The sequence below is a fragment of the Triplophysa rosa genome, linkage group LG5 (genome assembly GCF_024868665.1).
Source record: "Triplophysa rosa linkage group LG5, Trosa_1v2, whole genome shotgun sequence".
NCBI classification, from domain to species: domain Eukaryota; kingdom Metazoa; phylum Chordata; class Actinopteri; order Cypriniformes; family Nemacheilidae; genus Triplophysa; species Triplophysa rosa.
The window spans coordinates 4,699,959-4,772,047 of NC_079894.1; the positions used below are offsets into that span (position 1 = coordinate 4,699,959).

General features: G+C 38.8%; 4 protein-coding genes across 5 annotated transcripts in view; 2 read left to right on the plus strand and 2 right to left on the minus strand.

Annotated features, from left to right (window-relative positions):
* Positions 1 to 1,707: 1,707 nt before the first annotated feature.
* Positions 1,708 to 17,561, minus strand: dars2 (aspartyl-tRNA synthetase 2, mitochondrial). 2 transcript variants are annotated; one of them, XM_057334777.1, is made up of 17 exons: positions 16,992 to 17,561; positions 16,794 to 16,893; positions 15,725 to 15,791; positions 15,487 to 15,588; positions 15,305 to 15,400; positions 14,945 to 15,068; positions 14,807 to 14,853; positions 12,371 to 12,477; positions 11,185 to 11,254; positions 10,760 to 10,939; positions 10,355 to 10,462; positions 7,500 to 7,562; positions 6,301 to 6,453; positions 3,708 to 3,926; positions 3,416 to 3,526; positions 2,949 to 3,024; positions 1,708 to 2,370 (listed from the first exon to the last, which is right to left on the minus strand). In XM_057334777.1, exons 1-17 carry the CDS (start codon positions 17,185 to 17,187, stop codon positions 2,180 to 2,182), a joined length of 2,010 nt encoding a protein of 669 aa, XP_057190760.1. In that variant the 5' UTR covers positions 17,188 to 17,561; the 3' UTR covers positions 1,708 to 2,179. The 2 variants fall into 2 exon arrangements, with proteins under 2 accessions (XP_057190760.1, XP_057190761.1); XM_057334778.1 differs by lacking the exons at positions 16,794 to 16,893; positions 16,992 to 17,561 and adding an exon at positions 15,887 to 16,243.
* A 268-nt stretch (positions 17,562 to 17,829) lies between these two features.
* Positions 17,830 to 21,317, plus strand: cenpl (centromere protein L). Its single transcript, XM_057334773.1, has 5 exons — positions 17,830 to 17,861; positions 18,215 to 18,374; positions 18,479 to 18,730; positions 18,905 to 19,456; positions 19,553 to 21,317. The coding sequence occupies exons 1-5, from the start codon at positions 17,845 to 17,847 to the stop codon at positions 19,601 to 19,603; spliced, it is 1,032 nt and encodes a 343-aa protein (XP_057190756.1). The 5' UTR covers positions 17,830 to 17,844; the 3' UTR covers positions 19,604 to 21,317.
* Positions 20,135 to 29,296, minus strand: klhl20 (kelch-like family member 20). The gene is made up of 12 exons (XM_057334772.1): positions 29,181 to 29,296; positions 28,135 to 28,501; positions 27,800 to 28,006; positions 25,308 to 25,466; positions 25,062 to 25,156; positions 23,531 to 23,646; positions 22,764 to 22,947; positions 22,491 to 22,634; positions 22,257 to 22,390; positions 21,875 to 22,083; positions 21,689 to 21,795; positions 20,135 to 21,612 (listed from the first exon to the last, which is right to left on the minus strand). The coding sequence occupies exons 2-12, from the start codon at positions 28,468 to 28,470 to the stop codon at positions 21,528 to 21,530; spliced, it is 1,776 nt and encodes a 591-aa protein (XP_057190755.1). The 5' UTR covers positions 28,471 to 28,501; positions 29,181 to 29,296; the 3' UTR covers positions 20,135 to 21,527.
* Positions 29,297 to 47,654: 18,358 nt separating this feature from the next.
* eif2b3 (eukaryotic translation initiation factor 2B, subunit 3 gamma) overlaps positions 47,655 to 72,089 on the plus strand; it is a 29,161-nt gene continuing 4,726 nt past the window's right edge. Inside the window, exons 1-10 of the mRNA XM_057334580.1 lie at positions 47,655 to 47,941; positions 48,175 to 48,332; positions 50,991 to 51,148; positions 56,296 to 56,455; positions 56,772 to 56,883; positions 63,849 to 63,938; positions 67,031 to 67,164; positions 67,453 to 67,643; positions 67,767 to 67,829; positions 68,330 to 68,478. Coding sequence (XP_057190563.1) covers positions 48,185 to 48,332; positions 50,991 to 51,148; positions 56,296 to 56,455; positions 56,772 to 56,883; positions 63,849 to 63,938; positions 67,031 to 67,164; positions 67,453 to 67,643; positions 67,767 to 67,829; positions 68,330 to 68,478 — 1,205 coding nt within the window. The 5' untranslated portion in view covers positions 47,655 to 47,941; positions 48,175 to 48,184. The remainder of the gene's footprint in view (positions 47,942 to 48,174; positions 48,333 to 50,990; positions 51,149 to 56,295; positions 56,456 to 56,771; positions 56,884 to 63,848; positions 63,939 to 67,030; positions 67,165 to 67,452; positions 67,644 to 67,766; positions 67,830 to 68,329; positions 68,479 to 72,089) is intronic.

The following is a 72,089-nucleotide window of genomic DNA, read 5'->3' on the forward strand; positions in this document are numbered from 1 at the left end:
CTTGAGTTTTTCACAGCGAATTGATTGGATGTGTAAAAACAGCTGTTGCATTGATTTTGAAATGAAGCTGGCAGCAGACTGACAGTTGAAGGGGAGGAGTTAACGGATGCTCCGACCAAGCCGTCTAATTTACGTCATTTGAGATGGATAGTCATACAGGGCGGAAGTGCATTTTCAGGTTTTTACGGAAGATTATGAGGGTACATGAATTTTAAAAAGAAATGACACATTGATAAGCTATTTACTATTAACGCTGCAATACTTCATGAAAAAATAAGAATTGTCATTTTTAATTTCACTGGGACTTTAAGTACAAGCCATCTTTTCTCACTTGAACCAATAATTTGAGCTAAAAGCCATAAGCACAGTCCAACAACCTTCATCAGTGCCTGGCTAAAAATGTTTCTGAATGCCCTAAAGCAACAATGTTAGCATGCAGGTCACATATTTGCAGGCATGGTGTTACCTTTACCAGTCATGCAACAGCCATTGAGATGCATGTGCGTACTTACAGATGTCTGCATGGTATTTCAGACCTCTTGGGACTGAATTCAATATATACAAGATATACTTTACTGCTTGTGATGTTTACTCACAAAAATAACAACGCTTCTGACTTCTTATATTCAACCCTTTCAACTTCATTTATTGCCTACTGAAGCCGCTAATTGTGTGTCATTATAAAACCCTCAAAGTTTTCGAGTTGAAAAAATAACACCAAAGAAATCCGCGAGTCGCACGTTCACAAATATAAATTACGTGCATCTCATGGGCGAGCCAATCCCTACTCCTTTATTGATGAACGACAACAAGCACCAGCCAATTATTTCCTTTGGATCTAGTCTGAGTGCTTTGAAAAGAAAATAAGCCGTCAGAAACAAAAAGTATAAAGGCAGCGAGCTCATTATCCCCCCAGTACGTCTGCAAGTTACCTAAAGCGCCTTCCCATCAAAACGCTCGGTTTATTCTCCACAGAGAGCAGGTCCCCTGAGATTACAAAACAGGAAAAATTACACAGAAACAAATTACGGAGGCCTAAAAGCGTCTCGGCTGGAATTTATTATAATTACCTTTCTTACACAGTCATTGCAAGTCTCTACAGCGTTTGCAAATTCAACATGGTCTTCATTGTCCTTTATCTGACCTTTTACGTGTCACGCAGACTTTTCTCATATTTAGGCCAATCGGATGAATGGGAGAGGCAGAGGTGTTGCACAACAGAAGGAAACCGAGATAAACAGTTCAGCCTCAATACATCTCATCACTTCTGCAGACCGGGTAGGTTTCTAAAACTCACCATGCGCATCGACTCGGGCTGGCCTTCAAAACAGCAGGGCACAAGAGAAGGTCTCAGTGAGAGCTAATGGAAACAGTAAACAACATCAGAAACCGTGTCTTTCTAGATGAACAGTGCACTGGCTTACCTGCGAATTAATGCAAACATCCACCTGCGATGCTGTCGGACGTGGGCGGGTACTTCAAAGTACACGCGGCCGTGTAAACAAGCAGCGAGTGTGTTCTTAACATAATCAAATTATCATTAGGAAAAACAGCGAAAGCTGTATGTCGTGCACAAAAACTGTGTTTACAGCACAATGGCCTTCTCCGGATCCGACACAAAGGTCTGACTCAAAATAACACTGGCTGTAATGAGTACATGTACCTGGGTATGAAAAATGAGCATCTGCTTTTGCAGATAAGGCATCACAGAGGAAAACTGAAATATAGCTTTATTTGGTATGTTTGGTGGTGGAAGAATGTAAGATATGGTATGCACGCACGCACACACTGCCTCCGCCGCAGGGCAACTGAAGAGAGCAGAAAAATCTGCGTAAATGGTTGCAGTGGAACAACGCTGCCCCCTACTGAAATATTTAGCCACCCTTCATCCGAGCCAACTGGATGCCTTTTCACTTAAAAGATTGATTTTAAAATATGCACTTGAACACATTAAATACAGTTCGAGTATTTGACGAGGATGTAGGATTGATCTGTTGACTGCATTTTATGAGGCAGCAGCGGGGACTGAAGATGGTGCTCAATGCTCACAGATCAAAAAAGCAATCCCGCTTTTTCAGCTCTGAAGAAAAATGTCCATCACCAGGTGCGGGCATACACGGCGAGCACACGGTCCCCAACGTAATCGTGAAAATTGTATTCATATAAACAGTTTTAGTACTTAAGTGTCCTGCTGACTCTCTGTATCTGCGTTGGGCCAGACCACAGAAATATGGTACGGCTTCAAGTCATCTTCAGAGACGAAGTCTGGGGCGTGACTCATGAGGTCGTGACCTCTGAACGATTTTGGAAAAGCTATGACGTCTCTTATACTGGGAGCTCCTACGATGATGGAGAGCAGTCGATCCAAACCTGCAGATGAGAATAAGAACAATTTTATTTAAATTAAATTTTATTTTATTTATTATTTTGTTATTTTATTTATTACTTTATTTTATTTATTATTTTATTTTATTATTTTGTTTTGTTTTGTTTATTATTTTATTTTTATTTTATTTTATTTATTATTTTATTTTACTTATTACTTTACTTTACTTTACTTTACTTTACTTTACTTTACTTTACTTTTGATTTGATTATATTTTAAACTCTTTATTTTCAGTTGTTAAAAAATATCTTTCAACATCCCTAGACTTCATAATCAAGAACATGGTAATTTGTGCATCACGAAATAAGAAAACTGTGAGAACGCCTTTGACACTGCCCGAACCAAAACAAACAGAAAATCTGGAACGATCAAGGGCACTTCATGCTTCACAAACAGAAACAAATCTGGCAGATATTCAAGACCAAGCCAGCGATTTCAGTTTCTGACCATCACCGTTCCACTTTAACCAATAGGAGAATATAATCAACAAGTCTTTCAGTCAAAGTGGTACCTCTACAACCTTGAAAATGTCAAAGATGGCACGTGTTGAATGCTTGCTCACCTAATGCGATTCCACCGTGCGGAGGGGCTCCGGACTCCAGAGCCTCTAACAGATGAGACAAAAGAGATGGGTCTTCCTATAAAACACGACACACCAAAAAACAATATTAGACAGATTGTCTGGTGGACTTTGTAACTCTTGTCAGCTTAAAATGGAATTGCTCATAGTATGAATTGTACAATATAACAAATACTTCAGCAAAAACAACCTGATGTTCCTTTTCCTTGGCTGTTAAGATCAAACGCATTTATCTTGCTTTAAAAAAAAGGTTAAATATAGCTTAATGGGTTGCTCGGCGACCAAGCGGGTAGTCGGAGGTGCGGGGGGTGTTAAGTAAGAGTCAAAAATAAAAAATGATGCACTTGAAAATCTGGACGTGTCCAATACAAGTGCTTTTACTCAGTGTCAGACTAGCATTAAGTGGCGCTCTCTGCTCGGTTTGTCATTTTTCACACTTGTTCCGTTACCTTGAGGATCGTCTCCAGGACGTACAGCTGCTGAGAGGCATTATGGATGCGAACGGAACCTCCTCCGATCTCACAGCCGTTCAGAACCAAGTCATAATGCTGGCCTCGCACCTGAGACAGAGATCAATGAGAGACCACAGTCTTACAAAGGACATTTCCTCGTGAGAAAACATACTTTTTTATTCACTTTATTTGGCATAGAATCTCCTAAAAGTGTCCTGAAAGTTATCAATATGAATATCTATGATTCCGTGAGGTTTGGAAAGACGATAATACGCTTAAAAGTACTAACCTTATGGGGCTGGGTGTACAGCAGATGGGCATCCTCGGGTACGGGTGCAGTGAAGGGATGGTGGGCAGACTCTAACGTCTCTGGGTCATCCTCTTTGGGTAAGAAGAGGGGAAAGTCCACCACCCACAGGAAGTGAAAGACGGAAGGGTCGCGAACAGGCACACCAAGGCTCTCAAGCAGCTCGACGCACTGCAGTCTCAACTTCCCCAGAAGAGGGCGCTAGGATGTGATCAAGGTATTAAAAGGTTAACAGAAAATTAAAGTCAAAAATTCATCAGGAAAAAGGGGAAATGGGATTGAGACCTGTTGCAGGCTAGACGTGAACCTGCCTCATCCGCATGGGCACCAAAGCTCAACATTTCTAGATGTGCTCAACACTGACGATAAACCACAGGTCCAAAGAGATTACAAGATCATTTCAAGATTAGAAACTGCAAATCCAGAATGGCCTTTAAAGAATGTCACAAGAGAAGAGCATCTAACCTTTACGCAGTCTTTTTAAAGATGAGAAAATCTGACTAAATATCAAATACAGCTGAACACAGCTCTTCTTGTTCTTTGTTCATTGACATAAAGCCAAAAGAGAAAATAAGGTTTTTAGAAATAAGAACACGTAAAATCGCCCTCAGAGCTAACTTTTCTTGTTTATTGCGCTAGTATCACCATTCAACGCACAACCTCAGCACATAAAGCCTGCCAGTTATCCTCAACCATCTCCCACTCTCAGCTTTGTGACTAAGCAGCCATCTCACTTTGTGCCAAGCACACCATCTGCACCGGCCCTGAGCGAGAGCTGAGGCGAGAGAAAGATGAATATTCTTTTAAAAGTGATTTGATCATGTCAGCATTCTTCTGGAGCCATATTTTCTAAAAAAAATCCTTAGTCATCAATCACTTCAGGGCACAATGACTGAACTGATGAGAAGGTGCTTGAGGACAGGAGGACAGAAAATGGGGGGGCTGGGAATTGAATTATTCACCTCAGTTTCATTGAGATTACAGGCTGGGTGAACAAAATTGGTCTGTATATTTTCAGGCTTTTGACCATATTTAAATATGTATGTATATTTGTGTTTAAAAGGTGATGATTCTTACAATTAAAGAAAGCATTATTTTAACCAAACCACCACTGTCGCTAAACAGGAAAACAACAGAAATAAATGTTTTTGACAGATTTTAACAAAACAAATAATCATTTGCATAACACGTACAGTATATTGATGTGAATATGACCACATATTGTTAACTAGAGAAATCGTATAAAACTGAAACCTCGTATCTCCATATTTCATGATTTATATTTTTTGCCATAAATCATTATTATTATTCACCCTTTATGTTTGTCACTGGGTTCTGAAAATATGTAAACAACAAAAAGTATTAAAACGACTTAATTCTAAACTAACTTTTTTGTGTTAAAACAAAATAAATCAGTAAGCATATAAAAATGATTTATAAATTGAACTGTAGGGTGCGATTTTGTGAGGAAACGCCAATTTGATATCATTTGATTTCATAAACACTCTTAAAAGGTTCTTCACACGATACCATAGAAGAACCATTTTTGGTCCACAGTGAACCGTTCAGTCAAAGGTTCTTTAAAGAATGTCTTTCCTACCTTAATATCATCTGAAAAACCTTTTTTCGCCACAAAGAACCTTTAGTAAAACATAAAGGTTCTTTGGATGTTAAAGGATCTTTATGGAACCATTTAGACAAAATGGGTTCTTCTATGTGAAGCACAGTGAAGATAAGTGAAGTAACCAGCAATTTTAGGTTTTAAACCAAGATGGCAATTAAGAGGCAAAAGTTACAGATTTCATATTTAATACATACAGCCATGGAAAAAATTAAGAAACCATTGCAAAATTATTTTCAGTATCTCTAAATTTACTATTTATAGGCAGTGTTTAGGTAAAATAATCTTTTTTTTAATTCAGTGAACTAATACCAATATTTCCCCCAAATTTCAAATAAAAATATTGTTACCTGCATTTAGTTGCAGAAAATGAAAACCGGTCAAAATAACACAAAAGATATTCTGTATTTTTTCTGTTCATATTCACTTTTAAGCAATACAACAGTTATATTCATGTATTTAGAAAAAGTTAAACGATTATTTTTTTATGTGGTTGTTCATGTGTCTTGTCGTGCTCTCAGTCTATCACATTGCTGTTGGATGACTTTGTCACTCCTGAGGTTTGATTTTGTTGAAATTCAACAGACACTGGACTGGAATGGACACAATACATCTAGAAATGCCGATTAAATGAAAAAAAACTCGTACTGTTTTCTGCGGCTGAAGTACTGAAAACGTACAAAATAAAAACCACCGTAAAACCATAATGTTAAAAGTTTTGCTTAATTTTTTTCATTTTTATTATATTGATTATATCAGCAACAACATAACAGCAAATATATTGTGAATATCAAATCCCATCCCAAACTGAGACCAGATACTCCATCTAAAATGGCGTGATATAATTCAAATATGTCTTCACTGAGTCCTAATGATGACACATTTATTAGTCTGAACCAGTGTGGTTATGAGGGTATCTGCATGGGTGTGAAACAGGATAAGGGCGGTACTCACCGTGTTCTCCCGGGGTCCGGCCGTGATGAAGATCAAGTCTCCGGCATTGGCCTGGGCCATCTGGAGCAGCTGCTGTCTGGCCGAGTCCGAGAGCAGTCGGGTGAGAGGGGATTTCATTGAACCATCTGCCCTTACCGGAGCCACACTCACCTCCTGTACAACACAAACACAGCAATGATCATCCATTTCCTCCACCAGCCCTTATTCACTCGCCATAGACAACATAGGGCACAACTCTCGAGAAACCATCCGTCTCTCCAACATTACGGGCTGGTTTCCCAGACTCGAGCGAAGCCAAGTCTCGAGCTAAAATGGATAGCAATGGAGAATCACTTCTGACGATGCCATTTAGTATAAGCCCGGGACACTGGCCTCATCTTTCATTTTTATATACAGACAGAAGACAATACAGAGTGATTTTAATGGGTGTACAAAGACGAACGGCAAGGTTTTAGAAATATTAATGAACACTTCATGAAATCATCAAGTACTCTTGATATTTGTAAGATAAAACATTTGTAGTTTGACGGGGATTGTAGAATACTGCCGTGCAGTTGCTAGGGAGTATGTTCTGGTTGCTATAGGTGGATGCTCAGTGGTCCAAGTAAAAAAAAGAACATCAAGTTCTTCTGTAAACGCACGTCTTTGAGATTTTTTAAACTAGTTTTATAATCCACCAGGTGAAAATGTGATTTCAACTAGCTGCATATTTTAAGATATCATTCAAGTTTAATACCTGCATGATTTTGGGGGGGGGGTGTTGATGAATTCCCTCAAGTATGCAATAGTACAAGTAACACGTTCGACAACTAGGATAAGACACAGCTGATCATCTCATTACAAAACATTTACTAACTATGAGTTAACATTGTAAACTGTTTAAAAGAAGTTTAGGATCATAAAATAAATGATTACAGATTTCATCAGTATCATAACAGGGCAACAGAAAGTAAATATATATAAAATTCCTATTATCGAGGACAGCGTACAACACAAACGCAGAGCTGGGTTTATGAACAGCAGTGAGGTCTGATGCCGCCTCAGGCTAAGAATGTTGTGTCATACGTTAGAGGCTTTTACCATCCAAATCACCCTGATTTATTGATTCGTTTTCAGATAAACATTTCATGAGTCTTGCAGTGATGCACACACACCACGCTGGTGGCGTTCCACCGGCAGACTAGAGAGACAGAACTCACCTGACAATACTGTGTCTTAGCTGCTTGTTTCAGGAACTCCAAGTCTTTGGCCTTCAGGTGTTTCTGTGGATGAAATACCACACACGGTCAGACTTCCAACACCACCGAAGAGTGTACAAGAGATCAAAATCGACAAAGGCCTCATGTGTCTGAGTAGATTTATTTAAAAAAAGAAACCGTATGCATGTTTTAGGTTTATAAAATGTATGGCAGAACATATACAAAGTTAACTTTGCAAATCAAGAATAGCAGAAGTAGAGTGCATGTGCACACATTGTAATTCCTACACCCTACTTTATGAAATAACCATACATAGAGCTCACAATGCCTTTCTTATTAAAGGAACAGTTCACCCGAAAATTCTGAAATGAAAATGATAGTCAATAGTGACCCAGAACTGTTTGGTTACAAGCATTCTTCCAAATATCTTAAACAAACAGATTTGGGACAACTTGAGGGTGAGTAAATGACAGAATTTTCATTTTTGGGTGAAGTGTTACTTTAAGCACAGCATCATTTGCATATTACATATAATCCTACTGTATTGAACTGTCCCAGATATTAGAAGATATAGGTGATACGGACAAAAAATTATTGATTAGACATTACCAAGCTTAAAGGGATAGTCCACCCCAAAATGAAAAAAATGTCACGAATTACTCTCCCCTCAAGTTGTTCCAAACCTGTATACACTTCTTTGCTCTGTTGAACACAAAGAAAGATATTTGGAAAAATGTTACAAACTGAGATATCTGGGAAATGATCAGGGTTTTGTGTGTTCTGTTGAGCACAAAAGAAGATATTTTGAAGAATGTTGGACAGCAAACAGTTCTGAGACACCTTTAACTACCATTGTAATTGTTCCTACTATGGTGGTCAATGATGTCCCAGAAATGGTTTGGAACAGCTAGAGAGTAATTCATGACAGAATTTTCCTTTTTGAGTAAACTATCCCTTTAAAAATATAAATGTACTGTAATTTGTTTATATAATCAATATCTTTGTCTTGTTTTTCAGTAAACAACATCATGCAATACCAAAATAATATGATAAAATCATTAACATGAGAAGCAAAAGTGTATTGTAAGATATTCAGACTTTTTACAGAATATAGTTTGTGTTTTATTCTCAATCAACTGGGAAATCAGAATGAACTGTTTACTCCAGTTGAAGCTCCAATCAAATACTTTTTTGGTTAAAAATGAATGATTAAAAAATGTGTCAGGTACAATTTTGTGGGAAATATCAGATTTTATTTGACCTTAAAGGAATAATTCGCCCAAAAATGAAATTTAACCGCTTACACTCTGGACACTTTTGACCCACATGTTAACTATATGATTTGAGTTTAACTGGTTTGCTTACCATCATGCCATTCTAGGTGTATGATACTATTCTTGAGATTTAAAGTTGAGATTTGCGGAGCCTGCGCATGTCCTTTTTGTGTGTGTCCAGTGATGCATTATGTTTACATCAAAACGTGACAACATAAGATCAATGTTAAATGTTTTTCTTCATAAACGTATTGTTCCGCTTCATAAGTGATGTATTAAAGGTACAGTTTGTAACTTTTTTGCAGTAAAATATCCAAAAACCACTAGGCCAGTGTTATATATTTTGTTCAGTTGAGTACTTACAATATCTCAAATGTTTCCAACTATTTGTAAATCGTGAGAAAATTGACATTTTAACCAGTGACACGGAGTGTGTTTGGCAGTCGCCTGTCAATGGCGTCATATCCGCGTTACCAAAGACACTAGATGATCATGGAAAGCCTGCAACCTTCAGCGGAATGCAGGAAAGGAGACTAGAGGCTATTTATGATTGGCTGAGGTGCCTCGCATCTCCCTAATAACAGTCTCTGGCGTTACCCTCGGTTTCTGCTTTTACTGCCGTAGAAACCATGACAACACAGTCTCGTGGACAAATGTGAAAGTATTAGTTTGTTGCGTCTATCAAGCAACTATCTTGTTTTGCGCAGTCGTTATGGAGCACAATTATTCTTACTGTTTGCAGCTGGTTCTGTCAAAAAAGACAAACGGGTAAACCAAATGACCCAAGAAGAGTTTGGGACAAGAAGATCAAACTCGAGAGAGATAAAACTAGGATCAATATTGTTGTGGTGGCATTTCCTAAATGGAGAGAGCTGCGCAACAAATTTTTACTATACAGAGACGCTGACCTTGCTTGTGTTTTACTGGACAGGTGAGCAACTGTTTAGTGTCCTTTACTGACACAAAACGTATGATGTTTATGTTTTATGAATCTAATGCGTCTAATTCATTATAATGAAATAAAATCATGTCATCAAACGCAACATTTATAAAACTTTATTATTTTACATCATCCATAAACGTGATTTCTCATTCACGTCTTGATAATTAGCGGTGGAGAGAAGACGACAGTTACCATTATTCCACGCTCCTTCACAGGGTCATCAAGCTACGCCGTTGTTGCCGTTTTGAACATATCTGTTTTGAATGTGCGCCCTCTAGCGGGGGATTTTACAAACTGCGCCTTTAACCCCCTGGAATAGTGTGGATCACTTTTATGATGAATGGATGTGCTTTTTTTGAGCTTCAAAAATGGGGATATAGAACACCATTTCAAAACACAGAGTAATCCTATAATTACAAAAACTTAAAATATAAGCTTTACATGCCTTTTTAATAAAATATTATAAATTAAACCTAAAAGTTACAAAACTTCTGAATAATGCTTTCTGATTTGAGAACTCGTAACATAAATGATACTAAGGGTGGTACTAAATGTGGTGTAAAGATACAAAGCAAAAACGTTTTATTTTTTGTGCGCAGACAAAGTTAAACACATCAGGGCTCGTGTCCCATACGCACCGTTCCCTCTGGGACACAGATGGCCTGAACGCAGCCCTCCGGTTCAAGAAGCGCATCTTTGATGAATTCGATCCGTGTGTCTTGGAAAGCGGCAGTGACATCCACAAGCTGATTACGAGAAAACACATCTGAATTAACGACACAGAAACACATCAAACAACAGGAGGCGCCGCAATGTTTTTGGATGATGGTTAGTTATGCATTCAGGACACACAACAGCGCATGACAACTTGTTGTCATGAGAGATTCATTTTTAATTGTTGAGCACTGCATGAGAATCTGTGATGTGTGGGGAAACAGCGTTCCAGCACAGCGTGACACCAAGGACAGACAGCACACAAACAATCGCAATGCTGTCTCACATGTAATCTAAGATGATGCGCATAAGGAGGAACATGCAGTCACCTTCATCTCAAATCTCGTGTCTGGTTTGTCCACCCCGTAGTGTCTCATAGCATCCTCATAAGTCATGGAAGGAAAAGGAACATTAATCTGCCCTTTGTCTTTTGGCCAAGAGTACTGAAGCAAGCCTTCAATCAAACGCATGACTCCAGCCTGCTCTATGAAGGACATCTCAATATCCACCTATGTAAAGAGAAAGTATGTCAACTAAAATGAGAGATAAAGCGAAAAATAGATTCAAAATGGGGGTCTCCAAGGGGGTTTGTGGCTTTTAGATTCAAATTCAAGCCTATTAGCAGCTCTCACATGCACATTTGGGAGCTAGAGCGAGCAGCATCATTACAAAAATCTCATCTGCATCAGGACCGAGCTCCAGTTCTGCAGATATTGTCAGGCGTGCTGCAGCACAACCTTTAACACATTATTACCTGTGTGAATTCAGGCTGTCTGTCAGGCTTGGAGCCTTCGTCTCTGTAGCAGCGGGCGAGCTGAAAGTACCTGAGATTGCAGGAGATAACCAGTGTGTAAGCGTGGGCCAATATTGAATTACATTTTAAAATCATGCATCGTGTATCATTTTCCTCTGACAGATTTTTCATAAAGTCATGCTTTCAGTACTGGCTCAGCACAACTAATAATTCAAAGAGACGTGCTGCCAAAATTGAAATGAAAATGAGACTGTTGCGGTCAGTATTACTTTTCAAAAGCTTAAAAAAATGAGACTATAACATTTTTAGAAGAAAATGTTACAGTAAATGATTGCCTGTACAAAACACGCGATAACGTTGCGGTAACATTGCAATAAAGTTGCGATACTCTTGATAGAGTTTGGGTCCTTCCATCAATGTGAATTTCAGAGTTTACTTGAAAGGTTATGTTAATAATGTGCCCAGCTGCAGGAAAGGAGAGTGAATGTCTGGATTTTTGGATGATCCAACAAGAAAACAGGTCATACGTTACGGTCCCATGAGATCAAACAACAAATTGACAATGAAATATGTCAACAATTCTTTTGTTTGCAAAAGTGTCAACTAATTATTCAAGCATTAGACCCCTTGACAACAATCTACACGTGTCAAGACCAACTTACACAGTGAGTTATGCGCTAATACCACCTCACAGTTTTTGCTTTGATTTCCAAATAAAATTCAAATGAATCTCAGACATACAGTATCTCACTGTGAGTACACCCCTCACATTTTTGTAAATATTTTATTATATTTTTTCATGTGACAACACTGAAGAAATGACACTGCTACAATGTAAAGTAGTGAGTGTACAGCTTGTATAACAGTGTAAATTTGCTGTCCCCTCAAAATAACTAATAAATGTGAGGAGTGAACTCACTTCTGTGAGATACTGTACATACATTCAGCTTTGGAATTAAAACTTTTTTTATATTTAAGAGCTGTTAAACGCTGAGAATAATATTGTCCGGTTGTGAGTTTGCGTTTGAGATGTTGGCCAAGAACATGTCGATTTGTTTCCATTGTGCTGTCAGTCAGTAAAAGCCTAGTTTAATGAACGTGCATCTGTGAATATGTACAACTGAACATGTGACAATCTGTGAATATGTAGGAAATACAAAATGGTACAAAAAAGAACATGTATTACCGGTCTATGCCAGCCACCATAAGAAGCTGTTTGAATTGCTGCGGGCTCTGAGGAAGACAGTAGAACTTCCCAGGGTCTCCAGATGGCACCACAAACTCTTTGGCACCCTGAGAAACACAGAAATGTTTAAATAAACTCTGCGAATTCCTGCTTCTCACTGAGAACTGAGGCAGCCAGAATCTCAAGCCAATCTGATAAATGACTCGCTCGCATAAAAAAAGGAAGCAAAATAAATGAGCACGGAGCAAAAGGGGGTTGAAAAAATTGCATGCCAAAATATCAAAAAGACTTTATTGACATTTAGTGAACGAGGACAGCCAGCTCAAGTGCCACTTCAAAAACTGTGCAACTTAATTACAACTGGCACCGACTTTTATAAATGATGCATTTATAAAATAGAACATGCCCCAGATGGTATAGTTATGCAATACCCCCTATTGTTACAGAGGGTCTCTGTTTATGGAATTTTAGAAGTTGGTAGATTTACTGTTGGATTTGTACAGCACTTTGATCAGTGTAATGCTGAATTTAAATGTGTTTTATAAATAAATTTACTTACTATTGTTCACAACAGTACTTGAAAGCCCAACCACTTTCAATTTCTACCCAAATTTAATATTCTACAGCGTGGCATAACTACAAAGATATATATTTGTTATAAAAAAATACTTGTACACTAATAAATATCTTGCTTATTTTAATACTTGTTTTGTATTATTTTTAAATAATTTTAGGTTTTCTTGAAGACACCTTGGAAGATGAGGCCCCCTAGTGGGCCCCGGCAGTAGCTCATTTTAGAAATACTTTTTTAAACCACAAATGACATTTGTTACACATGTCCACATACTATGCACTATTTTGTGACACATGTAAAATAGTGCGAAATGCAAGTCATGTATAACAAACTCTCTTTTTTCTGAGCCTTCTATTTTCACTTGCAGAAGTAATGTAAAACATTCACTAATACACTAGTGACTAATACATCGTAAAACCCTTCATCAAATAGTTAAAAGTGCTTAGAAGGTCAAAATAAAGGATATGCAGAACAAGAGACATATAGTAAACGAAAATGTCTACTGATACAGCACTCATAAAGACAACTGGACAAATAATAGAAAAATAGCAGTGAACAATATAAAAGGCAAGGTTTGTTTCGCAAACACATTACCAGACTAAATCACATTCTAGTATGATTTAATAAATAATCATTCATGCATATGTATCAAACGTTCTATTCACTAGAAACAAATGTAAAGTTACTAGCACAAAGCCAGAGGGAGAGAGAATGAATAATGCCAGTTTCTGGTTCTGATCCGGCAGTGTTATTCTGCACCAGCTATAGTTTCTGTGGATGTTTGGGAACGCGATTCAAAAATGAGCATGAGTCACCAGAGTACCGTTCTCCTGTGTTTTTGCATAATACATTTTTTTTATGCTTTTAAAAGTAAGTCTGCACATTACTCTATTATTACTTACTCTCTTTTTTTTTATTTTGCTCAATACGTATTATATTTCTGGATAATTCAACAAACTTGGTCTATGGATAGAATCTACAAGTGCCAGAGTCCACTCTGCTTCCAGAAAAGACTATGGTCTTTTAACATTGACCACATCCATCCAGGTTTTAAAACTTTAAATGCATATACAGTAATGTGCAACAGTCTTAGGCATGTTGGTATTTTCAACCAAAAAATGGTTTTAAGCGAGTTATTTATATTATATTTTGCTGTTGTGTCAGCAGGAAATATCAGTAAACATTCCCAGAGTTCTTTTGGATTTAGTCTTTCTTCTTCATGTAATAATAGACAGACTCGATGATGGTGAAGCCAGATCTCTACGGAGCACCAGGTTTTGTCCGACCAAAAATTGCATACAAAAATCTCAGTAGATTAATCTGATATTTCCTACTACAGCAAAATATATAAATAACTGTCTTAAAGGTCCAGTGTGTGAATATTAGCATCATCTAGCGGTGAGGAATTGCAACCAACGGCTCACTCCAGATGTCGTCCCGTTTTGGCATATTTGCCGAAGGAGATAATGTATTTACGAAACAAGCACTGTAGAGCAGTTTGTCCGTTTAGGGCTCCTGTAGAAACAACATGGCGACTTCCATGTAAGGGGACCCGCAGTGTACGTAGATTGCAAAAGCTCATTCTAAGGTAATAAAATCATAACGCTTCATTCTGTAAGGTCTTTATACACCAATAAAGACAGATTTATGCATATTATATTGCATTTCTATCAATAGATCCTCCAATAAATTACACACAGCACCTTTAAAACCATTTTTGGGGTAACATGCTTAAACCAGCACTGCACAGTACTGCAGAAAAATAAAATCATAACATAAAAAGCATGTATCAGACTTTTTTTAGTCTCTTTTACATTTACCTTCTAGGAAAGCCATCTGATTTACACTGAATAAATACCTACCCCAGGTGTTCTTTTAAACAATGTTGGTGTTTCCACATCCACAAATCCTTTAAAACACATACACAGTGCTTATTAACTATTAGAATACATTGTAACTAAACAGACAGCAAAGTACGAAATTGTCTTGTAAATCCTCACCATGCAAATTGCAAAGGTACTCCCTCATTTTCATCACCATTTGTGACCGTAATCTTAAATTGCACTGCATCATGGATGATCGAAGGTCAAGATAGCGGTACTCCATCCGGAGGGCTTCTGATTTCTTCAAGATAAACATCAAAAGCATGAAACGCATAAGGATATGTTTCTCAGTCAATTGCTGAAATAATATTAATGCATCATTTACTGAAAGAAATTCTTTAGCAATTTTTTAGCATATTATTCGGAGCTATAAATTTTGCCACCACACCTACAATAAGATTACATGCTAACTTGCATGGTTTGAACCATTCAATACTTTCCTTTGGATATTCAGAAAGAAACGTACACTTGTCTTACCCTGACAAAGTCTTTTATCTCAAAAGGCAGTTTTCGGCAGGTATTCAATACTTCCATACTTTCAGCACAAACCTCAATTTCTCCTGTGAATATTTTCTAATTTTAAAAGACAACAATTCTTTTACAATTTCACATTGAAGAATGTCAAATAGTTTTCTTATGTACATATGAACAGGCATTACCTTATTTTCCTGTCCCTCTGGTCTACGCCTGACCTTTCCTTTGATCATAATGACCGACTCCACCGTGAGGCCAAGAAACGCATTCTTCAGTTCAGATTTGGACTAAAGCGGCAAAGGAAAACAAAAGGCTGAAGGTGAAGACATACTACTGCAACGATAAAATCAACACACACTTTTCAAAATGAATAAATAAGAAACTACATAAATGAAGGACCTAGAAAGAAAACAGCACACCTACATCATCCTGTGGGATAAGAATCTGCACCAATCCACTGAAGTCTCTCAAGATCACAAAAAGATCCTGTCTGCAATGGCCAGTAGAGGTAAGAATGTGTTTTCACAGCATTTAAATGATTTGGGTAATAGTTGACCCAAAAATGAAAATTCTGTCAACATTTACTCAGCCTGTATGATTTTCTTTTTTCCGCAGAACACAAAAGAAGATATTTTGAAGAATGTTGTTAACTGGTCCTCATTCACTTGCATTAGTTTTGTGCCAATAGAGGGTTTGCACCTACGTCACGGTTTGGTCAGTTACCCGGATGCGCGGCCATATTGGAGATACTCGGAACTAAACAACAGCATGGATTGCACGGTTAATGTACTACATAAAACGTTGTTCTACTAATTTATGATAAAAACTGCTAAATCATATAGAGAAGGACTTGGTAAGCAGGAAAGGGCGCGATATTTTGACAAACTAAAGTTAATAGGTGGTTAATAGGTGGTACCTAATTATAGGTAGTACTCCAGATGTTGTTCCAGAACAAACAAATAAAAAAAACCAAAAAAAAAAAAAAAATAAACAATTTAAAAAAAAAAAATAAAAAAAAAATAAAAAAAAAAAATAAGATAAAAAGAAATAATTAAAATAAGAAACAACAAAAAAGACAAAATACAGAATAAAAAAAAAAAAAAAAAAACCAAAAAAAAAAAAAAGAAAAAAAAAGAAGACAGCCGACGAAGATAAATAAAAAAAAAAATTCAAAAAAAAATATATAATATACAGAAGAAAAAAAAAAAAAAAAAAGATTAAAAAAAAAAAAAGGAAGGAAAAAAAAAAAAAAATTTAAATTTAGGGAAAAAAAAAAAATTAAAATTCCACTGTTCAACATAACTAATTTATTATTTAAAACAAAAAAACTCTCCTTTTTAACTTCTATAATATTCCCAGTTGTAACCATAGGTTTATGTAATGTGCTTATTGTTGGCTTGATGTTATTATTTTATTATTATTTTAAATTATGTTATTAAAGTTGTTTTGGATAAAAGTGTCTGCTAAAGGAATGTGTGTAAATGTCTCAAACCTCAAATACTGAATCCAGCCACATAATGTAACCTCTTGGTCTATATGACTGGAGCACAGTTCTCCACATGTGTGACTCCTGAAAGAAAAGCTGCTTTGACCTACAAGAAAACAATGCAGATTCATTATTTTGTATAATTGGCTCTGTGATAGGGATGGCACTGTAAAACTACAAAACAAAAACTGAAGGTCACATTACCTGAAGTGTAACTGGAGCAGTTTCTGGAGAAGGTAGAAGCACATGCTAAAGATCTTGGAGCTTGAGCTGGTTTTATTAAGCTCGTGTGGTTGTTTGCAAACACTGATCTTCTGTTATTTACACATACTTCTCTGTGTGAGTACCTCAACACATGTTGCGCTGATCTAAGGCAAATTGCTCTGTATTTATGTGCCATTACCAAGTGCACTGTGGCGTCTCAAGCTGATGTAAACCTACGATTTCTCTTGACGAATACCCAAATAATTTCAAATCACAGCTGCTCGTTTACTTCGGTGTGAACATGTTTTAGTTAAGGCGATTCTAAATGTATAAATTTAGTTATAGCATTACACTTAATGTGACACGGGATCTTCCCATTTTCTGTCCTTTCTATGTCCTTGTCGGCGAGCAAAAATACTACGTACTTTAACATTCACTAATATTCTATTCATACGGCATATCCAAACAACACGGAAAAAATGTTTTCTTCTTCTTGATATCCTTTATAATGCACCGAAATCCTGTAAAGATCACTTCTGTTGTGAATTTTACTCCAGCTCAAAGCATGACATATTCAGACACGATTAGTCGAACTCAAACCAATCGAGTTTGAATTTGGAAACGTGACAATGAATGTTGTTTATTAAACACGTGTATCACAGTATTAGAAGAGTTTAAACCTTTTCTTTGTCTTGTTAAATTCAATCCGTATTCGAATAAATGCAGATATAATATAACACACTATTCCACGCAAGCATCAATCGATTACTATTCCTGTCTGGTCGCGTTGCATTATGGGAAAGCGGGAAGTTCAAATTTTCTTCCGGTTTTTCGGCTCTGTTTTTTGTTTATCATGGAGGGGCGAGGCAGGTACTGTGGATTAAAGTCTTGTTTTTAAAACGTTGAAACTATGCAACGCAATTTAGAAATGCTATTTAAACACAACATGTAACGTACGAGTGACTTATTTATATTAAAACTGCACTTTATATTGTTTGCGGAGGTTTGGATTTACGCCAGCCAGCTAACGTTACTAACGTTAACAGAAACGATTATCCAAACGTGACTTTTCTTTTCTGATACGGTTGTGTTTAATTAAAAGGTTTTAACAATATCTGATTGATATTTGAAGTCTGTTATATTTGACAAAATTACGATATGTTTCACATTTGATTCATTAACTGTTAAGTAATGCGCTCTGTTATTTATTTTTTTCTCTGCAGTGCGGTCAATACTCCCGCCTGCAGGCCTGTTACTCGTAGAAGCAAGAGTTACGGTAGGAGCTGTGTGGAAGCACCGTCATATTTCTGGCAGACACCAGGACATTTAACAGTCCTGAGGGTCCCAACCAGCAGAGGGGCTGCCAAATCCCAAATAATCACAGTAAGCTACCTTGAACATGTTTCATTAACTGTCTTATTCAGTAAATAAATGTTGTAATCACAGTCTGGTGGCTTGAATGTTGAATGTTTTTTTTCTCTCTTCAGGATAAGGTCGACCCGGAGCACATTGCTCTTTTGGTGAAAAATGAGTGGAAGCTGTCTTATGTCTCCCCCTTGCATGGCTTTAGACACACACAACTGAAGTCATATTCGAAACATCTCTCAGCCTTCATTGTGGCAGAGAAACGGCAAGGAGTTGCAGTTGAAGTGGGTTTAGAGGTGGGATTCACTGTCACGTTTACTGCATTGCTCGGAATGGCCGGGACCGAGGAGGATGCTGAGACGGTTTTCATTCAGGTGAGTAAGCAATTGCATGATCACAATTATGTTCTAACAATGTTTAGGCAATCAATAAACCACGACTACTTTATTCCTACAAAATTGTGTTTCTGTATTTGGTTAAAGCCGCTCTGCTCGCATCCACTCTATGCGCAATGTTCGGTGACATTCTCATTCATTCATCTTTTTTAGATCCAATCCAAGCCTGTGTTTGCTGCTTCAGGAGACGCACCAAAAGTGGTGTGGCGTGGTTGGCTCACGTGTGTCAACGGTGACCCGGAGTACCTGAGGTCTCTGCCTCCTGACTTCGTCAGCCTCCCTCTGTTTTGCACGAGTGGACCGGAATCTCTAACGTCCCTGGTGAAGTCATGGTTCGAGAGAGCTTTTGATTGTAACTTTGGTCCTTTGGGTTTAAATTCCACCACTCTCAATTGGCTGGCTGCTCTGTGGACTGGCTGCCACCCCACCTGTAATATCAGGTATCTGAAGTTGGCCTGGAGGATGCCAACACAGCCGCCCTTGGATGTCTCGTATACTGTAAACCCACAGGATGCGTGGGGGCTCTGGAACGGCATTCACCCAGAGGAAAGTAGAGATGACAGGATTGATATCAAGGAGGTGCAGTCGTTCATGAATGGGCTGGAGACTCATTTTTTCAGACATTTTAAGATGTACCTGTCTGCTGGGATACTTTTAAAGGTGTCCACTGCTCTCGGATCAGTACATCTTGATGGGAAAATTAAGGTAAGCGCTTTGTCAATTCTAATACATTTGATAAGTGTCAATAAAATATATCTGTTTACTTCGTTTTCTTACATTTTTCTGTTTCCCTTTTTTTAGATCGGAAACAGTGAATACATCACAACCTTACTAACGCTGCTGACAGAATGAGCCCTTCTGAAAATGCCAACTTAAGATCTGCAGTATATTTTAGATTTGTACATTTTTCTTTCTCGCTCTCTTTTTTATTTGTACATCATTCACATAAGGCCCGCTATCTTTTTTAAAGCTTGCTTTCTAAATTCCATTTATTTTTTTTAAATGCGTTGTAAAATATGTATATGTTTTTTCCAGCTTTTAAAATCTCTTGTTTTTCTTTTTTTCAAATGGCTGTTTTATCAACTGCATGTATAGGATTTCATAAATAGTTAGACAAAGTAATTGGCATTTATGTCTGTTTAGGAATGAACTATATTGCAACATGTAAAAATGGCATACAGGCATTTAAATCCCTGAACACTTAAGAGAGTAATCTTGTGATCTTCATTTAATAGATTATTCAATGCCTTTTTGATTCATTAACTCACTGGCACAAAATTATTTCAGTAAGGCATTTGAGATGATCCTATAAAGGTTTTGTGGTAATGGCAACATGTTAGTGTTTGAATCAAACCGTCTAAAGATATGTTATAGAAATGTATATAGGATCTACAAGCATGAGTTTATTTAGTAACTGGTTTGCAGTTTGTATGTCCAAAACACAAAATTGACCTTTTAAATAAGTATCACCTAGGATATGTGTAAAAATGCAATTTAATTAAAGGCATAAACCTTATTTACATTCTTCTTTGATTTTCAACAATCCTTCATGGGAAAAATAAAGACACTTTGATTACATGCTTTAGTTATTTACAACTGATGGGCGTATACACCTCATGGTATACATTTCTTTTTTTAGCAATACAACAGGTTTTTTCTTGTTTTTTATTTTCATGTTCATCATTATGAAATGTATAGACAATTGGTGAAAATCTTTAAAATTAAATAAGGTAAGATCCTGAAACCAGATTTTAACACTATGCTTAGAGCACATTGTAACTGTCGCAGGGGGAAAATACATAACTTGTCAATTTAATAAGGGGTGCTCATTTAAAAAGTATAGAATTGACAAAGTGGGCAGTTTTTCCACTTCCAAAAGGCCACTACAGCAACCTCTTCCTAAATTTCAGATTAAGAAAAAATGAAACCGTTTCACCTTGGATCCTCAACAATAAAGAACAAAATGCATAAAACAATACATCCAACAATATTTTTAGAGAAAATCTTGTGGATTAAAGTGCATGGACTGATTCATTGATGCATTCAGTTATATAAAAGTAAACAAATTGATAATATGTCAAACTTGTTTTAGACTGCTTTAGAAATAACTTATTTACCGCAACGCCTTCATTTTATGGGAGCGACTGCATTTTCAGCACAAGAAAAATGTAAGATCAACCAATCCACTTGCATCTGGTAAGAATGCAGAGGAACAGATAACACGCAGTGTACAACTCAAAATACGACATCAAACAACTTAAAGAAATGGTAAAGCTATCACAGTGCATCCAATTCATAAAACAAGAATATCAATCGTACAAACACTCATTCAGAAGAACAAGCAGCGTTCACGCAACTCCCCGGTAATGTTTCAGCTATCTGTAGTTAGTCTTCAATCAAGTCAAGTTGCCCAGTGAAGACCTACTTCCTTCCAGGAAAATAAATGTTCAGTTTGACCTCCACGTGGCTTTGTAACAGAAGTAAATGAACTCTTGCGTTTCCGCCTGTTGTTTTTCTTTTCTCTCCAATAAGATGACTTTGGCTACACTCAAGTATGAAAGAGAAATCAGATTATTATTCAAAAGAAGTAATGGTCTATGGCTGTAAAGATGAGTATCCTCAGAGCAGCTTCAAGAGATGGTATTCCTTGGCTTTTGCCATCTCAGTAACCGGAGACGGAATTCAGTCTCTGCCAGGCTTTACTCTTTCATGATGCATAATGTCTCTGTGAGGCACGAGCTACAGTGTGGCATCTGTGGGGTGGATGCTGAGGACGTTACCATATATGCGATTCACAGTGGGTCATTTTTATTACGCCGACTCCACCGCCTAACCGTCTGTAGTTCATTCCACCATAAAGCCTTGAACAGAAAAACAAACCGTTAGGCAGTCATCTACAATGTGATTGAAGCTTGTGCTTTGTAAACACACACTCACCTCCACGTGTTGGCATCAGGGTCATAAACTTCTATAGTTTTCAGGTATGTGGTACCATCAAATCCTCCTACCGCCATCAGCTGGCCATTTACAACAGCTAAACCGACCTGAACAATAGAGAGAATTTTACTGGTGTTGCGTTTTTAATCTCATCACAGCTGGGGTCTGACAATCCCAAACACATACCCCGCTTCTTCTGGACGTCATTGCAACAACAGGGGACCACTGATTGGTTCTAGGATTGTATCGCTCGGCGCTGCTCAGTTCCGTGGTGTCGTCTCTGCCACCCACAGAGTAAATCATGTCCTGGTAAACGGCACAGCCAAGGTGTTTCCGTCGGGTACCCATGGGTGCTACCGTATGCCAGCGATTTTCTTGAGGGTTATACCGCTCCACTGTGGAGATGCCAAAAACAAAGTGGAAAAACATAGAATCAGAATCAAGTATTCCAGAGAGCCGTATAATAAAGCCAGACACAGTCAAAACACTGAAATCATTTTCATAAAGACACACAATGTCTGTTCGCTTTGGATTAATTCTAGCAACAAGTTTTTGCTCCAGTATTGACCTGTATTTAAAGGGGATGTGCCATCTGAACCTCCGACTGCGTAAAGAAAACCTCCCAGTACAGCTACAGCCACACCCAACCGTCTAGTGCTCATAGAAGCAACACGAGTCCACTTATTCTCTTTAGGATCATACCTGCAAAACAGCATAGATTTTATTATATTAGAAGGTCAGGTCATGATCACGTAGTCATCAGATACACAAGTTATTAATGAATGCTCATTTTATTACTGACCGTTCTACAATGTTGAGACAGGAGACACCATCCTGACCTCCCACCGCATACAGGTACCCGCCTAGTACAGCAACACCCACACTGGTTCTGCAGGTACTGGTAGGGGCCACGTCACTGCTCCATTGGTTAGTCTTGGGGTCATACCTGCCACAAACCAGCAGAGGGCAACACTGATACATATGTGTTTGACAAGTTTTGCATAATATTTTTAAAACGTATTATCAGTAGGTATATACAATTAAACAAAGCACAAACTTTGATCAGGTGGCATACCTCTCCACACTATTGAGATAAGATGAGCCATCATGTCCGCCAACAGCATACAGAAGATCATCCAGAACACTAACACCAACTCCACAGCGTCGTTTGCTCATGGATGCCACCATCCTCCACTCGTTGGTCTGCGGGTCATAACGCTCAACACTGGAAATGGCATCGCCGCTACACCAACCGCCCACTAACAGACAATACAGTCACAAAAAACACAACAACATTACTGGAGAGGAAATTACATATGGCAAGCATTTCTTCAGTTAAAAGTGTAAGTACAGGAGTGATTGTAATAATTGCCCTACAAACATTATTGTTTTCATTTAGATAACAATAAGTCGGTTAAGTGACTTTTTTATCTTTTTCTCAAATGCACAGATTGAGATTTTAATTATGTTTATTTAAGTGTGTATAAAGTGAAAAAGTATCCCTAAAATCAAATAGATTGGCAACACTTAGAGGGACAGTTCACCTAAAAAGGAAAATTCAGTCATCATTTACTCACCCTCTTGTCATTTCAAACTTATATGCCTTTCTTCTGCAGAACACAAAAGAAGATATTTTGAAGAATGTTGTTATCCAACCAACACTGGCCCCCATTGACTTCCATTGTATGGACACAAAACCACTGAGACATTTCTCAAAATATCTTCTTTTGTATTCCAAGTTCCCAGTTTTTGAACAACATGAGGGTGAATAAATGACAGATATTTTGGATGTACTATCCCTTTAAGACAGCTCAAGTGCACGCTCTGCATGAAAACACCCACCAGCAAATAATACTTCTCCACAACGAATGGGCTTTCTGGGCCGGGTTCGAGGCCCCTGCATTAGTGGCCGCTCTTGTGGTAGAAGAAGATAGTTCTTTGCTTCATCCACCAAGTCCCTGCAAAGAAATAAAACTGTTATTTAAATATTTAATTAAAATAAACTGGGCCATTAAAACTTTAAAGATAAAATTGTGCATTAAATAAACATAACATCAACAAAAGACTCAAAGTCAGACTGCTCCAGTGTGTTGACACATTTCAACAGCTAATTTCAAACATTGATGTCTGCACGAGGGGTGACCCCGAATAGTCGAAGATTCGATGCTTCGATAGGAGGAGCCTGATTCGATTACCAATCTCACAGTCGAATCTTCGCAAAGGTGTTATGCAATGGGGATCATGCCATTTTGGTTATATGGGAAGTGGCGTAGCAGGCAGACACGCACTGCGCCGCCAAAAATATTATTCATGATGTAAAGAAACAGGGCATTTTTAGGGTTGGGTACCGAAACCCCCGGCGCATATGAGCGCGAGGTCTGGCTATGACCCAGCGCAGGATCGCGTCTCTTCGTATCTTGGCCATTTAAATATGACTCAACAGTTTGTCTGTAAATGCACGTGGTTCGTTACTTAGACTGAACTTTGCTCTGCGTGACACAAAAAATAATAAAGTAATATAACCAAAATCACCGCATATAGCAAGCACGGCGCAAACTTTCCGAACCTGTCATTCTCTGCACTGAAAGCAAGCGTGCGAGTCAGGAGGACGGATAAAAAATGCGCAGGAAAAAAGGTGAAAGGGACTTTTTGACTGTTTAAATGGTAAGATGCTTTATTGCATTCCTCCTTTACATGCGGTAAATAAAGTAACTGTATTGGTAGTTCATTGGTAATCATTGCCTGTATTCCCGTTTGTAAAAATGTATTCATTATTATCGAGTAGTTTTAAAAATAGTTTTGAGGCGAGATCTGGTCTAGTATTATATGGCACAGCATTGTCACGTGAGGTTTAACTATTTGTGGCTTGTGTTTTGAAAATGATGTTCACCTGCATTTCAGTCATTTAGCCTAAAATCGTCTATTTTGCACATTGTGACTTGATTCTGGCTTATTATGTTTCATTTCTTATTTTTATTTATTGTAAAGGTATGCTTTGTTCTAAACAAATTCTGTAAATGAATGTGTGATTGTTTTTTGGTGCATCAATGTTGCGCTGCACTTTGCGCTTGTACCCTTAACCGCCTGGTGTCGTCCCCCCCCCACACACACACGCACACGCACGCGCACGCGCACGCGCACGCGCACGCACACGCACACGCACACGCACGCACGCACGCACGCACGCACGCACGCACGCACGCACGCACGCACGCACGCACGCACGCACGCACGCACGCACGCACGCACACACACACACACACACACACACACACACATACATATCAGTCGACTATAAGCAAGACGTGACAATTCTGATTCGACTATGTAAATCCTTAGTCGGGGTCCGGGGACACCCCTAGTCTGCACTCACCTACACTCTTCATCACTCTTGATTAGAGGATCTGAACCCACGGTCCCAACCAGGAACTTCGGGCTCAAAAGAGGGAGACGCACATGCTGCAGAACCTGTTGCCATGACAATACCATACAAAGGGTTTCATATGTTAATTATTCTCATTGATCTCACCAATATATGGCTGAATCATAGCATTCATTTACATGCAAACACACAGAGACACATCTATGTCGTGTTTATAGTCAAATGTCTAAATCTGACCTGTGGTAGCTGAAGCCTGCGCTCCTGTATACTGTATTTGACCCATGCCATGACGGCGTTAAACACCTGCTCCTCACTCCGAACATTGAGCTCATCGCTAGAGATGATGTCTATCAGTTGGTTGGCTGGTAAGAGCATGAACTCTTCACTCTCCATCACCTAAAGACCAGGAACGATCAAACAGGGCTATAAATGAATATGACGCACAGCATTTTATTTGACCAAGAATATCATTCATATAAATAAGAAAACATTTCTCAGCTTTTGTCTTCATTATATAAAGAGTGAATATTTATAGCATATTTTAATCTGACAGTCAATCTGACAAATTCTATAACTCAAATTGAACACTGAAAAAAGTAAAGATTATGAACATAAGACATACTTGCAAATTAAATCCCAGAGAAAGATGAATTAAAGGGACACAAAAATGGAAATTCTTTCTTCATTTGCTTGCCCTCAGTTCTTAACCAAACAGGTCTTGGCCACCATTGACTACCATAATAGGGAAAATTGCTGTTCTGTTGAACACAAAAGAAGATATTTTGAAGAAAGCAAACAGTTCTGGGGAACTTTTGACTACCATTGTCATTTTTCCTACTATGGTAGCCAATGGTGGCCAAGAACTGTTTGGTTACAAGCATTCTTCAAAATATCTTTCTGTGTTCATTAGAACAAAGGAATTTATACAGATTTGGAACAACTCGAGGGTGAGTAAATGATGACAGAATTTCCATTTTTGGGAGAACTGTACCTTTAGGTTTATTTTATTTGTTTGGCAGATGTTTTCATCCGAAACTATTTACAGGAACAATCTCAAAGGACACATTTAATATATGACAAAAATTATTATAACAATTATTTTGCCCAATGTTAAGATCAAGATTATGTACCACGATTGCTAATTGACTTTGGAAACAAAGTCAATGCATACATTCATACAGTCCTTGCAAAACAGAACGCAGCAAAAATTGTTTTACCTTAATTATTTAAAAAATTGAAATTGAAAATTGAATATGATTAATAGCACAGCCCTAAAATAGTTGACATTTTTAGACTTAGTCCCTGATGCTGTGTTCACACCAAACGCGAAGCATCACATTCCTCACTCTTTATTACTTGCAAAATTAGTTGTTATATTCGTATGAGTGACACGAAAAACATTGCGCAACGGGGAGTGTCTTTGCGCATCTGGACATGTCAAACAGTAGGTGTCAATGAGCTCTTCACGCAAATTTCTTGCGTGTTGAAATTTTTGCCGCCCACTGCGCATTGTTCGCGTCGTAGTTCCCATCTATTTGCGTCTCTTTTTTTACTTTTACGCAATTTACTTGCGCAAATAGTTCAATTCGTGTTTGGTGTGAACACAGCATAAAGGTTAAGCCTTTTCTAAATAGTGTTGGTGTAAAAGCTCTTTAAGGCCTCAGGCGGCGTTTATACTAGTTTTTCTTTAAAAACGCCTGGCGTTTACACTACTCCGGAGTTTTCGACCTTTTTCGACTTTTGTAAATGCTGCAGACCCCGATTTAGTTTGAAAAACTCTTGGGTTACGTTTCTGTGTAAACGGACGAAAACGGAAACTTTAGAATACGCAGGCGTGGTTGCCCACAATCGCTCGCTGATTGGGTCGTCTACTCCGTATCATTGAGTTAACTTCCCTGATTCGTTAAGTCCCTGTCATATGAGCCATTACGCTACCTGAAGGCAACAATGACCAGCCTCGCAACGATCGTGTAAACAACTGGCTTGTTCGACTTCATGCAGTGCAGAGTACACCGGTGATCGACCCGGTGACATTACAGCACCACGAGAGAGAAACGAGACCGATGAAATCAAACAAGCCTGATAACGTGAATAACACCTCATATATCCACACAAAGACGTCCTTGCTTTTCCTCGCCATCATGTTCATTTTGTACTGGCCAGTCTGTAACTAGTAACCAAGTGTCATCGACAACCAACTTGTATGCATGCGCATACAACTGTTTACATTTGTGTGCGCATGCCCAGCGTGCCTAAATAGTCATGTTACATGCGTTTTCAATAGTGTAGTGTGGAAAAACGGCAATATAAACGAGGATCTTTATCGTTTTAAAACGCTGTTTAAAGCACCTCAGTGCATTGATGATATTACAGGGTGTAAATTTGACACTAGTGATCCCCGTAGTCAAAAATAACAGTGCTGCACAGTCATCAGTGAGCCCTAAACTAGCTGACATAAAAAGGAATCAAGTTCCGTTATGTAGGGCTAAAATTAGTCGTGGGGAAGTCACTCTTAAAGGCGTATAACCAAAACACAAACTTGAATCCCTATTGATTGTAATTCATTTTAATGTCAAATATGATTAGTAAAGACAGGACTTGTGCTGTGTAACCAAATGTGAGCAAAAACAACAGAAAAATGAAAGCAAACAAAGAAGAAAGCTTCAAGATCAAAGTCAAAGGACAATCAAAGTGAACACAATGGAGGGTGTGTAGAGAGCAGCCAGTACCTCTTGAAAGTTATGCTGGGTGAAATTATCAGCTATTCGCAGCAGCTCTCTGCAGGAGTGAGTGTCGGCGAAGGCCCTGATGCCCAGGCAGTTAGAGGGGTCCAGCTGCCGCTTCAGGAACTCACAGCAGGCTTCCTGAATCTCTGCCAGCTGCAACAGGCAGGCAGCGGGCAGCAACGTCTGGACATTACCCTCCTCCACGGTCACCTACAGACCACCACAGAGGTTTAATATTGAACATCAATACGAAGCACAAAACAGCAGACTACAGAAGAGTCTTCCGAAGTTCACTGCACAATTAAACCAAATGAAGACACCTGTTTTTAGGACGTTACCTGTGAGGTGTACGCAAAGTCGATGAGCAACTCCATGGCACGTTCATCGATATCCCGAATGACGACTTCAGTCTGCCTGCTCTCAGCCAGTTCACCCGTAAACATTGCTCTGAAATAAGGACTGCAAGCCGACAGGATCACTCGGTGAGCATAAATCTTCTTGGCTCCCACCACCAAAACCACATCGCACAGCTCCCGGTGCTTGCGAAGCAGGTTGATGACCTCCAGGGTCTGCCGAGGATGCTTGTCCGAGATGTAGGGCATCCTGGCCGGTTGGGGCACTCCCTCCGGGAGCTTGTTGGGGTCACCCAAGGTGCAGCGGCTTGTGATATCCATTCCTGTGGTATCTGGGCGTCCACTGGTACCCCTGAGAACCACACAAAATATGATATTTAATTCATGTTGATTAAAAAAACAGGCCAACACTTAACCCAGCAGGAAAAACATTTGAGTATGACTACACAGAGCAATACACAGTCACAACCATGTGCTGTGTAAACAAAGTCAAAATCACGAGCCAATGTGTTGTTCACTGGACTCTTCTAACACACTTTACTTTTTAACTCTGGCAGTTAATCTTCAAGCGTAACTTTAATCATTATCACGGTGTAAACTTAAAAAAACTAAGTTAAATCAAACCACGATCTTTTCGTCATTATTCACAATGATGTTGCAAATAACACACAAATATGTATGAAAACTAACAAAACGTGGTCTAAACAGAAGCGATAAACTTGCATAATAACGTTTTGCTACGTGATGCTGTTGATCACATTTTGACAGGGCCTTGAATATTGATAATGGTAACCATACACAATAACAGATGCGATTTCTAATACATAGATTTCAAGAGTCTAACCCTTTATTGTTTATATAAAATAAAATAATTTAGCATATCTGTGAGCAGGACGCAATGTACACACATTTGGCTAAAGGGGTGTCAACTAGCTCTAGCTTAGCTTGCTCAAAACGCTGCATTTTCCTATCCCTTCTGTTTAAAATTGTGGCGATAATCATTTAAAGCAAGGAAAATCTGCATCCATTACCTTAGTTGTCCATTAAATCGGTCCAGAGTGAATTTTTGTCGTCAACAGTTAGCCAGTTAAAACGAATTCAACCCCTTGGCTTTGCGGACACCGTCCAGCCCACTTTTATTTTTTATTTTCCCAAAGAATTTCCCGACGGTCGCCGGAAACGGACCTTTCAAAATAAAAGTCACGCATCTAACAAGTTCGCGCAAGATGCTGTGCGATCAAACATGCTTTGTGTTGTAATGTATGGTCACCATCAACACAATAGGGAAACTTTACATTTATTTAATACATAAATGTATAATATTATTATAAGAACGGCAACTTTACTGTTAACTCTGGCAAACAGACGTGCACTGAAAAGATGCAGGTGGATCAGAGACGTGAGCTCTTATTGATGTTTCATTCATCTTAAACAAATTAATATTTAATTATTTTTGATTTATTTATTTCAGTATTATTTGCACAGCATCTTGAAAGTTACATTTATATTAATTCAACGTGTCAATTAGTAATGAATTCATTTTATGATTTAATATCATTTAGACCCTGATTTAATATAATTTTTGGAACATGAATATAAATATTAGAATAGATTTTCTTACATTTTCTTAACAAAGTTTGTATGTGTGCTTTGACTTTTTTACGTGTGTTCTGTTCTTTAGGCGTGTAGTTTACTATCAAAGACAAAGCCTGCATTCCTCCACTGTGTAGTCTAGTGGAATGCTTTCAGACAGGTTACAAGTCTCTCTCTCTCTCTCTCTCTCTCTCTCTCTCTCTCTCTCTGTTCCCTCGCCTTCCCCGCCATCCCTTTCCCGCTCTCTCCTGCGGTTTCTCTCTTCCCCCCTCCTGTGTCTTTTCTCTGGCATGTTTTGTTATACTCTGGTGGAGTGTGTTTGTGCATTGGTGGCCCCCAAGTTGAATCGTAGGCAGTGTATTAGAGGTTGATCTGATGGAAAACAACAACACTAATAGACGTAAACAAGACCTTCTCAATAGACACTGATTAATCAGCATTAGCAACTCAAATACCGCAATGACACAGAAAGTTACCTTACATAACATATTGTGCATGCATAAAAAATATGTGTAAGCGTCTTAAAACAAAAAATAATAAAAACACCACTGCCGAAGGTGTTTCCATCATTTAAAAAACAATATTTTCTTATGATGGAAATGCAACTGGCAGTAGTCATGACATGGTTTTACTATACAGATTCATATTATATTCATATTTAAGTGATAATATGTTCATGTTCATTTAAATTCAATTTATTGAGAATGTTATATTCTTTTTACAAAAGAGGCTAGAGCTTATTTACATGAAGGCACAGTTAGTTGTGAAAAAAGTTTGGCATTCTGAAATGGTTTGTATCTCCACAAAACATCCTTTGGAACCATGAGGAACCAAGAGGAACCTCCCCTTGCCCAAATGTCCAGACAAACTTTATAGAGCTGCCAGCCAGCACCCAACCACTGGATTTTAGGTATAAGGAAGGGCTATGCAGAGACGGGGGATTGGAATAATGTAAACTATACCAGCATGAAATGTACATCTCGGCACAATGACAAAGATTATTTTGTCTTGTCTGTTTTGTGTTACTCTGCATAGGAGTGAAGACCTCTCGGCTTCTCTGAGATTGATATCAGAGGGACTGTTTCTCCAAAAATGTGTCCCCCCTCCTTCCCCCCCTCCTGGGAAAACAGCGACAACAAATTAGCCTTCTTTTATGTCAGAGCCTAAGGACGACACTTGGACAGCCCTGAGATTGTCCGCCCGAGTTCCCATGAACCTCACTAACCTTGTCTTTCAGTGCAGAAGGAAGCAGCCATTGTGCCAGCACCTGTTTCTGTGGAAATTGGTGAAATGATGGCTTTGTTAGTCATTGCCCAGGCAACCAGGAGAAAAGAGCATGAGGGCGAGAGGGAGGAGGTGGGGCAGCCAAAGTTGGGATGGGGGAGGGGCAACTGGACCTGGAGGGTCCACTTTTGGGGAGAGGACTTGAGATAAGGACTTTGTTGGGGAAAGAACGTATTATAACTTGTCTTCAGACGGTGGTCCTGATTGGGTCACAATTAGTAAAATACATTTTTCAAGTATTAAACATACTCTCATATCTAATGTAAGTTTACATTTTAAAGTTAGTTTGTTGGAGTAAGAAGATAACAGAGAGCATAAATTCCCCTCTCTGGTCAAAGCAGCATGTGAGTGGAAGCAAAGCTTGAGTCTCCCACTAGAGGGCATTCATTTATCAGGAGTGACATATGAGCAATTGCTATCAAGTGATGAGAAAACAGGGTGTGAATGACAAATCTGCAGTTAAACAGAATCCTCAACCAAAACAGGCTTACAGATGATTTACACATTCGTGTAATGCATGTGAAACCTCATCTATAGAACAAAATACTTTTTGAAATAAGTTTGTTGTTCTTATTAAATGGTGTTTCAATTATTCTTAATTATCAATATTCAATTATGTGTATTCTGATCTTATGTGATCAACTGGACTTGAGAATAACTTGTTTTTAATACATATAAAGATACTTTTATGAAGCCAAGGTCTGGTCAGACAGAAAGAGCAGCACCAGTGCATTATGGTCAGGTCTGGAAAGTCCCAATGCCACTTCCACCCCGTCTGATCAAATCCACTATCCTGAACTGACCACATTTAACGGGTTGACCATATCCACTAATAACATCCCTCGATTGAGCTTATTCAGCAAAATCAGATTGGAATGGGAAAATGGACATGATTCTTTGGATCTTCAGGAGCCATTTAGCAAGCCATTAAAGGTATATTTAACTTAGTACAAAAATATAAAACAAATCCTAGGTGGGCGATAACATGTGCATATAATACCTCGTGTCGCTCTCTTGGGACGGATCTTTAGATTTGTGAAATGTAAATGTGGTCAGTTAAAGCAAATAATATATTTTACAGACTCGCTCTAGTGTTTATATTACCTAAACCTTGGCATTGCTCAGCTGAGCAAATATTAGAATAAAAGTCCCTGCACTGTGAGGGTATCATTGAAGAAAAAGGATGTATTACAGAGGTTAAAGTGCAACTGATTTACATCATTACATCACATAACTCTTAGATACAAATAGCGTTTTTAAAATCACCCCAGTGTTTTTAATTCATATATTAATTTGCCTTCACAGTGGACAATATGTATTCAGTATGATGTCATTCTATTACATTGCTTCACAATTATAACTGTAGTAGTACAACTTTCCTGTAGCTCAGTGGTAAGAGCATGGCGCTAACAACGGGAATGCACATACTTAGAAACAAATGTATAGGATAATGCAATGCAAGTCGCTTTGGATAAAAGCATAAATGTAACTAAACTGACATTTCATGGCAGACTTCAACTGGGCGATAGTTCTATTTTCGTAGGACAACACAATTTCTTCTCACAAAAAAATATAAAAACTTTTGTGTAGTCTAGTGTGCTGATGAGCATGGCACAAAGGGATGGTGCACTGCATTGGGGTGGTCTCTGTGCCCCTCCCACTGGCACAAAGTCAATAAGGTGATGGGTGTGCTTTTGGGTTGCCAGATGCCAGGCAGACCGCACTCCATTCATGAACAAAGGAGGGGGAGAGACAGGAGAGGACAGATAGTGGCATAACATATATCTATGCCAATTCTGAATTACTCATTTGAATAAAATATCAAATTAAAGGTGCTGTGTGTAATTTTTTGGAGGATCTATTGACAGAAATACAATATACATAACTCTGGCTTCAGAGGTGTATAAAGACCTTACATAATGACTCTATGTTTTTATTACCTTAGAATGAGCTATTTCGATCTACATGCACCGCGGGTCCCCTTGCATGGAGTTCTCCATGTTTTTTCTACAGCGGCCCTAAACGGACAAACTGCTCTACAGAGAGCGTTTCATAAATACGTTATCTCCTTCAGCAAAGAAGTGAAAACGTGACGACATCTTAATCCTGTGTCAGCAGCCGTAGTGCTTCGAAAGGGAGGGGTGGAGTGAGCTGTTGGATGCAATTTGCAACCTCACCGCTAGATGCCGCTACATTTCATACACTGGACCTTTATTATCTAACCTGCTATGATTGACTTATGGTTCAGATAACCACATGCTGTAACAGCATAACATAAATGAGGCACTACCATTACCTGATAAGTCTGACATTATGAATGTTTTTGTAAAAGTATAGCTCATCTGGTGATATATTGCATAAGGCCAAAGGTCATGGATTCGGTCTCAGGGAACACACATGCATGTTTAAAATGTATACCTTGTAAAGCACTGCAAGTCGCTTTGGATAAAAGTGTCTGGCAAATGTCAGATTTAATGTAAAGGGCTCAGTTAATTAAATTATAGTTTGTTCTGTCTGTCCATTTAAGGATAAAAGGATATAAGGATTAAAAAACAAAGTCCCTCAAAGCATTCCCTCTAAGCGATCTTATACAGTCAGCTTGTAGGCATGTAAGAATTATGTAAGATGTGTGGCTGCTTGTTTTCTGTCGTGTGTTCTTGTCATTGTGACTGAGCACATTTAAAATATGGCTCGGTAGGAACTTTGCGAATGACCGCATGCTTGTGAAAGCTACTAAAAGTGTCCTCGCCACTGTCACGCATGTGTTATTTATAAGCTCTACCTCAAAGAGAAGAGGGAATAGAAAACACCATACGGGGTAAAAGCTGTAAGACATTGCCCTTTCATTTCAACACTTTACAGCGTTTCATTCCTGTACAATAGCCCTGTGTTGGAGAGAAATCATATTCCAGGGAGTGAAATAAATGATGGATCCAGCTGAACACACACACATGTACACACAGCACATATGTGCACGCTCACACACCGCCGCACATTCATTGTAGTGTGCTGAAACACATGCCTGCTTCTCTAGACTGAACATCGGTATGGTGCGTGAGGGGGCTAGTTAAGAATGATTTATTTCCGCGTGGGGATTCACAGGATGGTTCCAGTTCCGCCGATTTCCCAGAGCGACCGGAAGCTGCTACCAGCCATAGCAGGCAGGAATTCTCATTTTGCCCCCTCGGTCTCCAGAGACCCTGCATGAGTAGACCCATGAACCTGGACAAAGCTGGCTGAAACTCACAACCTGCCCCACTCTTTAGCCACACAAATAATGCAGAATCCCTCTTACTACTTGCAATATGCAGTCTGGCCACTAAGAGGTGCTCTGCAAACAGAAAATCGTTGAAATGACTACTGTGGTACATTGATTCACTGGAATATGCCAGTTTTCCCTCTTCTCTATTCTTGCTTTCGTTCTCTCTTTTGTATAATAAAAGTCTCCTTAATTCACACAATTGCTACCACACATTTTATGGTGTTGCTTTTACAGTCTCAGAGGAACCTTCTTACTTTTCCATACGTGCAAGCACATATGCTGTCCGTGTGCATGAATTAGTATGAATAAAAGTCTGCATGAAACAAAGTAACCAAAAAATAGGCAGTATCATTATTCTGTCTCGTCTAACTTGTAAAACTGATCATTTAAAGGGATAATGCACATCGAGTCCGAAATTTGCGTCCGAAATTTCCGCAGGTTAAAAAATAATGTCAATCCCATTTACACACTGCCTCCGATATTTTCGTCCGTCATAAAAAAATTCGGACTGTGTTCCATATTCTGCGTTTTTCGCATCCGTAGCAAGCATTTTGAGAGGCGTTTGGACAATTCAGAGACACCGTACAAACGAGCGCCAAATACAAAAAAAACGCACACGAAAATTTCGGACTGTATGTGCAAAGACCACCAAAATGCTGTCATCATTTACTCACCCTCGTGTAATTTCATACCTGCATAAATTACTTTGTTCTGATGAAGACAGAGAAAGATATTTGGAAGAATGTTAGCAATTTTCAGTTCTGGAACATCACAGTGGGAAAAATTAAATGTTTGTTAAATGTCTGTTTGTTTTTCTAATTCTTTGAAATATCTCATTCTGTGTTCAACAGAACAAAAAAAAATGTGGATGTCCCAAATGGCTAACATTCTTTCAAATATCTTTCTCTGTGTTCAACAGAACAAATAATATACAGGTTTGAAACAACTTGAGGGTGAGTAAATGATGACAGAATTTTCATTTTTGGGTGGACCCCTTCAAAATATCTAGAAGAATGCAAGCACACACAATTCTACAATAAGTTCAAAAACAGATGTTTTTTTTTCCTATTTTTAATAGTGGGTGTCTGTGTGTGTGTGAGCGCGTGTAAACTTTGGTCAGAAAGTTATGGGACTCACAGAAGCACACATGTGCAAACATCTTCCCACACACGGAGACTCAGACACAGTTCTCTCTTCCAAATACACACGTTTAGCCACACACAGGTAAAACAAGCACGCACACCGAAACACACCTTTACAAGACAGCACCCCTCGCTAGGTGCCGACAGGACCACACATACTGTCTCACACAAAATGTTTGGAATGCTGTAAACATTTATTTCAACTGAAACTTAAACGGTTCCATCTCGAATAGTCTTCCGGGGACATCATACTGCACCTAAACTCCATAATAAACACAAAGGTGCACGGCCACGGCGAAAACATGAAAACATTGCTTGGGTGGCTTTACTGTAGTTTGGGTAGGATTATTTTAAGATGCGTGTCATCCTGAGATGCCTTTCAAACATTGCCTTGGGTGTTTATACGGAAAGATTGCCAGAAGTGAAAAAATCTTGAAAATAGATCTAGTGTTTGCTTGTGTATGGTTAATAAAATGATAATTGGTTTTGTTTGCTGTTATAGACATTTTTGCTGAAACATGTAATGTTAGGTGAAATATTTTGTGTATAAATAAATCATATAGCTTAACCCCATAGAAAAGAGAAATCAGAAAGCAGTTCTCAATAGTTTCTCCGAGACAGCAATGAGATTAGACGGAGAGCAAATTGAGACTTCAGCCCTTAAGAGGAAACTGATCTCACGGAAATTCGTACGGTTATTAGAAAAAAGCAATACTTAAAAAATCCCCTTGTCACTGGTGCGAAAGCAAATTGTATTAAAACATATGTATAAGATCGTACAAATTCATACGAATTCACCTCATAAAATAGTTGTGAGATTGTGTTGGCAAGAGTTGAAAATAATTAGAAATAAATCTTTTCATGTCACTTTATTTCATTTGAACTAAAATAGTACATTTCTAAAGGAATTTAACTCCAGGATACACTGTCCTATTAAGATATGAAAAGTCAGACTTCATAGTTTTATATATTTTTCTTGCTTTATCTGTCCGAAATGATGACTTTCATTCTTATTTTAAAGGGACAGTTCACCCAAAGATGAAAATTCTGTCATCATTTACTCACCCTCAGATTGCGCCAAACCTGTATAAACTTCTTTGTTCTGCTTAACACAACGGAAGATATTTGGAAGAATGTCAGGAACCAAACAGATCTCATCTCCCATTGACTCCTATAGTATTTCTTTTCCCTATATGGCAGTAAATGGGGGATGAGAACTGTTTGGTTACCGACATTCCTCCTAATATCTTCCTTTGTGTTTAACAAAACAAATAAATTTAGACAGGTTGGGAACAATCTGAGGGCGAGTAAGTGATGACAGAATTTTCATCTTTGGGTGAACTGTCCCTTTGAGTCGCCTGATTCTCAGGGTTTTTTTCTCCAAAGATACCCATTTTAGTAATCTTAGTAATGTGTCTTCTCTTGGGTGAGAACGGTGCCCATTTTTGTCTGGTATGTCAATAACTGTCTTTGTGGTTCTTTTTGAGAGAAAACATCTGAGACGAAGTTGATATTTAAATGACACAACTGCGGACTCAATAAAGTCTCCTGAGCTCTGAAAGAGCAACCTCTGAGCAATAAATGTTTCCTCAGAATGTTATTAGACTAGATTGTTTTACAATACATGAGTTATAGTAATAAGAACTGTGTCAGGTTCACAGTGAAGTGTAGACAGTTTAGTCATGACTCAGTCTGAGCCCTGGCTTCATTAGCCTACTAAATGAAATCCTAAAGTGTGATTTGAGTAAGCCTGTATGTGTGTGTGTGTGTGTGTGTGCGTGTGTGCGTGCGTGCGTGCGTGTGTGTGTGTGCGGCAAGAAGTCCCACCCATATTTGTTCTGCCAGCAGACTGCTAGCACAGTGAAGGTGGACCTCACACAGCGCTCAGCCAAAGCCACAGCGTTTCCGACAGCGTTCCGAGCCTGGCAGCCACTGCAGGCAGAATGTGGAATTCTCAGAGAATGGAGGAGATCCTGCCAGAGATCAGCCCAGAGGCCGCTGAGTAATTTTCTCAGGACAGCCAGCTGGTTGTCTGATTCTGACAGCTCCAGCACAGTGCCTGCAGTAGAAATCTCTACCAAACCACAATGAGACACAGAGGACCAGTCTGACACTCATCAGTCTAATTATGACGAGGGAGAACCAAAAGCACTTCAGTGTGTTTGAGACCATACACCAGTTTTTGGCCTAGAGGTACTAGACATTCAAAAATACATAACAGCAAATCTGTTGTCGTTGAGGGTGCCATTATAGCTGTCATCGTTACATTGTTTCCTCCTGTATCCATCTTCCGCATTCAGATCCGAGCATGTTGAGTAGTTCATTACAGACACATTAACGTATTATCCATGACAGTAATGCTGAATAGCGCAGGTGAAAGATGCTAAGTTGATATAACAATACTCAAACCACACGTGAAAAAAAATCCATTACAAAACCACACGAGTATTATGTCCGTTGTGTTTGGCACGGACTCCGCACGCTATTCCCTGTCCTGTCATCAAAATATAAATCAAATCTTTATGGTCAACACTTTTTATATGTCCCCTTTTGCTCCGAGATCTAGATTAGGCCTGACAGCAGATAGAAAAAAACTAAGTCCATTTCACGCTTTCAAGAGACGTACAGAAGTTCTGGCCGCCGGAAAATATTTTAGAGAGTAACGAAATTATAATATATATTGCTTGGAATTTTTTTTCTTTTAAAACACAAATATAAATCTGTCAAAATGGTCCTCATAGTCAGGGGTTTGAATGAACTTTTCAAACCTTCATGTTTCTCGATTCTACCACATAAATAATTGATTTACATTTAGTCATTTAGCAGACGCTTTTATCCAAAGCGACTTACGAAGAGTATATAGATGCCAGAAAACATTAACGGATTACCAACGCGATATAGCCTATTCATTAATTACTATTCATAGGCTACCTATTGTGAAATAAAAATAACAAAAAGGTTCAAACTTTAGTAAAGTAGACCAATTTAGCATTGCCTGCCAAACCTTAAAAAATGCACAGCTGTACAGCTGCTTTGAAATTATGCAAACTGCATAAACTTAAATTTGAGCTCACACACACAAAATGTGGGAGAGCGATACCTGTGATGTCAAATTCACACAGATTTTAAGCCCGATTTAAGCCGATTTGCAAGTCGTTGAGCTCGCTGATAGGTCGGGCTGTGATCGGGGACAAAACAGCGTGCGATCAGCGCTCGCCAATCATTATGTGTGAACTAGTAAACGACTCATCAAAGAAGCTCCCTGACGCGTCGCTGATGCCTCGCAGACACCAGACAAATATCTAGCATGATAAATATCTGGAGCTGACATCACATCATGTGAAGTGATGAACACATCAACAACTTAAAGACTCCAGACTTCACAGAGAGCAAGTCATGTAGTCTGAACAGTTCAGCGATCGGCCGACCTTTAAAGTTGTGTAATGTGAACTTGGCTTGAGTTGGCCCAAAAAGCTACGTTTCTCAGGCGGTGTGCGACCGAACCAGGACATCGTTGTTTGTTGCGCAGTGACGGGTATGTTGAAGTAATGCCTAGTTCACACTGCATGATTTCAGTCGCCGACAGGTTTTGAGAAATCACAGACAAATTTCCGAAATCGGAGGGAAATCGGTGCTCGTTCACGCGAGTCACAATCACGCATTGTGAATGATCAAAGACGCTATCTGAGAGTGGGCGACATGTTGCCAGATGCCTGTGAAATACTTGGCACGGCGAATCCTGCTGTGTGAAATGAGTTCTGACTGAAAAATACATCGGCGATGACCTACAGCCAATGAGAAGGCAAGACACAAGGCAAAATGAGGTTCGGGGAGGAGACCGCAACATCAGCAAGCATGGCTTCCAATGTCACGCGAGAACTCTGATATAATGTACACTCTAAAAAAAAGCCGTAAAAATAGGGCACAATATACTGTATTAATATGAAGGAATTTTCCGTGTTCATTTTTACAGTTGTTTTACCTGTATTTTACAGTTTGCACTGCATTCATTTGCATTTTAGCATTAATGGAAATGTCCGTAAAATAAAGGAAAATGTACTGGTAATTTTCTGCCAGTACTTTATCTGTTTTTTCACGGGATTTTTTTTTACAGTGTATCACTTCTGCCCAGTTCACATTGCCCGATTTTCATAGTCGTTGCATCGCTGTTCTTTTCACACTGCATGACTATCTGGGGTAGCATTCAGTTGCTGCAGTGTTCACATTGAACGATGGATCGGCGACAGAGATTACACACTGCATGACTTTACAATAGGTCAGAAACAACTTTCTGGTCCACAAACAACGTTTCACAACCAAACGTACGCGAAAAGATACGTGAAATCAGAGTTCTCGCGCGACAAACATAACATTTATCAACGTATCAACGTACGTATCAACGTACGTACTCGCCAACAGTGTTGGTTGTAACTAGTTACTAAGTAATTAGTTACTGTAATTTAATTACTTTCCCCTTGAAAAAGTAAAGTAAGGGATTACTCTTATTTTTTCTGTAATTTTAATTACAGTTACTTCTGATGTAATTAAACTAAATACTTTGTGTAATATATGTGTGTGCAATAGTGGAATTGACATCAAAATTCAAAGTCTAACTTTAAAATCCTTGCTTTAATGTATAATTCTCACATTTGTAATACTTTGGTCAGTTAATAAGAGTACTTTATGTAGTTTAATATTATTTGATTGAATTAATTAAATAAGCCCTTTCATGTCTATCCTTAAATCATTTAATTAATCAAGGTTGATGTAGGATATAGAAAGTAATTAGTAATAAGTAACTAAATACTTTTAGGAGAGAGTAATTTGTACAGTAATCTAATTACACTATTGAATATGTAATTAGTAACTAGTAATTAATTACTTTTTCAGAGTAACTTACCCAACACTGCTCGCCAAATGGGCTAGTGAGTTGACATCAAACATTAATTTCAAACCCTGCTTATAGTGCAGTTACCGTAACTTATACCAAAAGAAGCAAACTGGGTCATGCTAGGCTGTGTCTCGATCAGCTCCCTTGCTCCCGAGATCGTGAATCAGTACGTTATATCGTGTACACGGGTCCGGGCACTGGTAAGGACCTGTCTCCCTTCTCATTGGGACACCGTTCACTTATTTTCCTGTGATGTGTGATACTTCACAACTGGTATTAATAAACAACCGTCAAAATCTCTCTGACTTTATTTTTTTTTAATAATGGTTGAAGTACATATGAGAAACACTTTCATTATTAGGTTATGTATCAGTGCACAAATTTGGTCGATAATTAAATTTAACTGTTAAGTATTGTGCTGCCTGCCTGTCTAGCAACTTTTGTTTACATAACATAAAAAGCGTTTATCTTTTCAAAAGTTATATCGCGTTTCATGAAGTTCATTGAGTTGGCTCCTGCGATTTCGATAAACGTCTTCAAAACTTGTCACGTGATTTCCGGTAAGGAAACATAGGGAGCATCGATGCTCCCTGGTTTTTGCGGTGCATTGTGGGAATTTTTAGAGAACCTACGTTTCAGTGCACTGGAAGAATTTTACGAAGGAGACAGCCCTTAAAATGGCTGACTCCTTGGTCAGTGCCCTGACTACTGAACAAGGGAGCTGATTGAGACACAGATCTATGATGTTAACCTAACCCCTGACACATTTGGTCTAAACTGGGCAAAACCCAGATGAATCGTTTGGCTTAGAATACACATAGATGTGGGTCCCACTCCCATCAGCACAAAACACACCAATGAAAAGTAACTGTCTAATCATATCATCAAAGATATCATGAGACGTCTCAACTATGACACGCAGGTCATAAAACAAGGAGCGATTAAATGCAAGAGAAAATTCCCCAACCTTAATGAGCCATGCAAGATACATAACACCCATTTTTCTCAATAAAATCTCCACATCGAGCGCAATAGACAAAACTTGTGTTCAGAGCCTGAAGGCAGGCTCCACACGTGCAGAGAGACAGGCAGAGATAGTGTGGGCACGGCTCTGGAGACAGTGGGGATGTTTGATGCCGTGTGGGGAGCATGTGTGGTTTACAGACCTCACAGACTGATGGGTTCGGGGTGGACACAGGCAAAACAGACGCACACAGAGATCACAGGAGGCAGACAGGGTGATGTGTATGCTCGTGTGTGAATATGTTTGTGTGAACTAACATCTATAGCTTGTCTTTCCTTAAAAAACCACAGGCCCAAAACACAAAGCTAGTATTAATTTTATACAGACACAGACCAATTTAGCATTGCCTGCCAAACCTTAAAAATGCACAGCTGTACAGCTGCTTTGATATGATGCAAATTGTAAAAAGCACTATAGAAATAGACTTGAATGACACTGAATATAACATCATGTTGCAAAATGTTATATTATAATATAAGAAAAAATATATATAAATGTGGCACACCAAAGTTCCAACAATATAAAAAACTAGACTTGAAATCAAATAGACTTGAATTAAATTGAATACAACGTCACATTTATTCATTTGGCAGACGCTTTTATCCAAAGTGACTTACAAGTAGGAGAGCATATAAACATTCTGTCAACATTTTGTCATATATATACATATTATATTTTATTCTATATATATATATATATACTGTATATATATATCAAAGTTCCAACAATATAAAAAAATATAAAAAAAATATTAGTAGACTTTCAGCACTTCAGCAGGCTCTTCATCAGTGTGATATATTTTTCTGATAAAACAATTGCTATCAATAATAATTACACACTGTGTGGAATGATCAGACTGATGCATCAAAACAATTTGGGTTTGGAGAATAGGTCAAAATATTATGCTGTGAGAATAACTAAAGTGAAAAGCTCTCTTATAAAATATAAACAAATCCCACAACATCAATCCCATTTTATACTAACACAACTAATCTACAGATTTGTACTCTTAATCCAACTTCATTGTTTCTTTCTTTCTTTCTCACTTTGCCCTTTATTCCTCCCTTTCATTATCCAGAGCTGGCCCATGACTCCTGCCTGGACGCTGGCCACAATTAGAAGTTATGGCACTCATTAACTAAGCGGGATATGAGGCAAGCCAAGCCCAGACAGCACGTAAAACACTCATGTACAGTCACCTACAAGAAGCCTGGCACTCAAAGGGCCTCAGCTCCGGAAGGGAGTGGTCCTCCAGACACGGCTGCAGCTCAAGAAGAGGCGACTGGGATGTGTCTTACCTCCACCACCTAGTGGGTCCTTGTTTGAGGAGAGAACAGTCTACGTGGAGAGCTTTATAAGGAGTCTGAAGGGTTTTATGAAGTGTCACCCTGCAAAGCCTGTGTTTAAAGCCGGGGAGTTAATGATGACTTTTGGTGCAGTTATCACAAATTACAAATCTCTAGGGAGCACGGTGTTTCAGTGTGTTATACCAGCATTAATGAAGTCCTTAAAAAGAACTAACCACCTGCTAAGAGAAACCGGACACGCTGCCTCAATACACCTAATAATTAGGCTATTTTAAATGGGTGCAGGGTATATATTTATTTTTAATATACTACCATTTTATGGTAAGCCAGTTGGTCTACGAAGATTTGACGTCATTAGGGCTGTTGTTGTTAATTTTGTTTTTATGCGTGTGTGTGCAGTGTTTCCTCAGTTATCGTTTCTACATTACATGCTGTTTCATGCACTTATGTTTTACTGTTTTATCACGTTTTTGTATAAAACGTGTATTAAATTCACATTTAGGTCCTGTTTTTTTCACGTTATTTCATGGACTGTACTTTACAGCTATTGCTTTCCTCTTCCAAAATCATCTGAAGGAGTACTGGGAGTCCATTGAGTTCACATTCCTATTGAAAATGAAGTACACATGAGACGGTAATGACCTGCATCTTCTCACTTCAAGTGATTCTTCAGAGTGAATAAATAGTGGTTCTGACTCTTATTTCAAATTTGCCTTATGTTTCTGGCCTTGAAATGGCACTCATATTTTATTGTGATGTAGGCCAGTTGAAAGTCCAAATATGTGACTGAAATCTGAAATACATGTTGCAATGCATGATGGTGCAAATTTACAAGCTACTATATGAAAAACAAGGCCGGTGTAATGGCAACGTGGACATGTCAATACTGTGGACGGATTCTATTCATCATTTAATCACAATCCCCAACGTCTATCTTTAAAACCTAAAATTATGCCTTAAAATAAAAAAAATGAGAAATTGAGAAAAACCAAAAATTAAAGCCTTACATTCAATTTTCTTTTCCAGTCTTCTTTATACTGTCTTTTTTTCTACAAATTCTCTCTTAAGAACTCTTCATCATTCTGAAAACCATGTGCTAATTGACAAAAAATCTGGAAGGTCATGAAATTTGCTGGATGACATTTACACTCTGTTTTTACTCACACACACATGCACCAATAATGACATACACGAAAACAGGGTCTTGTGCAAAGGCAAGATGAATGCATTCAAATTGCCTGTAAAAAACAGGACGGTAGTTAAATCCTGGATTTATAAAGTCAAACACTTCCACAGCCAACTAGCAAAGCTGGACCTGCGATTCTTTTTGCTCGTCGGGATTTACAAATTGCCAATCATAAATACCTTCACCACTAGACAGTGTCGCCGTTCAGTACGAAGTAACTGAGCGGTTGTGTGGTCGTGATTTATGCACCATTATCAGTTGCTAATGGGACTGTGAATGCGTATTCTCAACTAGCACTCGCTGGGAGACCTGCTACAGCAGAGTCCAATTGTGCATTAATGAAAACCATGTGCCCAGACCTTGTCAAGCTAATTCCTTGGGTCTTTTAACCCAATACTTTGAAGGGATTGAATGCACCGATGCTTCACTTGCACACTACAGCCTAATCCTTAATCTCTCAGGTAAACAACATCAAACGTCCTGTTTCTTCACATGTCATAACAAGGATCCTTTTCTGCGTCCTCATGCAGTATTATGTCTGCGAAGCCATCCTGGAAAGCCGAGAGAAAGGCACATTTCTTTTTCCGAAGGGGCAGCGAATGAAAAAGGGCTTTCTGAAATGTGCAGGACAGAAGAGCGTGGAGCCCGTGGGGCGCAATGTGTTTATCCATGTCACAGTCTATCGGTGGCTGACCGTGAATACGGCGGCGGTGGTGGGGGCTGTTTTTGTTTCCATGGCAGATGGGGCCCTCTCTCTCTCTTCCTCTGTCGCGCTCTTTTTGGGTCCAGGAAGTGCCGCAAACACAAACCACACTGAGCGTGTTGTGCTCTCGGACCTGGCCGTGGCTTGCTGCGAGGCAGCGGTCAGGGCTGAGACTCACTCCCTGGGTGGTCTGGCCCTGCAAATGTTTATGATCTAAACCAACCTAATCCAACTGGCTTGTTTAAGGGAATTGGGAATGATTTACAAGAGCTATGATGGCCAGGAATAGGAAATCAGAGGAAATCGAGGCAGAGCTTCAAGTCTGTGGTAGCCTTATGACTCTGGTTTGCTTCTATCTATCTGGCCTTATTATCGCTTGCTGTGAAGTCTGCGTGCTGACTTCTCAAAAGACAAAAATGTCAGGATCGGTTGGGTTGATAACATGAAGCTCGGTGGATTTATACAAATATTGTAGTTTTATATCTGAACCCATTTCAATTATAAGTCAGTGTTTTTCTTTTACCATTATATTTTACCATCCTTTTTTTGCCATCAAACTATTATCAACAAAGTAAAACATATTTATTCAGGGAACATCTATTCACGTTTCTATTTATATTTTTTATTTGACTGCGTCACATATCTCATCACAAAGGTTTCATTAAAGGTTGCGTGTTTATCTCAAGCAGCACTCATCGGGAACTGTGTTCCATAAAGCAACACCTGTTGCACATTTCCTGTTAGTGCCCCATCCATCCGTACCATCATTAGCCCAATCATCGTTTGCCTTTAGTCTTAAGCCCCGGGTAGTTTGTCATGGTCAAAATTTAGTGCTGTAAAAGAGTAGATAATGACTAGAGAAGTGTCCGTGGTCTGGACTGAATTTTATTACCACCTTTCCTTGAACCAGAGCCCAATTCTGTAATGGCAAAAATATTGCCATCTGTATGTACTGAACAGCTTGTAAATAAAGATGAATTGGAGGAATTTGAACGTAAAATCTGCAAAATTGCAGAATTAAAGTGATGATGGTTGCCATATTGTGATCAGATGTGATTTGCATGTTTAACCCAGACAGAAATGTGTTGAAGTGAGAAGTGAAGGTTAAACATATTCATACTTTTGCGGAGGAACATTTTTAACATTTAATCTATACTATACACTATAAAAATACACATAAAATGTAATACTCCGGCAGATGGGGCACCAGAAAAAAAGCACATCAAATTTATTTTTTTTGTCAAGCAAAATTACACGTTTTTGCATGTTATTTTATGACCAATTTGTACATTTTCTTTAATTTTTTAACCGCATTTCAAAATGATAAAAAATGACAATGATTTTTTAAAATCATTAAAAAAACAAATTCTGTAAAATGTCATGTTTTTTAGTCACTGAAATTAATGAATGTACTATAAAATACATGAATGTACTCAACATCCATGTATTAAAAAGTAAAGTAAGTGTAAAACTAATATTTACAATATTTACTGCAAATATAAACATTTATTAATTCCTAAAAAAATCTGAAAAACTTTCAGTAGACGAGAATTATATTTATTAATTATATCCATCAGTTATCACATTTTGTGTAGATTAATTGTTTGTACTGACTGAACAGCTCAAATTTATTTTAAGCCCCTGATAGAGTTTTGCACATCACTAACATTTATCATCATTTCCCTCACAGCCAAATTTTTATTTTTTTAGCTGCACATGAAGATATAAATGATTGTTTGATTGTTGATGATTGTTTTAACTCTCTTTCTGTGATCATTTAACATGACCCCACAGAAATGCCAGTGGTCTGTTAAGGCAGTGCAGCAGATGTTAAACTTAGGTCACATAATCCCTATGAGATTTCTCGGGTTGTACTGTGAAAACGTTGCTTCACTGTTGAAATGAAGAAAATATGAGGTGGCCAAAGTTTTTTGGAGACGGTGGATTATAAACAGTTTTGCAGCCAAGGGTGTTATAGGAAGCATAGCAAAGGTGTAAATTCAGCACACAAACAGATTTAACATCAATACTTCCTTTGCTTCTGCTTTTTTTCTATTGGAGGCAGCCCGCCCTGTTATAAAGTTTCTTCTGCAGGCGGCGACCAATGAAGCTCATCTCCTGTCCAGAGAAAACAAAGCCAAGCCACATTCCCAGAGTTCAATTTGCTGTTACATCGGAGGTCTGCGAATTGGGGTTTGGGCCATGTTGACTGAGGGGATCTGGGTGGAGGGAACTGGGCTTGACTGGAGACTTTACATTTTTAGTGTGAAACTGGACGTTTTCTTAATACTCTTAGATTTCCAGTGAAGTGGATAAGGAAGAATCAATAATGTGGGAAGGAAAATACTTTTACAATGTCATCCATCTTGCCAAAATAGAGTTAGAGTTATTGTATATTCAAATATTTTCTTTTAATGCAGGCGACTACCACAATTCATTAGGTTAACATGACACTGGATGCCACACTGGAAAATTAATTAATAAATATTTATCAATATTTATCAAATTGTATACTGCACTATGTACAAGTTTTAGTAAGTAAAGTTTTGTTTCTTATTTTTCAAGTATTGTATTATCTTACTCCTAAAACACATTTAGTAGCCTACATTTGGGTACAAAAACGCTTTTTTATTTTCTTTAAAAGCACAAAATAACAACAATCACCACAACAACCCTTCTAAACACATTTTCATATGCTGCATCTACTTTGTAAATATTCCTGATTCATGATGTCATTTAAAATTAAAGGTAATCTTAATTTTATCGTTGTAAATCATTTTTAGAATGATAATGCTAATGAGACTTTTTAAATGATCAAGTATATTTTTAGACAAAAGGCTTGTTCGTGATTTTCACTAACTTTTAGATAACTGCAGGGATACTTGAAACAAAATGCCTTTATGTGGATGGCTAACGCCATATTAGCATGCTTTCGATCATATGTTTTAGAAATTAGCGATAACATTTGCATTTATTTTTAACTTATTTCTCAAATGCTTTGAGATATTTATAATTATTATTAACCAATACTCTCTTTTGACTGCACACATCTCATTCAGCAGCAATGATAGGAACCAAAGTTACCGGTAAAGATTCCCGTACGACTTATTAAAACGTAACTCCTGTCGCTATCTCCAAATAGCTTGTTAGTTATTCTAACTCCCACAGATAAATTATCCTACGTTTTCGCCAGTTCAATTTTATTTATATTTTCCCCAAATTACCTGTATTCCCAGACTTTATTTTATTTTAAGAAGTAGATTTAGTTGAAAATAGCGAGATATGAATGGCAATAACAGACGAACCCGCGTGAGCGTCTGCTAGAGTCCTGAAGATCCTGACGTGCACTGAGTGCTTAACGTTACTTGACAAAACATAAACATCTACAGCACAAATAAAGGTAAGCTGCGCAGTAAATGTCCTAAACGTTATCGTTTTGCTAAATAACAACCTTAGTGATAATGTTTTCGAGTGCTGAAATAGCACGGATGATGAAATAGTCTCATCGTAATGGCAATGTTTTGAAATCATGTTGAATCGATGGGAACTGAAGAAAAAGCTTGCACCTGTCAGACTGTTATGTTGTGAATGTTATTATACGTGGGTAAGCGAGTTGTTGGGTTTGCTCTGCAGGTGTTTTGGGATGGAGCTGCAGGCGGTGCTGATGGCAGCTGGCGGAGGCTCCAGAATGATGGACCTCACCTATAACACCCCAAAACCATTGTTGCCTGTGTGCAACAGACCCCTCATCTGGTACCCCCTCAACCTGCTGGAGAGAGTTGGCTTTGAAGGTAAACATCCTATCACATGAAGGAAGTTCAGTAAATAGTTCATTAAAGGTGAAAGTTTGTCTTGTGTTTTTCCATTCGGATATGAAGCCCCTATGCAAACTGATATCAAGGTTTGATAAGATTTATTTCACAAAGCGCCAACTCCATAATCAAAGTGAACACTGTTCACTGTTTTTATTTTCATGCCACATTTTAGTTTGTGTTTGCAAACTCATAAAGTGGTTGTAGTTTGTTGCAATGCATCATGTAGCATCATTACTTGTTGTTGGTAATAAAGTAGAATCTAACTCAGAATCCTGTCTTATCTGTTAGTAACCGTTGCCGTTTTAGTTAGGATCCCATTTAGAACATGGAATTGAGCAGTTGAGAACTTTAGACATAAAGAGTCTGTTACACTGGCCGTGTTGTATGTTGTATATTGTATGTTTCCTTGTTCACCCTAGATAAAGTACACTAAATACAAAAAGGTTATGATGCAGTAAGAAGTAGTTATTCAACTAAAAAGCTGATGTATGTATATATATTAGGGCTGTCAACGTTAACACGTTAACGCATGCGATTAATTTTTTTCAGATTAACGCGAAATATTTAAATACAATTTAATAGAGACATCAGTAACAGTACTAATATCAGAATGTTGGCATTCATTCATAAAATTATACTGTTAAAGAAATCTGTTGTTTCTACATTAATTTGAAGATTAATGAAAGTGACATTATTAGATTGTAAAAGTATATTTAAAAACATTAATGTTACGTGCGATTAATCACAGAAAAAATGTGTGATTTATCAGATTAAATTTTTTTAATCGATTGACAGCACTAATATATGTAAGGGATAATCCACAGCTAGCCGTGCGTTAAAGGGTTTTAATGCACGATGTGGAGGCCAAAAACCACCCGACACGAAGCGGAGGATGCTTGCCTCTGCGAGGTGCATTAAGGCCCGATTCACATTTTGCGTCTAAAACCGCGCGGAAAACGCGAGCTGCACTGCGTTCTCCTTTTTTTCCAAAGTGCCTGGACTTTGCGCTCTCCTGGCGTGTTTCGTCACTAAGCAACCATGGGCCACGATAGCCGTTGAGACGAGGAGGTATAAACAAAGGATATATGGATTATATGCACTGAAAATACCTTGCAATAACTCTGCTACTAGATTTAGTTATGCTGTGATCATCTGTGTCTCCATCTTCATTGAGCTTGTCTATATTGGCTGGTCGGTTCTTGTCACATGACATGCGGTGCGCTTGCGGCTTTCTGAAAAGTTGCGATTTTTTCATCTCGATGCGACCGCATCGCCCCCTATGTCCGCGCGGCTACATTCAAAATAACGAATATGCACGCGGAAAAGACGCAAAATGTGAATCGGGCCTAAAATCCTTTAACGCACGGCTAGCTGTGGATTATCCCACTTATACCATGGTCATTTGCCAAGTTAAATCTTTTATTGATGTTTACAGTGAAATTTGAGATCAAACAGGTGAAAATTACAGTGATTTTGACAGTTAAATTTCAATTGTAAATTTACTGGAGCTACCTGTGCGTACCTGTGCGTTTTAATGCACACCTTCCAGCCAATCAGAATCGAGTATTCAAAAAGACCATGGTATAAATATATATATATATATATATATATATATATATATATAATGAAATAATAAAGATACAAAAAAGAGACATTATTTTAAAGATAGGGTGGTTGTTTTGTGTGACGTCCATTTAAACCTATTGGTTGAGCTGCCAACGTGATTTACGTCAACATAAATTAGGGTTAGGAGATAGTTTTTTTTTGTTGTAAAATTTCAGTTTTGTGTCTGAATGACAGATCTATTACATGTGTATCAATTTACATACAGAAGGTTCAATTAAACCTTGAATGTTGTCAAACTTTAACTAAATAACAAATTATATTAAAAATTGTTCTGTACTTTATATATAAATACCTATAAATATTATATCTCTCTCTATATATATATACCAATTAGATATTAAAAAATTTCAAAAAAGAAGTTTTTTTTGCAGAAGTAAATCGAAAAGATGACTTTAGAACCTAATGTTCCCTTCATTGCTTTAGCACATTTGAGAGTCAGTAAAGGTGGCATACATTCTTGGGTATTTTTTATTTAATGCCTTAATCATAATTAAATGTTTATTGTTCACACCTAGCAGTATTGACTAACCTTACAATCCAGCTGGTGTGGAGTTTGTGGATATGGCCCTCTGCTTGCCCAGCAGTACAGTGTGCACCTTTATGTGTGGCACAGTCTGCCTTGTTAACAGTCCGAGTGCCAGCCAACAAGACCTTGCAATTAGCTTTTACAAGTCTTAGTACAAACTATAGTAAGCTGCTTTGCTAGAAAATATTTACGCAGTAAAGCAAGATTTGGGTACAAGCCTTTTCCAACTGGCCGAAATGCATATTCTTACTGGGCATACGGCAAATAATTGTCAAATACTTGATTGAAGGTGTCTGTGTAATATATCTCTTGCTGACTATTTTTCGTGAAGCCCATGTAGTCTAAAGTGTTGCACGCAAAGTGTGTGCCCTAGACAACTAATGGGAGCAGTCTTTTCCAAACCATTTTCCATAAAATCAAGTTGAATTGTTGTCATGTGCAAGTTTAGGTGAAATGTAAATGGTTGTAATATTTTTTTCCAGAGGTGATTGTCATTACTACTAAAGAGGTTCAGAAGGCCCTGAGCACAGATCAGCGGCTGAAGACGGATGTGAAGATGAAGCTGGATGTGGTGTGCATTCAGGAGGAGGGTGACATGGGCACTGCTGATGCCCTTCGACACATCCAACAAAAGATCAAGGTGTGTGATGTAAAAATCATGGATTCTTGATTTGATTTTAAAGCAATGATAAGCGATTTCAGAGAGGCTACAATATGGCAAGAAAGAGCCGCAACAGTTGCAGCTTGTCTACACCACACACGGGCGGCGCAACGTAAAAAAAGACTATATAACCTATTATACACAGTAATTCCAATATTTAAAATGGATGATACGATGCATCGGGTATCGAGTCCTTGACATAATAATCGGAATCGAGCTGTGAGACCAGTGACGATTCACACCCCTATTTGAAAGCGAACTTGAACTTGTCCGTTAAAAACTCTGAGCTCAGAGATAGGGTTTTTTTAGGTCTCTGCGATGAAGTTCTCGGCAATGTTGTAGTTTTATCTGTATTGGCTAACATTAACAAAGTAAAACATATCCTAGCACAGCAAAAAGGAGGCGTGGCTTTGGTTAGCAATGAGATGGGAAGGTGGGATCTTATGCTTAACGCTAGCTTGTCAAAGCCCCGAATATAGGCTCCAGTGGCACATGCTTCTTTCATAACGCGAGTAGACACTTTTAGATGCAGTGTGGCGTCTTTAACATGTCGATCGATCGCTTTACATCGTAAACAAATTTAAACAGCGGTTCAAGTTAAAAAATATATAAAAATGTGCTTTATTTACAGTACACGCAGCTTCCTGTGCCCACACACTCATCTGAACGGGCCAGAAAGGAGAGAGAGAGCGAGAGAGAGATACACAAGCGTTGGTCACGCTGAAACTACAGTCTGAAACATGTATTTATATGCTTTTTGTCAAAAGCAACGTTTTCATACAAGATAAGACACTACATAACAACACTAAACTACTCTGCAATGAAACAGTAACCACGGGCATATATGATGTTTAATTGCATGTTTTAATAATCGATTATTTGTTTTTAAGCATCGATGCAGTAATCTGCATCACGATGCACCGTATAATTGTTTTTTTACAGCCCTATTGTCAAAGATGCCTTACAGAAAGAGATTTCTGTAAAACAATATGGGTTGTTCACCAGCATAAAGTATCCATATTTGTCCGTTTTTTGGTAAAAAAATTTGAAAGTTGTACGGCTCTTGTTCTAGTTATCGTTCTTAGTGTGAACGGGCCATTTGGTCTAGTAACACAATAATGTGTTATAGTTTCTTAGAAGTTACTGTCCTTTAGTTAACCCTATCATAGAGGAGGCATGTTAAAGCCTGGCATGCATAAACAGCCTCACATCGCATGTGAACTGGCCTGGGGTCAGTGAAATGTTGTGAGGGACAGATCCTGTGTGCCACAGGGGGATCTTTGATCCGTGCAGCCCGGCACTGCTGGGCCCAACTCCACAGAGTGCCTCATTTCGCCTGACGAAAACTCACAAACCCATGATGTCAGAAGCCTTTCACAGTCTTTACAGACATTCCCGGGTAAGGTTGGGTAGATGGAACGGGGCAGTTTAAGTGTGTGCAAAAAAGCAAAATGACCTGTTAGTAATTTGTTGCCTACCGAGCTCAAAATATTGTGTCTGTCAGATGCATTAGCGCTCACACCCTGCCCGACTTTAATACCACATTTGTTCATTTACAAAGCCCACCATTGCAATCGATACCACAAAACTGCTAAGCATTCGAGAGCGGGATGTTTCAAACATGTGCGAACGCTCATCGCAGGAGATTAACTCTGCCACAGTAAATATCAATGCAGTGGAAAGGGAATGTTGAAGAGGAAGGCCTGCTGGTGCACGCTAACAGCGCATATGCGTTTATTTCTAATCCTAGAGAGAAATAAGAGATTAAAAGCATTGAGTTTCAGAGCCCTCCAGTGCACGAACAGCCCCGCTACGTGTTGAGAGACGAGAGCTGGCTATAGGGGCCCTAAATCCCCGTTTATTGTACGGTCTAAACACGGAGTCTACTCCCTCACTTGAGCAAACAACACGGACATAATGGAAGAATGTGACGGTGTGCCTGCCTCTTAAACCTCTCTTTCATTAGCTCGTGTTTGTCTTCATACTGATGCATTGAGTCAATGTTTGTGCAGAAACAGAATAATCTTCGTGTTGTGTAGCTTTCTGTCAGCTTTTGTTAGCAATAAGGCTCCGAGTTGTTCCCAAATGGATTGAGTACTAAAAACACGTGTAAACATTTGATCATATTTTAAAGTCGAATATGCCAGTAAATGTCAGCATTTGATGTCATGTTTTGTTGTCCGTATTCAAGACCAAACACGGTCGCGACCGGCCAATTGTGGGCGAGTTTGCATGTACGTTCGTAGCGTCAGATAAGTGTGAGCGTTTCTTCTTTTCCTTTTATTCCCTCTTATCCTGTGCTCTTTTCTCCTGCCTCTTCCCCCCCTTCCTCTGCTCCCCTCTTGGGTGGTCTCACCTGGTTGGCCCAGGGGGCAGCCAAGCAGAACTGGAAGTGTCTGTGGGTGGCCTGACCTCCCTGTGCCTCTACAGCGCAGGCACAACTCTGGCCCGCTGAAAGGCCCGACGGCGGCGGCGCTCAGATGATCCAACAGCTGACGCCCACTTCAGACCTTCAGTGGCTCTGTGACTGAGGCAAGCCGCGGATTCAATCCGCCCCCCCGTGGCAGCCGAGAGGGCCGTTCGGCCACATGTCAGGTGTCCTCAAAAATAGCAACCTCCGTTATGAAATGCTAAGTGGTTAGAGCTGCAGTGACAGATCGATTTACTTGGGTGGTTTATGATGGGTGGGCTAGCATTGGTCGCATTTTTTGTGTTTTAACGCTGCGCATTCCTGGTTAGCTGTGAAGTCATGGCAAATGTTTGGCTAGTTGAACTATAGCTGTAATGTGGTCGCGTTTTTTTCGCTCTGTGTTTCTTTTATTTACTCTGGGACTGATCGAGTCCACATTTCCAGACTCGGAAATTGAGCTGCAGCAGTGACCCGGCTTGATCCAGTGAAGGGGAAACTGTGTGTAAAGTGGAGAGCATAATTAAAAGACTTGCCCGTTTTTACCCTCACCGATGTCGAGGCCTGAGCCAAGATGGGTTTTGGCTTTTCGTCATCAAATATATCTTCCGAATGCCACTGTGGGTCTTTGTCTCAGATGGTTTGTTCCCATTACTTAAAGTTGCAATCTGTAACTTTTTCTAGTTAGAAAATAAACAGAAATCAGTTGAGGAAGAACATAAGTGCTTAAAAATCATCCTTGATTCTCAAAGGTAAGCTTATAATAATGATTTATAAGTTGAGATGCAGGAAATGATGTCTTTTGACTTTTTTATGTGTCAGACAGAGAGGGCGATAGAAAGGTGGAACTTAAGGATCTGCACAAAATCTATATCAACAAGGTTTTTTTGAGCTTTTTATTGGATTTCAAATTATTCTTACAAAATGATGGTACAAATACAGGCATTAAATACCAAATATAACATACATTAAATAAGGAAATATTGCTTTACAAATATTGTTTATGTCGGTAAGAATGTCTATTAAATATTTGAAGGTAAAAATCTAATATTTTGGCTAATAAATGTTTAGCTTTTCATTAACGTGTACTGCTTAAATGTGATTAAATTATGAGATTAAAGGGATAGTTCACCCAAAATAATTCTCCAGTTATGTGTAAATGTTGTTGTTCTGCTGAACACAAAAAAGATATTTGGAAAAATGTTTGTAAACTAACGGTTCTGGGGCACTATTGACTACTGTAGTAGGAAAAAAATCTACTATGGTAGTCAATAGTGCCCCAGAACTGTTTAGTTTCCCGATTTTATTTTGTGTTATACATAAAGAAAAAATGTAAACAGTTTGGACGACTTGACAGAATTTTCTTTTTTGGTTGAACTATCCCTTTAAAGGCCAAATTAAATTATGTAGATTTTGTTTAAACATGCTAGAATACTAGCTACAATATGAGTTGAGAAGGCAGTGTTGTCCTTCTTCAGTAGCCTATTTGGCTCATTGTAAACAGACAGCGCTGTGCACCCTGTTATCTTTTAAGCATGTGTGCTGTAATGGTTTACGGGCCTTCAGCCACAGGGCCAGAATAAGAGAACTAGAACTGTATCGAAGCAGAGCGTCACGGCAGGGCCTCTCCCTGGGCCTCCCCAATGAGGCATGCAACGCCGCCTGAGCGGGCCGTTCCTCTCCCCCGCTCCCATGTTTATTTATCCACAGACCTGAGATGGGCAGACCAGATGGGAACCAGACAACTCAAACAGTAACAATAGCAAAGGCGATCAGGATTTATCGCTGGGTTCCCCTCCACGCCTGCGCTCATATATATACACACACACGCATGTACACGCAAACTATGGAAGAGCATTTGGCCTTTCTGTCTCTCATTTTCTCACGCCATACTCATAAGATGTTATAAACTTTTCGTTTGTTGAGACCGTCTTCTGGTAAAATGCAGTCTTGATGTAGTATGTGAAGTTTTTATGGAGCACCGTAGCAGGTCATGGATAAGTTTGCTAGCTCTTTGATGTATGCCATATAAAGCTCATAGAGGTAAAGTCAACAGCAGTTTTTGAAAAACGCTGTTAAGTAACATATTTATTGTAATGTTTTGATTTTAATAATATTTCAAGAGCTACCTGTTGTTTTTCAATTGGTATTTCCAAGCAGCTGAAAAATACAACATTGATAGTAAAAACCCAAAAATGAGAGTTCTTTCATCATTTATTCACCCTTATATCCTTCCATACCTTTTTGGCTTTCTATCTTCTGCAGAACACAAAAGAAGATATTTTGAGGAATGTCAGTAACCAAACAACATTGGCCCCCATTGACTTCCATTTACGGACACAAAACCACTGAGACATTTCTCAAAATATCTTCTTTTGTGTTCCACAGAAGAAAGAGTCAAATACAGGTTTTGAACCACATGTATTGTCAAAATATCCATTGACTAATGTCATGTTTATCTAAAAGAGCAAGAAAATCATGTTTTTTGAAGTGTTAGAGATGATGCTTGGCCAGAATCCATGTTCTTTTGCACTAGTGGGCAACGAAAAAGTATTTCAACCCAACTGCTGATTTCAAAATCTGTAAGTTATCATTATTATTATGTGTAGGGAACACGCAGCCCCTCCAGTGGGCTTCGCAATCAGATTGTGGCTGGAATAGCAGGACCGTCCTGCATTTTATGCTGGTTTAAATATAACTTGCTTTTATTCGTCCACAGACAGACATCTTGGTGGTGAGCTGTGACCTGATAACAGACGTGGCCCTGCATGAGGTCGTGGACCTCTTCCGTGCGCACAACGCCACGCTGTCCATGCTCATGAGCAAAGTGAACGACTTCACAGAGACCGTCCCCGGCCAGAAGGGCAAGAAGAAAGCAGGTACTATCATTCACCCAGACGGCTGTTTAACAGAGCACCACCAGCTGCCAGAGATCAGCTCCCCAATGATCAGCTAATTGCTCACTTGAACAGGAAAAGGCCGGTGTGGTTTTGAAATAAGTGCTGTTTCAGACTGGATGTTGGTGCACTGTTTCCAAAAGCTATTTAATGACCATTTCCTCTTTTCCTAATATGAACTCATTTCAATGGGCTCTATTATTTCACATTCCTGCTACTCCAGCTTGTCGATTGGCTGAAATATTGTCTGATTATGGCGTTACAAGCGCACTGTGACCAATTTTATGCCCTGTTGCAGCGGAGCAGCGGGACTTTGTGGGCGTTGATGGCACGGGGAAGAGACTTCTCTTTATGGCCAATGAGGCAGATTTAGAAGAAGGCCTTGTTGTCCGAAAGTCCATCATGCGCAAGTGAGTCTCAACTTTAGTTCAATTTTACTCATTTTACACTACACCTCTCCTTATATCACCTTTAGTCCTTCAATGATTTTGACATAGCAGGTTGTTTGCATCTTATATAATTCATCCTATAGTAGAGCAGCTCAGATAAACCTGAAGACAGGTTCAAATCTATTTGTGTTCATTCCTTTTTGACCTTCTTTCCTTCATCTGAGCACAAACAGAAAATCTTATATTTATGGTCCCATGAAATTTAGCGGCATCTAGCGTTGAGGTTTTGAATTGCAACCAACGGTTCGCTCCACCGCTCACCCCTCCCTTTCGAAGCACCATGGTGGCTGACACAGAACTAAGATGTTGCCGTTTCCGCTTCTTTGCTGAAGGTGATAATGTATTTATAAAACGCGCTCTGTAGAGCAGTTTGTCCGTTTAGGGCATGGTGAATTTCATGTAAGGGGACCCGCGGTTGGTGTAGATGGAAATAGCTCACTCTAACAAAAACTTAACGCTTCATTACGTAGGTTCTTTATACACTTCTGAAGACATAGTTATGTATGTAATATTGCTTTTCTGTCAACAGATCCTAGAAAATATTACATACTGGACCTTTAAAATTTTGTCATGTTATTTTATATGGGACTCAAAATGATGAAGCTCCAAAAGCACATGCATCCATTATTAACCTCTAAATGAATTCTATTAAATCTACTTTACTTTAATAATTTAACATAAATTATGCCTTTTAAAGCAAAATTATACTATTTAAAACGGCCCTAACACACGCGGTTTCTGCTAATCTCATATTAATCTTGAGTACCTATAGAGTAGTACTGCATACTTCGTATTTAATGAAAAAGTGCAAAATATCTCAATCTGAACAATGTTAATACAACAGCCCTACCCCCCAAATTTTACCCAAATAAAAAAAAAAAAATCAAAATGATACATTTGTGAGGAAAATGATAAATATTTTGTGCTTATTTAGCAAAATTAAAATGTAAGCAATCAGGTCTGAGAGATACGTTCAAATAGGAAGAAAGGTAAACAAATACATCTGGGATGGCAAGAAGGTAAAATGATCAGAAATGATCTGAAAATTATAAATGATACAAATCATGGCCATTTCTATAGTGCATCGACATTTTTATCTATATTAAATGTATCTGAAATATCAACAAAAAAATATTGACCTAGACCGGTCAAGGGTTTGATGCGCAGGGGTTCGTAGAGTTGTTGTGAAAGAGTTGGACTTTGTCTAAACCCAGCTGAAAGCTACTGGCCTCATTGCAAGCAGCCGAAGGAGGTGGTGTGTGCTCAGAACAATGGTGACCTCACAGGGTGATGACCTGCTGTTTATGTGGGCTGGCTAATAAAACGGGGGCCTCCTCCACACTGGCCTGTCTTGAAAGCTGCCTGTTAGCCCCGCTTCAGCAGCCGGCTGCCTTTCTTAACTGTTGATCCTGCCTGTTTTCCAACCCGCCACCCTCCCTGACTCACGATGAAGTTTCTTCTGCTGTTCTGCTTTCTCACAGTTTTCTCTTTTCTTTGGGTTTCTCTACATCTGAGGTTTTGGAGCGGCGTTTATCAGTTCCCAGCTGAAGGACGTTGGGAAAATACCATTCTGATCTAACGAATTTGTTATGTTATGTATGAATGCTTGATTCTAAAATCCTTTTCATCTCAAGTGCAAATTCATTATTATCTCCTCCAGCCTTTTTAATGCTGTCTGATGGCAGTGTTTTGCGAAGATTAAACTGATTTTGGAAAGGTTCTGTCAGCACCTAGTGTGCAGCCCTGCGGTTTGGGCTCTGGAGGCTGAAGGTCAAGCCCTTCTTGGTTCTGGATCAGACGTGTGCACAGGGAGATCAGGACTCTGGGAGCAAGAGAGCTGGGATGGGACTCCGTGTGCGTCTGTTTTGGGAGCTCATAAATAATCTGCTAAGTATTAGCAAGTATATTAAAAACACAACAACCAATGAGTGTATTTCGCAATATTATGTCCAGGTCATATTTCGCTCTAAAATTGATCATTTATTTCTTTTGAAGTATAACTTGGGTATTTTTTGTATCATTTGCCCCAATAGTAAGTTGAATTATTCTATAGTGAATAGGAGATAGTGGTGACCGAACTGTCGCAGTCTTAAAACAAAGTGATCTTTACCAATTACAAATCCATGTGAACAATGTATCTGCAGAATTTTTTTTCGAATGAGCTTTTCCTCTAAAGTCATCTGTCATCTTTTCTTTGATCAAACTCTTGTTCATATATTTGCTGTGATTCAAAGCAACTACTTGCATTTAAATTTTTGTTCTTGTCAAGGACACACAGGAATTCTCAGTTCGGTTTGAGACGTCTGCTAATGTTTAACAGCACTGCAGATTCTGCTCTGTTTGTCTGGGTCGTCTCGCAGCCTTGGCGTTGTCTGCATGTGTGTTTATACAGACACAGCGAAGGCTATATGTGCAGTCCACATGTCTTACACCACTCTGTTTTATTTATAACACCTATAAAAACATTAGGTCTCATTCACTAATATTTGTGATTTTGCTCATGTTCTCAGAAATGGTACTCGAGCAGTTTCTGTTGGATTCATCACCAGTGCACACTGGTGCCCTCAAAGCATTTCTGTCATTGCATCATTATAACACTCTTGAACAACACTGAAGTACATCTTACAGGCGACCTTGATGAGTTAATAACTGTTGAAATGTCAGAGATTTAAAGATCAGTTTTCACACCTTTAATTGAGTCCTCTTGATGCTGGTAGTAGCAGAACAGTTACATACAATACCGGTCAAAAGTTTTAGAACATTTGAACGAAATGTTTCTCATTATATTTAAAAAGGTTTTGATCTGAAGGTGTATGTTTAAAGTGGGGCTGATTTTATCCAGAATAAAAGTTTGTGTTTAAATAATATATGAAGAGTTTGGTTCCAAAATGAGATAACTCCGTTTTATAAAAAAATCATGCAGTTTATTATGTTATCATGTTTTTATTGTGTTTTATCGTGTTAGTCAGCTGTATTTTTTTTGTTATTATGGCTTAAATCAAAACAAACCAACTGCAGTTTGATTGATATTAATTGAAATGCGCAATAAAAAAACATGAGTTATCTCATTTTGGAACCAAACTCTTCATATTTGTGTACTGTGCATATTAATTTTGTATTTATAAACATAACGTGCATTATATTTAAGAAAAATATAAAAATGAATAAACTTTATATATCATTTCAATTATTGGTCAATATAAACAAATACATATTTCTTAAATATTTCATCTTGTATGTGTATGTTTTTGTGTTTGCAAATACAAATGAATATGCACAGTCCACAGACATATATTATGTAAACAAAAACTTTTGGATGCGATTAATCGCTATTAATCATTTGACTTAGCCCTAGTTTCAATGCCTGAAGTTAGTCTTCTAGACAAAAATATTATTGTGCAAAAATTTTCATTAATTTGATTTAATAAAAGTGTCTTTAAAAGAGATCACATAGATATATAGGAAAAAGAGCAGCCAGTAAGATTACAGAATGGGTGGGAACTACTTTGATTTTGTTTAAAAAGCTTCTCAGGTTGAAACCAGAGAACATTTCTGCAAATTCTAGGCAAAATGTGACTTTACTGAAATAGAAATAAAACATATATAAATATATAAACATTCTTAGTTTAGATTGTTTAGACGCTACATAATTCTCATAGCTCCCTTTGTAATATTCATTTATTTTGATGAACTTACTATTTATCTAAAATGTGAGAAAATATAAATATGTGAGTAAGTGTTCAAAAACTAGTACATGTATACATAGGAAGTGTATGTGGTGTAAATTGACGTTAGAATTCATTTGACAGTTTCCTACAGATTTGAACCACATCTTGCTGCATTTTCTACCTCACATTGTTGACAGGCGAGGTCTCTCGCTCTCTATGCCTTTCACTGATTGGATCTTGTTGTATACATGTTGAGCACACCAGATTTACTCTTTCTATACAACAGAAATCTAGAAAGATAAACAAATTTCAGTCAGTCAAAGCAAGGTATTTAGGGAAAAAGCTAAATTGCCCAATGCTGTCTCTCTCCATCAGTAATACTGTTTAACCCATGACATAAACACTTGAGCATGACATCATCACTTGTACATTGGGCCTTCTTTCTCAAGGTGGGGCCTCAAGATTTGCAGTATGCCTGTATGTGTCTCATACCATCAGCAAAAGTAGAACGATAACAAGAACTAATAGTTAATATGACTTTTCTTTGACATTTAACACTGTTTGTACAATATCCAGTTTCACGTCCACTCTCTTATAGACTTATAGTTTCATCGGACGAGCGTGCGCCTGACCCCCAAGTTAACTTCCAGTTTGTGTTTGGCTAGTGTCTAATAATATAACTATTTATATTTAATTTAATTTATGGTAATATTAATTTGTATTATTATTTTACTGTATAATAGTTGTATTAAATAAACAATTTGTTAAATGGGTCCAGCAGTTCGGTCACATTTAAATAAACAAACCGTATGGTACATTGACATCTAGCGGTTGAGCTTGGTATCGCAGTCTAAAGTCAAAATATTGGAGAGACAAGTTTAGCCAAGTAACGGTTCTTCTCGGTTTCATTTGCTTGTTATCGGAAATAATCTACAGGCCCTCTATTGTTTCTGAATGTGTACCGGAAGCTCAGTTGGGGTCTCAAAAAACCGCGCATGCGCAGTAACGTTTGTTTATGTTGTTAAGATGAAACCGTCTCTACGTGTTGCTTAAAATGCACTTCACAGTCATCTGAGGATGTTTGAGGAAGGTGTCAGCTGTGCTAAGATTTACCAAACCATCTGTTTCTTCCTCTCACAGTTTGTTAGTTATTTACCTCGCCGGTTAAGATGGGCGAGCAGAGAATAAAGGACCTGCATCTTGCGGGGTGTCCCAGGCTCAAAGAGGTTGCTTGGGCTCCATGTCGATGTTGACAGCTCGCTGTGTAACGTATGACCTCACTGCGCTGCTACGCTCCTCTTTTTGTCTGGCTGTTTAGTAGTAAGCCATTAAACTAATAGTGTGAGTCCCACAGCAAGCCTGGAGACTGTTCCCAGATTTTTGTCATGGTCGTCGGGAAGTTGAGAGGAATGCCAAGAGGAAACAGAAAGAGGGAGGAAATGATTTATTTGCAGACGTTTGGTTTTCACTACAGTGATACCTCGCTGTGTTCTTCCAAACAGCACCTGTTGCTCCTTGTTTAACTCGTTTCTCGTGTTCCTCCTGACACTCATTCCTCCTCTGAAACCACAAGGATCTGTATCCGTTACTCATCACTCCTCGTTCACCTCATCTTTCTCTGATTCACTCACTCTCCTGCCCGCAGGTGCCAAACCATGAGGTCACATGCTGGGTGTTCCAATAAATCAGCGTGTCGTACAATTGTTCATTCCTCTGGATCGCAGTCTGTGTGCGCCGAGCACATTGATGCCATATGTAGCCGAAACTATCCGCACGCACTACTCCTGCTTTTCAGGAATTCAGTCGCTGCTGGTTAATGGAACGGCTTAGTGTCGTCATAATTTATTTCTAATGCGTCCGCACAGGAGCGAGTCTGTTTTTGAGATTTTGGAGAGTAAACAGCGCAGTGTTTCAGGGTCTCAGCGTGAGGTGTCGGGTGGAGGGAAGCAGTTAAAGTCGAGGGATGAGATGGTTCTCTTACGTTCTCGCTTCGTAAATGTCACCGGGAGGGAGACGGTATTCAGTGCGGCGGCCAGCGTAGTTTGCCAGGTGGTGCGTCAGCATAGACAGGAGTGTTTGGGTAGTGGGGTAAGATGTGTCGGTCTTATAATGTAGGTAATATGTTTAAAAAGAACTCTGTAAACAGTAACTGAGAGTGTTAAAGGGATGGTTCACCCCAAAATTACAATTCTGTCAACATTTATTCACCCTCATGTCATTTAAAACCTGTATATGACTCTTTCTTCGGTGAACACAAGAGAGGATATTTTGAGAAATGTCTCTAGTGGTTTTGTGTCCATACAATAGAAGTCAATGGGGGTCAATGTTGTTCGGTGACCAGTCTTCTTTTGTGTTCTGCAACGTTTAAAATGACTCGAGGGCGAGTAAATGATGAAAGAAATTTCGTATTAGGGTGAACTATCCATTTAAGCAGTTTTATGCAGTTTGCAAAAGTGAGTTTTATACATTACAGGCATTGCTTGATGGACTCGCCATTATAAGTTACTCACGAAACCTTTACCCCAGTAAACTTGGAGTAGATACTAATCCAACCAGACACAGCCTGATGTGACTGGAAGTCCTCACGTACATTTGACAGCTTAACTCGCATTGCCGTCTAGTCTGCTTTGGCTTTGCTAACACTTCAGGATGGACTGGACTCTTTCTCCATGTGAATCACCCCAGGGCGGCCATTTTGTGGGTCTCTCGCCCCACTGTGGATGGGCTCCAGGAGTATTTTCATGTCAATGGCAGGCTATAAAACAGTCTGGGGGGTCCAGTGGAGCTCCTGACATCTCACTACATCCAAGCCGTGGCAGCAACCTTAATCCGCCAATTTTTTGTTTCGGGACTATATACAGATGCAACCGCATTTCTTTGATGTCACCTGACTTGATTTACTTGTTATTCTTATTTTGGGGGGGTCATTATAGCTCTCTTACCTCAAAATGCCACGAAAAGACCAATTAGAGTGGGAGTGAGACAGGAAAATGAAAGACTCCATGGAACGTTAAGGCGAGTTATATACTCTAATTATAAAACATCTGAGGAAACAAGGGTAGCAGGGTGCCTTCCAATGTTTTTGTCTGAGCTGTATTGACTTTTTTCACAAAGACGTGTTCCACGCTCGCCCTGCATCTGCGGCCGCAGCCTTCTTCCGCACATTTATTGTCATTATTTTTTATTTGCACTGCGAGATGCCAGTCTTCGCTGTCCGCCTTGTGTTTTCGGATTCTCACACGTTCTTTTCTTTCACAGACATCCCAGAATGCTCATCAAAACAGGCCTGCTGGATGCCCACCTATACTGCCTGAAGAGATCTGTGGTTGATTTCTTAGTAAACAACAAGTAAGTTGGAGTTTCCCAATGAAACAAGAATTTATCACTATTTCTGCCAGGTGCGTTGGGTACCAAAATTTCACACTCACTTTGTTACTGCTGCAATGTTAAATGGTCACCAGGGAATATAAGGAATGTTTTAATGTGTGTTTTTATGTTTGTCTAGTGTGTAGATATCATGTGTAGTGACATATTTCTTATTTTGATCAGATGTGTGAAGGTTATAAGTAGTGCTGTCAATCGATTAAAAAAATGAATCGGATTAATCACACATTTTTTCTGTGATTAATCACGATTAATCGCACACAACAATTTTATTTTAAAATATACTTTTACATTTTAATAATTTCACATTTAATCTTCAAATTGATGTAGAAACAACATATTTATTTAACAGCATCATTTTATGAAAGCTAACATTTTGATATTAGTACTGTAACTGATGTCTCTATTAAATTGATTATTTTAACATTAATTATAGCCATTCAACAGTATAATTGAGAGCTCATGTAGGAAATTGAAGGACACTTTACAGTCTTTAATGCTAAATTATAAATTAAATGCAGAAGAATTCTCATTAAAGCTACAAAATCACATTGATTTCTTCTTTTATTTTGTTCTTTGATTAATATTAGTGACAGGAGTCACAGCAGCACGTTTAAGAACGCGGCCCCTTTAAGAGCTGTCTCAGTACGCAGATCTGACCGTCACCGCACTCCCATTTTCACAACACTTTGCATTCATTAAGATTTTATTTTACACTTTGAAGTCTTGTTTAAGAAAATGCTAGACAAAACGGGCTTTCTGACATAAACTTGTGTGGTTTTCTCCATTCAAGCACGAAAGAGAACTTAACACGGATGCGCTGTCTGACAGAGATTCACCGACGCAGCCTTCAGCCCGTGACTGTTTACACCAGACTGGACCTCTCGTTGCGTTTTGCCGCGTCCCACAGTTTAGAAGCGGTCTATCTTCATTGAACGCCTCAAAGCAACGGTTTCAAATCGCGCTTAAGTGGTTTAAAAGCCTGTACACGAATAAGAGCGTGATTACATAATGTAACGCTAGACAAAGGATGTCAAAACAAACGGATGCTGCGTTAATTGCGATAAATATTTTCTCACGCGTTAATTTGAAAAAATTAATCGCATGCGTTAACGCGTTAACGTTGACAGCCCTAGTTATAAGTGATGCGTGTTGTACGAAAGCGTAATGCTTGTCTGAAGCCTTGAATGCTCCACAATCTCGTTATCGTGTGGGATAGGTTGGCCAAAAATGGAAATTCTTCGAAATACATCGTCATTTACTCACCCTCGTGTCATTCCAAACCTGTGTGACTTTTTTCTTTTGGAGAACACAAAAGAAGATATTTTGAAGAATGTCGGTAACCAAATAGCATTGACCCCCATTGACTTCCATTGTATGGACACAAAACCACTGAAATATTTCTCAAAATATCTTCATTTGTGTTCCACAGAACAAAGAGTCATGTACAGGTTTTAAATGACATGAGGGTAGTAAATGACTGGGGGGGTGGACTATACATTTAACAAAGATTTAGTGTCTTATTTTTTTTATGATTAACTGGTGAATAAAGAAAACAAGAGAAAAATATTTTTTAAGATTCCTTAGACTTCAAATGCCTGAAATGCATCCAACCAAGCCTCGATTTAAAGACAGTATCTCCCACCCCAAACATCGTTTATAAACAGTTTTCACTCCATCTGGTCGTCTCTCCGTGTCTGTAATCGTGGATTCGCCCAGCCACCCCTCCTCTCCACCCTCAGCCCTCCATTCATCCTCTCCAATAGCCCTCCGCTCCCCTGCCCCTCAAGTCCCCTTTGTGCTCCTGTAACTGACATTGTGAGGCGGGGCGGCCTGCTGTAAAGTGGTGCCGTGCATGGCCTCTCTTAGGTCCTCTCACAGGCTTCAGAAAAGCGAGAGGCTTCTCTCCCCGCTTTGACATTTTAATTCGCTCTCCCCTGATATAAATATAATTTCATCTAATCTGGCCCGCAGACCCCCCTCTCCCCCTCTTCTGCTCCCCACTTTCCCTCATCAAAGTAGTTTGACTTTTATTCTCTCTCCCATTCACATTCTTTTCCTCTCTCTCTCTCTATCTGTCGCCCTTGAGCCATGGAGTACTGAAGGAGAAAATGGACATAGTAACTGTTGTTTCTCTCTCCGCATTCAGATGGAAATTCTAATCTAGCCTTAAAGAAAATAAAGAGAGGGAGAGAGAGATTTGAGGTTTAAGGATGTGGTGTAGATTCTGAATTGCTCCTCGAGCTTACACGATGTTTTCAAACATGATTCAACCCTTTTAACTCTTTGAAGACTGTAGATTTAACATTTAAATGAAGAAGTTCTCTCTTTTGCTGTGATTTTAGTCTTTATGTTGTGTGTAGGACTGTTTGTGTTGGATGAATCACATACACATGCGGTGTTGTCTGTGCATGTGTAATGCTTGACTGTCCGTGTGCTCTGTGTGGTCGTATTTGTAGTAAATGACTAACAGGATCTGTACGTCAAAAATCTGCCCACTTTTTACAATTCAACTTAATTCGAGTCTGTGTTTTCAATTGAAGTATTTTCAGAAACGTTTTACTCCTGTGTACGTTTTCTTTTCAAGTCCTATTGCTGTAAATCAGTGATGGGCGTATTTTCAATGATGTGAAAATAACGTTTCCGGTTACTAGGAATGTTCCTGTCTGTTCCTAAAAATATTTTTAATGTTCCATGGAGGCAGAGCCGGCAGATTGTAGGATCAGCACATCAGGATCAAGGGTTTGATTCCCAGAAAACACAGTTTTGTTTAGTGCCTTTGCCTACCTCAGTAATGTCTTTTTTATATTTTAATTTAATTATTTGTTCATTTATTTTTTTTTATTTTCTTTTTATTAAAAAAAATTGGGGGCAAATATTGAGAGATGCAAATATTTGCCATTCGTTTTCTTGTGATGTTTCCTCATTTTTAAGTCATTTTGGAGAATGTGTATTAATCTGCATGTAATTGAATACATTTTTATATTTACGTCCTGTATTCGAATACAATTGCATTTGATTCTCAGTGTAGTTTTTTTGAATATGCTTTTTTTCAGGTCTGTCACTTCTATTCGGGGTGAATTGGTGCCTTTTCTGGTGCGTAAACAGTTCTCGAAGACCTTCAATTCTCCAAACACCACAGAGGATTTAGAGAAGAGTCAAAAAAAAGAGGATGTTCATGCAGGTTTGGGTAAGTTTCTTCTCTGAATATTTAAATGACATCACATTAGCCCAATAGCGCTATTTTGGGGATTTTTTCCACCTTTATTATTGAGAGAACAGAAGAGAGAGGCAGGAATCAAATAGAGAAAAGATAGGGCAGCAAGACCGGGAAAGGACCATGAGCTGGGACTCGAACTTGGGTCACCCGAAGCACTGTTGTGCTATGTGTCACAGGCTCCGACAGCACAATTCTCTGTTGTTATCTTTTTTAAGCGAATATTACATGCGTTTATCTTTCATAAACTTGTGTTTGCAGAGCTCCTCAGCATTGGCAAAGATGACGCCCTGCTTCAGCTTGCTCAGGAGAGGTCGTGCTGGAACGATCATCGTGGAGACATGAGCGATGCCTACCACGGAGGAAAGCTACGCTGCTATGTTCACATCATGGAGGAGGGCATGTGTTATCGCGTGAACACCCTGGCGGCTTACATAGAGGCCAATCGTGTGGTGAGAGCAAGCAGCCGTACCAACGACTGTGGTTTAAAACTGCACAGATTTGAAATGAGTCATATTTGAGACGCTGGTTTATTGCCAAGGAGTGCACTGAATTTTGAAATGGTTTTCCTTCAGGTCCCAAAGCTGTTTGAGGAGCCTCCCATTCACCCGACTGCGATGGTCTCCGAACGCTCTCTGGTGGGTCCATTAGACAGATCACTGATATGACATAATATATGTGTGTATGCTTAAAAAGTATATTTGGGGTCCACATAAAGGGTGTAAGTCTGGGATTCAAAATCGAATGTAATTCTGGATATAATTAGATTTCTATATATACCGTATTTAAAAAGTATAAAGACACAATATGACGTAAAATAAAGAAAAAAATAATTTAAGTTTCAAATAAGCGTATGTTTTACATTTACCACTTTAACTCTTTTGTATGAAGTTCTTTGCTTCTATGTAAGCAAACAAGCTGCTTTTTTTAAAACATTCCCAAATCACGCTGGGATAATAGGGATCATCATGTTTTGCACAAATTTGTGAATGCCATTAAAACAAAAATGGACCTACCAAAATCTAGCCCTAACCAAAAAATTACTGCTTGTGTAGTTTTCAAATTATACCATGTTTTCAATTAATGATTCAGGGTGCTATGAAACTAAATGTTATTTGTTCTTGTCTCTTTCATCAAGGTTGGAAGCGACAGCATTATTGGGCCGAACTGTCAGATATCAGACAAAACATCAGTCAAGCGTTCAACCATTGGTGCATCGACTATGATCAAGGAGAAGGTCAAGATAATAAACTCCATCATCATGAATGGAGTGACTATTGAAGAGGGGTAAGAGATCTCACTAAAGCCCATGCTGCTCATTACCGTAACAGTATTGAGAAAATTGTAGCTTGATAAACGTATTCATAATTTATATTGCGTGTGCAATACAACGTGACAGGAAAACAGTGATTGTTAAGCTGCGGTCACACTACAATTTCCGTTGCAGTGACTTGTGTTCATACAAATGCGAATACTGCGGAGGGAGGAAGTGCAAGCTTGTGAAGAAATTTCACATTTTGATGTGTACTGAAATTCAAGTTTGGTAAAACCTGACATGCAAATCTGTACCAATAGAAGATCAATACTCTAATAATAGTGATCTCATAATATGACCTTCTTTCTCCAACTGAACTTTTAATTAATTTGATTTAATTTTGTTTAATTTAATTTGATTATTTTTAACCCAGTGTGTGTTAATACATTTCAGATTTGAAACCTTTTGAAGTCCCTGTGAACCAGAAGTTGCGATCGTTTTTACTTCTGTATTTTGACGCATTTCCGAGTGAAATGGAATTTCGAATAAGAAAAATAGGGGGCGTGGCTCTCGTCTTGCTCTGCAATTTGATTGGATGTATAAAAGCAGCCGTTGCATTTTGCAATAGAACTGGCAGCAGACTGACAGTTGAAGGGCAGGAGTTAACGGATTCTCCGCCCAAGCCATCTAACTTACATATAAGATGGATAGTCACTACAGGAAGGAAACGCATTTTCAGATCTTAACTGAAGATTATGAGGGTACATGAATTTTAAAAAGAGAATGACCCACATTGATAAACTATTTACAATAAACCCTGCAATATTTTATGAAAAAATAGGCATTGTAATTTTTTATTTCACTGGGACCAGTGTTGGGTAAGTTACTCTGAAAAAGTAATTAATTACTAGTTACTAATTACACATTCGATAATGTAATTAGATTACTGTACAAGTTACTCTCTTCAAAAAGTATTTAGTTACTTATTACTAATTACTTTCTATATCCTACATCAACCTTGATTAGTTAAGTGATTCAAGGATAGACATGAAACGGCTCTTTTAATTCATTCAAATAAATAATATAAAACTACATAAAGTATTATTATTAATAACAAATGTTAGAATTATACATTAAAGCACAGATTTTAAAGTTAGACTTTGAATGTTGATGTAAATTCCTCTTCTGCGCACACACACGTTACACAAAGTATTTAGTTTAATTACATCAGAAGTAACTAATTAAATTACAGAAAAAAATTAGAGTAATCCCTTACTTTACTTTTTCAATGGAAAGTAATTAAATTACAGTAACTAATTACTTAGTAACTAGTTACACCCAACACTGACTGGGACTTTAAGCTATGCACCTAACATTGCCTCCCAGGTTGAGGGTTGAGATCTGACGTGACCTCTGACCTCCCGCATGAGGTAATCGTATTGTGAAGCTCACGAGACTCCTTTAACAGTGTGCTACTTTTTGTTAACGACTGCAACATTTGGTAAAATCACTTACTGTAAAATAACATTAAATATTATGCGCAATTCCTTGCCCAAAAACATAACCCAGCCAGGATAACCCATTAAATAGCCATCAGATATCTACTACCATCAGCTTCATTATAATTAAGTCATTTGGCAATGTCTTTAGACATTGGATTTATCATCAAAACACCAAAAAGTTTTGGCACTTCTACACCCTCTTGTGTTCCTCTAACATCCACAGTCCAGGATGATAGACAGGTCTCCAGGGTATTTAGTGGTCTGGATCAGACGTTTAGCATGTTCGAGACAAAAGATCAGATTTTGTCTGTAAGGTTAAAAGCAGGCTGTAAAGTACACGTAATGTTCAGACAGCGCAGTGGATAATTCCAGAGCCTGACCAGCTTCTGCCTGCGGGCGGTGTCGGGGGGTGCTTGCTTTTTGTTGTGTTGAAAAAACAGAAACATGCGTTGTCAAACCGCTAAAGGTGTTCGCTGACCCGGAACAGACCCCCGGTACAACAAATTAACAGAAAAGTGATGAATGTATATGTAATGATTACTTATGTGTGTTAATAGGAGCATGTCACCTATTGCTAAACTTCTTATTCAAGAGTTTTACATGGATGTCAGATTAAAAACTACTGAATGAGCCGTTTTTCCTCACGTTTTTCCCAGAATTGTTTAGATTTAAGCTGATTTAGGTGAATGACAATCTTGTTTGCCATTGAAAACATAGAGGATAACATGAATTGCCGAAATCATCTGTGGGCGGTAGGAGAAGTTCCCTGTTACAGTATATGTTGATCGGAGGGAAGAGCTTTGGTTTAAACCAGTTTTTCCTTGAAGCAAACAAGCTCAGAGCCAGCATGTACAAATTAGGCCATGCATAAAAAGCAGAGCGGGGAAAAGAGTGTAGAAAGGACGGAAAGAAAGGAACGGCAACTCTTTCAAAACAGAAAAATGTAAGAAGGGATTAGGAAATCCCTGGCGTTTTGAAGCGCCACTTGCATTTTTTGTCCCTTTGTTTGCATGTAAGAGTGGTTGTTTACAAAGCTTGGATGGTTCGGTGTGGGGGGCATGATGGTGGCTTGTGGGGGTGGAGGGCAAAGGGGGGGTCACAGCCAGGAGGAGCATAGTGTCAGTAATTAGTGGTATTTCAGCCCTGCATCTTTGGTGGTCTCTCTGTTTAAAAGTCCAATCCTTGTAATCTCCCATATACCCCCTATGTCTCACCCACTTGCTCTCTCTCGCTCGCTCTTGTACACACCCGTGCACCTGAATAGAGTGCCCTGTGTAGCTGCCAATAGAAACCTGCCTCCATCAGCCATTACACGGCCTTGCTGTCTGCCGCTCCTTGATCTTAAAGACAAGACTCCCTGTCTCTCTTCTTTGAGCTGAACATCTTGGAAGGCTGTTTGACAAGAAATTGCGGTTATACGTTTTGGTTCACTGGATTCAAGGTGCAGTCGGGGAAAGTGTGAAACAGCACTTAATGTAGGTCCTTTGACATCCGGACAATAAACCGCAGAGCGTACTTTAAAAACAGCGGGCCAGCGTTCTTGCCTTACGTCAGATGTTGGTGTTGTTTTTAATATATATGCTAATGAAAATAAAATAAGCCAGTTGAAACAAGCTGAGATATCAGGTTTCTGATTGGTGTGGGAGGTGGACTAGTGCAGGGGGGAGTAGGGGTTGGGGACTGTAGGAGGGTTGGGTGAGGGAAGGACGAGACCCTCAGCTGTGTAATTAGTAAAAAAGACATGAAAGCCGAATGCTCATGGCAAATATGTTTCACCGCAAGAGAGTGCAGACAAAGCTAAGAGTGGGCCAAGGCAATGCGAGTAAACATAAAACTGGGCAAATAAAGTTTTATGGTGCCAAAGCGATCCCAGGAAAATATTATTCTTTGTATGGTGTAAACAGACAGGAGCACAGAGATGTGTGTGTGTGTGGGGAAAAGTGTGTGTGTGTTTGCCGGTGTGTGTCAAAGTGCACACGGTTCAAAGCTGTGCTGTCCACAGCTCAGATATACAAATATCAGCTCTTTATTACGCTTATAGACATAAACTGTTTTGTTTTTTGTCCAAGAGGAGCCATGTTGCATATAAGCACTGTCAGCGGTTCTTTTGTCATTCATTTCCTGTATTATTTAAATGTTTC

Bases quoted from the DNA above. Each gene is read 5' to 3' on its own strand.
- dars2 (XM_057334777.1), bottom strand. From the start codon at position 17,187: ATGGCACATAAATACAGAGCAATTTGCCTTAGATCAGCGCAACATGTG. The intron at 16,894-16,991 runs GTAATGTGACCT...GTTTTCTTGTAG, and splicing joins CTGCTCCAGTTACACTTCAG to GTCAAAGCAGCTTTTCTTTC. The intron at 3,927-6,300 runs GTGAGTACCGCC...ATCACATCCTAG, and splicing joins CCGGACCCCGGGAGAACACG to CGCCCTCTTCTGGGGAAGTT.
- cenpl (XM_057334773.1), top strand. The intron at 18,375-18,478 runs GTAAGCTACCTT...TTCTCTCTTCAG, and splicing joins CCAAATCCCAAATAATCACA to GATAAGGTCGACCCGGAGCA. The intron at 18,731-18,904 runs GTGAGTAAGCAA...CATCTTTTTTAG, and splicing joins CTGAGACGGTTTTCATTCAG to ATCCAATCCAAGCCTGTGTT.
- klhl20 (XM_057334772.1), bottom strand. From the start codon at position 28,470: ATGGATATCACAAGCCGCTGCACCTTGGGTGACCCCAACAAGCTCCCG. The intron at 28,007-28,134 runs GTAACGTCCTAA...GGTGGTCTGTAG, and splicing joins ACTTTGCGTACACCTCACAG to GTGACCGTGGAGGAGGGTAA. The intron at 22,084-22,256 runs GTCAATACTGGA...GCATCTCCACAG, and splicing joins CACATCCCCTTTAAATACAG to TGGAGCGGTATAACCCTCAA.